Raw genomic sequence first — 71766 nt, 5'->3', positions numbered from 1 at the left:
CTACACCCGCCCCTCACACGCTCTTCACATGTCTTTTAGTCCAATGGTGATTTTGTTCTGGGGTCTTCTAACACCTTATTGAATTCTTTCTTGGTAGGCAGGCCGTTGACTGCTCTTATCTTATCGATTTGCAGTCTCTGATGGCGGTTGGAGCATCTTTATCTTCTAGTTTACGCTTCTTGTGTGCCAGTGATCATTGGCAGAACATAGGAAACTGAAAAGTCCCAAACTTAGGGAAAAACGCTGCCAAAACATCAGTGTGTTACCAATGTTTTTCTCATACTAGAAGACTAAACGCAGCACTGTACCAGCTGCTAGGAAAATTACTAAGAAAATTAACTCTATTGCAGCCTAAAGGCTTCAGCAAATCTAGCTACTAATGCTAAGTAAAGCTAGGCAAACAGCATAAATCACACCATATTACAACCCTAAGTAATTTATTCAAATTATTCAAGTAATTTAATTCAAATTATTCAAATTCACTTATTTAAGCTAAACAACTAATATCTCTAATATCTCTCAACAGTGAGCATGAAAAATATTTTAACTTAGGGGATTCTTTTATGGTTTCTTTTGTGAAATTAAACAATTTCATTTGTATATAATCATAAATAGTTGTAAACACAAGGTTAGTTATTGTAGCAGGAACTTAGGCAGCCTGACTCTCCTGGCCAAATCACTCCCTCAGTTCCTTTTTACCAGGAGAAGCAGCTTTTCAATGAGCACTTACTTCCATCCAGATCATCCTTAACTGGAATCACTGATTTTGTTTGGGTTTACTTGTCAATCAGTTTAAAGTGCCAAGGGGTTTCTAGCTAGACAGTATTTTGGTCAGTTGGCCCACCAGCCTCTTTCACATGTTGTCTGCGTAGCCTGTATTGAGTTTCTCCCTCTTTCTAGACTCCAGACCCTTCCCCATCTTTTCCAAGCACCTGCAATGCTACCTTGCACTTCCCAGGTGGCCTCTCCCTGCCTGTTCCATAGCAGGGACTCACCCCCACCAAGCTCCTGCCCACCGCAGCTCCTTCGGGCGTTTTACAGAGGTCAGGAAGGCTTGACAGCAGGGACGCCCTACAGCCCTCCTGGTTTTACCACTGAAGGGGTGGGATAATCCCGGTGAGAAGGGGATGATCCGCATGCTCCCACCAGGGCCCAGCTTTCCCCAGGAAGTGTTTCTTGCTTAGAGAAAGCAGCTTTCTTGTTGTCTTCGAACTGAAATGTGACTTCACTTGCAATATAACTGAAAACAACTGTTATCCAGCTATGCATAGACAAACAGATGACCGAGTACCTCCTCTGTATGCCTTATTGTTGGGCAAGGAGGAGTGTAGGAGTTTTTAATGAAAGGGTAGGTGTGTGATTAAACTCTAAACAATTAAGAGCATGACGAGAAACAATTACTCCTAAGTATAGTATTACATCTCGCTAATTTTCATTTTATAGCATTGGTAGATGTGTCACATCTGTATGAAGAAAAAAGCCATTGTGCTTTTTGGTATCTCTCAAAATATTTTAAATGAATACACAATAGCCATGATAATTTGAAAAATATTTACAGGAAACTTGTTTTTACTTAGTAAAAAAATGCTATTAGCCATTCTGGCAAAGTCAGTATAGTGTAATAGGATATAATTGTTTTGGAAGGACTGAGAAGGAATGTTTCCTAAACAGGAAACCCTGTACTTGGATTTTGAGGGTGTTTTGCCTGTTTTGTTTGAGCCAATTTATAATAATTAGCAAGTTTACAGAAAGTATCATCATCTTCAAAAAGTTCACAAAAGATACACAAACATTTATATTCTGCAGATGTAAAAACTAAGGCACAGAAAAATTTAAAAAAACTCAGCCAAAGCCTAATGCAGGATCTCTGGCAGAAGTGCAAATCAAAACAAGACAATGCTGATTTGAAGCTGTTGCATCATCTTCATAGATTAAAGTTTGTATTTCCGCAATTTCAAATTTAGAGTTATTTTCCACTTATTTACAAATACCAGGAGTTTCTAATAGCAACACACAAAGATGTCACTATGTAAGAGTGTGAGTATCACTTATGTTGGGTGAGTGTCCATTAGGAAGGAACCATATTTTTAAATGTCCAATTCTGAACAAATAAAAGACAGCCTCTGAAATTTGTTCAGAGGGATATGGAAAACAGCATAACATCCAGGAAGATAAGTCTGAGAAAATATTCCATTTGCTTTTGACCCTATTCACAGTCTTTCATACCATTAATTTCCTTGGGTTGCCTTTTCCTTTTTTTTTTGCAAAGTTTCAGATAACAGGACCACACAACAGATAGTAGAACATCTGCTGCCTGTTTTTGTCCATGAAGGGAAAAATAGAGAGAGAGGATCAACTCAGAAAGCGGTAAATCTCCCTCTTTAAACTTTTGCATTTAACCTTTTTAAAATGCTAAAGCTTTGCTTGGGTGTTTCAGCCTGGCTTAAGGATGGAAGAAACCTTCTGCTACTCAGAAAGCCCATTTTAGTCTTTCTTGAAAATACTTATGAAAAGGGAATCTTATTTTGGTCATATGTGATGTATTATTTTTTGTTTTTCTTTCAAAGGCTGATTGGTAATAAAGGTAAGGAACTGCAGCAGCAGAGCAGACTCTGTCAACCTTGATAGTAGTTCTTTTGGGGGATCTTGCCACAAAACTCAGGAGATCTTTGAACTGTGATTATAACCCCTGGTGTTTAGTATATATGACAAAATCTAGGCTTCCAGCGGTGTTTAGTATACATGACAAAATCTAAGCATCTAGCAAACAGACCTAAAAGTGGTATAAGTTTGTGTCTTTTTTGGGGGAGGCTGGGCTGGGGAAGGGAGAGATTATTCTATTCATTAGATCAGTTAAAATAGCTGGGAGGACACTGACAGACTTTTCTACATGCAGTTCCTTTATCATGTCTGTCTGTGTAGAGAAACAGCACATCTCCTGGTCTGGTTTCCTAAGGTGAACCTCTGTAGTGACTAGGCGTACTTTTCAAAAACACAGCAATATGTACATTGATGGTGGGTAAACCTTGCAGAAAATCCTTACAAAAGTGTTTTCTTCACTTCTTCTAGTCATTAAAAAATGGGGAAAATAAAATATCAAGTTGGTGTCAATACAGATTTTTTTTAAAGAAAAAGGAAGGATAAAGCAAATAGATTTGGCTATGAAGTGCACCTGCATTAAAATGACATCCGCTCATATTTAAGTACATGTGAGATCCTATCATCATGTTGGTCATGTAGTCTCATTATTTCAAAATTAACATGCTCCAAGTTCATCAGTTAGCTAGGATCTTTTTAGGGAAAATATATGGATTTCATTTTTTAGAGAAAAGAGTTGGGTAAAGACAAGGCGTCTTACAAAAAATTAGTCACTTGGTATTGTATGTTTACTTCCTGATTCCTTCAACTTGTTCCTTTTCATTTAAACTGTTTCTTGTGATTAACAGTTATTATGTTGAATGTTTTGTAAAATTTAGAACAGTGAGTATTCATTTGCTGTTATTTCACTTCTGTGGGTGAAACAGGGCAGAAGATGTGAGGGGGGAAGGGAAGGTAACTGGGCCTGTCAGCAGTAAACCCAAGGGAAGCATGCCAGGGCTTGAAGGATGGCGGACTAATGAGGACTCTATCTCTGCCATTTCATTTGAGAGAAGGGATGGATGTTTAGAAATCATGGAAGCACCTGAGAAGGGCCTTGTAGGAAATGGGGTCCACACTCACAAAAAGGTGTTGGAATCATTAGCTCACCTGAAGTGCATCCATACCAATGCACGCAGTATGAACATCAAACAGAGGGAGCTTGAAGCCATGATGCACCAGGAAAACTATGACATAGTGGCTATCACAGAAACATGGTGGGATGCCTCACACGACTGGAGTGCCACAGTCGATGGCTACAAGCTCTTCAGGAGGGACAGACAGGAAAGGCAAGGCGGTGGAGTGGCCCTGTATGTTAGAGAATGCTATGTGAGAGCTCGGAAATCAAGTATAGTGATGATGGGGTTGAGAGCGTTTGGGTTAGGTTGAGGGCCAGTAAAGCTGATATCACTGTGGGAGTCTGCTATAGACCTCCCAACCAAAGCAGTGAGGTGGATGAAGCTTTCTATAAGCAGTCGGGAGAAATCTCGCAGTCGCTTGCTGTTGTTCTTGTTGGGGACTTGAACCTCCCGGGTGTCTGCTGGGAATACAACACAGCAGAGAGGGAACAGTCCAGGAGGTTCCTGGAATGTGTGGAGGATAACTTCTTCACACAGCTGGTAAGGGAGCTGACCAGGGAAGGTGCCCTTCTGGACCTGCTTCTTGTGAACAGGGAAGAACTTGTGGGGGAAGTAAAGGTTGGTGGCTGTCTAGGGCACAGTGATCATGAGATGATTGAGTTTTTGATTCGTGGAGAAACAAGGAGAGGGGTTAGTAAAACTGCCACCTTAGACTTCTGGAGGGCAAACTTTGACCTGTTCAGAAGACTGCTTCACAAAATCCCTTGGGACACTGCCCTGAAGGATATAGGAGCCCAGGAAGGCTGGACCGGATGGGTTACATCCAAGAGTGCTGAAAGAGTTGGCAGACGTGCTCGCCAAGCCACTTTCCACTATTTACCTGAAGTCATGGCTAACTGGGGAGGTCCCAATGGACTGGAGGGTAGCAAATGTAACACCCATCTACAAGAAAGGCAGAAAGGAGGATCCGGGAAAGTATAGGCCTGTCAGTCTGACCGCAGTACCAGGGACGGTCATGGAGCAGATCATCTTGAGTGCCGTTACAAGCCTTATAATGGACAAACAGGGGATCAGGCCTAGTCAGCATGGGTTTATGAAAGGCAGGTCATGCCTGACGAACCTGATCTCCTTCTATGACAAGATGATCTGATTATTGGACGAGGGAAAGGCTGTGGATATTGTCTACTTAGACTTTTGAAAAACATTTGACACTGTCCCCCATAGAATTCTCATGGAAAAACTGTTTGCTCATGGCCTGGATGAGCATACGATCTGCTGGATCAAGCACTGGCTGGATGGACGGTCCCAAAGAGTGGTGGTCAATAGACTTAAATCCAGCTGGTGGCCGGTCACAAGTGGTGTCCCTCAGGGCTCAGTGTTGGGACCATTTCTGTTTAACATCTTTATTGATGATCTTGATAAGGACATAGAGTGTTATCATCAGTAAGTTTGCAGATGACACCAAGTTAAGCGGGAGTGTTGATCTACATGAGGATAGGGAGGCTGTACAGAGAGACTTGGATAGATTGGATCGATGGGCCAATGCTAATGGAATGAGCTTCAACAAGGCCAAGTGCCAGGTCCTGCACTTGGGCCACAACCCCATGCATCGCTACAGGTTTGGGGAAGTGTGGCTGGAGAGCTGCCTGGCAGAAAAGGACCTGGGGGTTCTAATTGACAAGCGGCTGAACATGAGCCAGCAGTGTGCCCAGGTGGCCAAGAGGGTCAATGGCATCCTGGCTTGTATTAGAAATAGTGTGACCAGCAGAAGGAGGGAGGTGATTGTCCCCCTGTACTCAACACTGGTGAGGCCACACCTTGCGTATTGTGTCCAGTTCTGGGCACCTCAATACGAGAGAGATATCGAAGTGCTGGAGCGAGTGCAGAGGAGGGCAACGAAGCTGGTGAAGGGCCTGGAGAATAAATCTTATGAGGAGCGATTGAAGGAGCTGGGACTGTTTAGTTTGAGGAAGAGGAGGCTGAGGGGAGACCTCATCACTCTCTACAACTACTTGAAAGGACAATGTAGAGAGGTTGGTGCTGGTCTGTTCTCACAGGTAATTAGCGATAGAACAAGAGGGAATGGCTTCAAGCTGCAGCAGGGTAGGTTTAGGCTGGACATTAGGAAAAAATTCTTCACAGAAAGAGTGGTTAGGCACTGGAATAAGCTGCCCAGGGAGGTGGTGGAGTCACCATCCCTGAGTGTGTTTGAGAATCATTTAGATGTGGTGTTGGGGGATATGGTGTAGGGGAGAACTTTGTCGCATGGGGTTGATGGTTGGACTCAACGATCCCAAGGGTCTTTTCCAACCTGAATGACTCTATGATTCTATGAAGTTGAGTACATTTAGGATTTGCTTGCTTATTATTTTAGAAAAGGTGTATAGCGTGACTTTATCCTTCAATAGAATAAATATCATGTAGGCAGTATTCACCTGGGACCCATTTGAAGAACAATTGCACCCTTTTAACCTCAGTTCATTAGCTTAGATAACTGACGTGAAAGAATACTACCTAATGTAGATAAACTATTAAAACAGTTTCAAATAACCCTTCGTTTAATACTGCCCAATGTTTTTGAAATGGATGCTTTTGCTCTTAAAGGGGAAAAAACCTACTAGTCAGGATATTTTCAGTTACAATGTAGGTGAAGAATTTGAAATGGAGAAGTTGCTCTTCTTAACTGAGATTGATTCTTAATCTTTTTACCTCCAATTAGTTTAAGCAAAGTAATAGCCTCTGAGTTCTTATCCTGGCTTTTCACTAGTGTCACCAAGAAATAGATTCTTTCACTTAGAAAGAGTCACTATCTTGAGAGAGATAAAACGATCAATTAATTTCAATAATATAGGTCAAATTTATACTTACGTGTCATTCAAAATTAATACCTAGGTATAATTTCAAAATATGATCTGTTACCTACAGCTTTATTGAAGTCTTTGCTCAGAATGCTGCTCCTGGAGATGCTCAGAACTCTTGAAAAATCAGGTAACTAGAGGTTATACATCCTACGATGCAAATCATAACGGTCAATTCTTTAATACAGTCATATCCCATTGTCTTATTTGTGTAAGTAGACCCACTGAAATCCTGAAGCACTTGGAAAAGTCAGCTCACCTTCCTTTCCTGGAAGGGATAATGCAGATAAATAGACAAGCCCAGATACTTTATACTAGTATTTGTCATGTTACTACAAATAATAACGACTAGATGTTGCTAAGCATTTTTGTATAATACTTCCATTCTTCTAATTTTGTTACTTAAAATGTGTCATATTGTGAACGTGCAGCTGAAAGATACTTAAAATTTTCAATAAGGTCTGTTTATTAGAACTCTGTACTGAGGAATTCTTACTGTATTTGGGATCTGATTGTATAAATACTCCTCCATTGAGAAAAACATACATTAGAATTGGGTTTTTTATTATTAATATTAGGTGGACATTTTCTTCCAAGTTTTTAAAGACTGGGCTCACTGCATCAGAAGCTTTCTAGATCATATCTGTATTAATCAGATTTTAAACCTGTTATTTGAAATATTTCATTTTGGCTTTCTGCCTGATTCTTTGATTCAGATTGATTGTATATTGGGCACCCTGAGTTTGTAGTTCAAGGTCAAGTGTTTTGTACATCTCATCTTCATGGAGTGACATAAAAATGTGTAATAGTAAGGAATTAAGTATATTTCCATATTTTTCTTTAGATTCTGCTTAATTAACAATCTGTGTGTGTGATACACTCACATAAGTATCTTGTATTCTACTCCTAAAACAAATGAGAGTCAGCATATTTCAAGTGCCTGCCAAAATACATTTTTAGCTTTTGGTCTCAAACTCCATCCCATCATCCAAGTTTGTGCAGTAAATAATTTAATTTTAAATTCGTTATACATTTTTCATATTAAAATGAGTCCTAAGACTGTGGCAGTGTGCTCTCCCCCTTCCCCCCTCCCTGGCTCCGGCTCAAGCCATAACTGTCAGTGGGGGTTGTGGTGGGCTGCACCTGGACTTTAGGGGATGGATGGCAACATAGACAAACGCTGTCTGGACTGGGGACCTAGATGTCTTGCTGCTATGCAAATATGACAATAGGTCAATCACCTTACTCTACAAATAGTGGACAGCCCAGGGCCTGTTGAGCTCTCCTGCATGGCGGCAGGCTGCATGCCAGGATCTCCCCTTGAGCAGGGCCGCTGACTCAAGGTCACTCCTTGAGGTTAAGAGATTCCTTGCCACGACAGATCCTCGGTAAGTGGCTAATGGCATGCTAAACTTTGAAGTCTTAGCTAAGTGATATAAAGGATTCATTGCGCAGGTATAATCCTTTAGGCATAAACCGTTGACCAAGTCTATGACTAGGATTGGATCCAGCTGCACACAGACTCCTCTCTGAGAAGGAGTTTAGAAAGCAAGGGGGTCCTTTCTGAACCTCATGACTCAACAGGAGAGTGTCCCTGACAGCTCTGTCTGACCCTGTCCTCTGGGCAGTAAATAACCAAGTGTGCCTTGCCATCGAATCTCATAAAACGCTGTCGCATTTACTGTCAAACTTTGTTAAATTGCATTTTTATATCAATAAATATTTCACTGCTTCTCTCTCACGAGTGAAGTTAATCACTGCGTCTGCGACAAAGACTTACATTTAAGTATGGACTGTTTGTGTTTGGTGGGAGCTGAAATGTTTCTGGTTTCATTTCTCACATCTCAGCATTTTCCACACATTTTTGTTTCATTGTATTTATTAATTACTTCCATATACTGATGAAGACAGTCCCTGAATAGGGAATGAGCGCTCTCTCCAGTTACCTCAGCCTGCAGTCTGATCTACACCAAACAGTACCTTAAATTGGATAGAGTATTCTGAATACTAAATCTGTATGAAAGTGCAAAGTGTGTTTTTTTTCTCTATTCATCAGACTACTCTGAGGTACCTAGGTCATGCAAAACCAGTAATTCTTAGCTTGTTACTGAATTTCAACTGTTGTCTAAATTCCACATGAGTTACCCTTTGTGGAATAATTACTAAATTGGCCAAGAATACAAAAATACAGCATTGTTCACACATTAAGGAAAGTCATAAAATCAAGAGGCTTCTGAGGCAGAATACAGCCGCAGCTAGCACACAAAGAATGCAACATCTGTGATTCCCTGTACAAGGTTGTTTGCGAAACTACACAAGGGATGGAACGGAACACGCTTGTTCCGTGGCCTTCCCTTGTGACGAATAGCAGATATGGGGACGAGATGGTACTGCGGAACTGATAAGCGGCCTACACGCTACCCGAGCCAACATTTCATCAAATGTTGATGAAATGCTGTCCTTTGTGCGAACTTTGCTCACCACAATGTACCAAAACACACCTCCATCCCGGAGGCTATCCGCCCCCGAGGTGTGAACACTCCTCCTTGAATACATTAATCATAATAAAAGTACGTATGACTAAAGTCACTCAAACTCCACTTTGAAGATAAAAAAATAATATAAAAATAGCCCAAGAGAGAGGGGATGTCAGGGAAGACACCATCGCGAAGAATTCCACCGCTGATTTCCGGGATCAGTCGACGGGCTGAGCCTTTCTTCCCCCCCATAGGGACGCCTTTGGGTAAGACTTCGATTACACCGAGCGCTTTCTCGGGGACTTAGAAATTTCTCTAGAGAATCTCTACCCTACATTTATAGCCAGGCTGTATCGTTTATAATTTTGTCGCGCGTTTGTATACTTAGCAATATCTTTATTTGCACATGCTTTGCAGACAGTGTATTTATCACCGTCAATCCTAAAGAACCTGTATACCTGTTGTTTAAATAAACTGCACTGTTTAAGTAGCTAGCCGTTTCGCTTTCTCACTGAACGCGACCAAAACTACAGAGAGGCCGTGCTAGTTCAGGAGCACGACTAGACTGAAGGTGCAGTCCACTATTAGTGTATCCAAATCGTAGTAGTTTAATACATATTAAACGCGATTGGACTGATAGTGCTGAATTGGGCATCACTCAGAATTTAAACCTAGCCGCACCTAGCCTCCCGCCTCGGTGAGGAGTGTTAGAACGCAAGGGGGTTTATCTTCTGCCAAAACCACTTGGCCCCGTTTCACGCAACACCCTTTTCTCGTATCATGGTTTGTTGAAAGGACTTTTAAAAACGCATGAGCATCTGTGGCAAAAGTCTTGGCCTACTTTTCCAAGTTTGCTTAACAAGAGAACTGTTCATATGGACGTATCTTCCCCCCATATTAGTTTCCAGCATAAAGATCATAGCCTCCCATAGCAGTTTTCCAAAACAGACGTGTTCTGCTCAGCCTACCTAGTTTCAGAAGCTGTTCCTCTTAAATGTCAACCACTTAAGTGCTCCCACCCTCTTCTGTGCTCTGTATACTTCTGAAGATCCTGATACAGTCTGGGTTCAGAAGATCAAATAACATGCCTTACAGCCAACAAATGCTGTAAATATTGCTTTTGACATTCTTCTGTCTTTCCTCTTGTTCTTCATGACAGACAATGACTGCGTTTATGCTAGGATTTCTTCATCAGTAATGGAATATGTGTGGTTTTATCAGTGTAGCTTAATTATTCCCCACACGAGCAAAACAACCTGTATTAGTAGAAGCATTGTTTTGGTGGTATAAACTCTGTGTGTAGCAGGAGAACCAGCTGGTATAGTTACGCTGTGCGTGGCAGGAGCCTCTTCACAATCCAAATTCACATGCCAGCAGACTTGCAAATTAATTCCTTTAAACTAATCCTTGCATGCCAAGAATGTGCTGTTGACTTTGCTGGAACTGCTTGAATGCTTGTGACGTGTAAATGAAAGCGTGTAAGAAGCGGGGAGCTCTTGCTTTGGGCTCAGTGTGAGGTTTGCCAGTGGTCTTGGTAAGGTAAGGACATCACCTCAGCTGTTTGCTGGGTCAAAGCCTTGCTTTTCGTGAAGTGGCGACCGCATTATCTGTACAATTTTATGAAGCAATTAGAGATATAAATCAAAGCCATTCGCCATTACTACTTTTAAAGTAATTTCCCCAATGACTATAGCAGCCTTTCCTGTGGTTACTAGAACTGATGTGGTTATTGTCACTGGAAGGAAATGGAAGGATCATATACGAAGCAACACGAACAGAAACTTACTAGGAGGATTGATATGGATAAATTTATAATCTCCCGCTACTTAGTGTGTTTCCCTTTTGATACCCATGGTATATAACGTATTGCAAAACCGGAAGATGCTCAGAATAGCTGTAGCTTTAGCTGTAACTCAAATGAATTGAAAGGTCATTTTAGATCATTAATATCGCCGTTAAGTGTACGTTGTTAAGGTGGCCTGGAGATGTGTTATTGACTCTACACACTTTGCTTTCACTTTGCTTTGGGTTCACCTCTTCTCATGGTTTTCCTAGATACTGTTACCCGTCATATTTTAGGATTGTATATGTATCATATTTTAGGATTGTGTATGTGGCTTTGGGACTTCTATGTGATCCCTTTGGTCAGAGGTCTCATGATATTATGTGTGTTTGAATCATGCAGCATAGCGAGTCCTTGAGTCCCGAGATGGTTTTGGTGACTTTTCTGGGTTGAACAAACCCGTTAGCCTCTAGCTACCACTGCAGCATACGTCTGATACAGGCTAAACTGATCAATATGTAGGTTATAAGCTACTATTTTGAAAAAGATTTCAATAGTGAAACTTGAGAGCGTGGGCAGTTTTGGTGCCCTGGGCCTGGTGACCGCAGGTAGACATGTGAGACTTGGGCTGCTGGGCTGGACTGTCCCCTGCTCCTCTTCCTGGCTCCGGGCTTGGTGGTGACAGGGCTGAGAAGACAATGGAGGTGCGCGGGAGGGGGGCCTCGCGTCTGCAGCGTGGGTCAGGGCGAGGAGAAGGACAAACCATTTCAAGGACGAGGCACAGCAAGGAGGTGGCAGCACGGCCACCGGGATTGTGATGGGAACCTGGAAAAACACCTTTGCTGCTCTTCAAAATTGGAACGATGCAGAGCTGGGCTGGAGGTAAACGCGACCACTGCCGTTCCAGAGCTTCTGTCAGGGTTTGTTTTTTTTTTAAAGATGAAACTCATGTATTTTTCTGCTTGCTAATTTTCTCAGTTGTTCGTTTTCAGTAATTTTTCTAGTAATTGTTGCTCTCTAGTAATTTCTAGTAATTTTGTCAGATGATGAAAATGGGCTATTCTGATAGCATATCTATGCCTGCAGAATGCATTAAAAAATCCTCCTGTTTGTCAGGACTTCGAGACATTTTTGTAAAAAATAGGTGCATAATTTCGGTTCCTACAATTAATTTAATTAAGTCTCACAGGGGAACCTGCCGTTGAAAGAAAATCCAAAATCGAACACAAGCTCTAAAAACACTCGCCGGTGCCCTTTCTTAATGACGGGGAAACGTAATTTCGTATATTTAATTTTTCACCTAATTCCTTGCAAAATGATCCCATTTGGGTTGGAAACAAGATTTTGGGCTGGCATGGCGTCAATTCGGACGTCTCCTCCCCAGGCTGCGCAAACCCCCGCCCCGGCCGCGGGAGGGGTGCCGGCCTGCGCCTCAGCCCCGCCTGCGCCCGCCAACGGAAGCGGATCCTGACGATTCGATGAAGACGCGGACTTTTTTTTATTTTTTTTTTGCCGTTTGTTTCGATGGCGGTTATCGGCTCTTTTACCGGCCCCGGGCCCCACCGTGCGGTCGGGACCCCCCCCGCCCCGGGCCGGTTGTACCCACCGGCGGCCCCATCCCTCCCCTTCCCCGCCGTTTTGGGTGGCCGTTTCGGTACGGTGGCCGTTCCGTTCCGGTCGTGGTGGCGCCGCGCGGGCTGCGCCGCTGCACGGTTAATTACGGCGGCGCCGGGGACTCCCGCCGGCGGGGGGAGGGGGGGCGGGGCGCGCGCGCTGGGGATTCCCCCGCCGCCCCGCGGGCGCGGAACGTTCGGGATTGTTCCGTGACGTCACGTCAGGGGGCTCCCCGCCGGCGGGGGGCGGGGCCGGCGGGCGGGAAGCCCCGCCCCCGGGCTCCCGCTCGGGGGCGGCGGGGCGGGCGGGTTGTTGCGCGGCGGCTCTCGCGAGGCTCGTCGCGCGCAGGGCGCACACTGCGGCGGGGAGCGGCGCCATTTTGGGAGCGAGGCGAGCGGGGTGTGTGTGTGTGCGTGTGTGTGTGGGGTGTGTGTGTGCGCGCGCGCGGGGCGGGGGGGGGCGGGTGTGCGCGTGCGGCGCTCTCGCGCCCGCTGCTCCCGCGCCTCACGCGGGCCCGGGGTGGGGTGGCCGCCGCCACCGGGCCCGGGACGCACACACACCCCCCCCGTCCCCGATGCGGTGTGTGGCGGCGGCCGGGGGAGGCGCGGAGAGGCCAGGGCGGGTTCTGCCGTACGGGGCGCCGGGCCGCCCCCTTCCGTCCCTCCCTCCCTCCCGGGCCCGCCCTCAGGGAGGGCAGGGGGAGCCGCCCCCGGGCCCGCGGCGGGGCCCCCGTGCGTGGCAAGCAGGGCGAACGCCCAGCGCCGGCCGGCGGAGACCTGGCCGCTGCCCGCCGCGACCCCGCGACAAAAGGCCGGTGGGGGCTGGGGGTCTGCCCGACCGCTGGGCGGCGGGCGGGAGGCCCCGGGGTGGTCAGGCTTTCCCCGTGCCGGCGGGGCTTCCCCCCGGCGGCTCCCGCCGCTCCTTCGGGCTCCGGCTGTGGTTCCGCGCCCTGGCCCAGGTCAGCGCCTCCCTCCCGGGTGCTGTCTGCGGCGTCTTTCCCAATAAAATAAGAAATGCCCTCTGCTTTCCTTTCTTTTTTCATTTTTTTTTCTCTTTTTGTTTTCTGGGGAATGAGCGGCAGGAGGACGTCTCGCTGGTGGCTGCATTCTCCAGTAGGGCTGCCTGCTGCCCGCCCCGGGGTGTGCTGGGGTCCGGCTGCCTGTGATTGCCTGTGTCGTGTGTTTGCTCCCTCAGGTTCGGGTCTGTGAGTCTGTCTGACGCCCGTCCAGGCTCCAAAAAGGGGAAACCGACTGTTCTGCTGCTTTTTACCGCCGGCGGTTGGGATTACAGAGAGCCCTGGATATTTGCAGCCTTTGGCTTCGGCTGCTAGGGAGGAAAAAACGTGGAAAGCGACCGGTGGCAGCTGCTTCTTGTGAAAGGGGAGAAATACCAGACACTGCTCTGGGATTATCTGGGTGCTTCGTCCTGAAAAGGCTTCTGAAACAGTGGGCATCCGGGAAGCGAGTTGGAAGTTGGCAGTTGTGAGCTTTTTCGTTCTAGCAGTGCCGAGCACCTCACCCTTGGACGTTTTTGTCAGCATGGCATGGATACATGGCTAAATTTATCAAGTTCTGAATACTTCATCTGCAAAAATAAAGTGCTTTCTTCCTTCTAAATACTTTTTTCTTCTAGGCAGCGTTCTGTCTGAGTCATAGGCATAACCAGTTTTGTTAACTGGCTCCAGGTTAAATGCAGCCTGACTCACTGTGTAGACATCGCTGAAAAGTTTCATGGCAGATATTTTTCCCTTTGTCTTATTTTTTAGATTTTCTGACATAACCTTCTGTCACTTTGCAATGAGACCTATTTTGTAAATGAAGAATCTAATAGATGTTTGTTTATCATTTTTTCTTTTATATTTTATTTAATATTTTTGTAGAAAAATGTTGAGGCCAATAAGCAATATGGAGGTATCCAGATAGCTGTTGTTTACAAATGCCTCTGTTACCTGAATCTAGGAAATGTTCCACAGTTCAGATGTGAAATCTGGATTTTCAGCTTCACAGTTGTTGGTGTAAAAAGTGTATTTATTTCACCTGGAGCTGATGTTTCATATAGTGATATGTACATGGAATAGACAAGAGAAGCCATCAGAGAAATAAAGCACTTCTTAAGCCAGAGAGTCGGCAAATTTTTGAGATAGCCCTGTGGAATCTGTAAGCAAGAAAGATGGGTAGCTGATTTTTGTGAGGTCAAATCTATGTCAAACAGCTACGAATGTAGTATCAACAAGAACTCGGGATATTATCTCAAGGAAAACAAACTGGAAAAATATAAATCACGCAGTACTAACACCTTGTGTGGTCCGCTTGGATTTGGTAAGTGTTATAGCGGTCATAAATCAATTTACACTTGCATAAACATTTTATCAGTAGAATGGTTAAACCAGTAACATATACTGCCTAGAGGTTGTTGGGTTTTTTGAGACTGTTGAAATGAGCTTGCAGAATCTAATTTTTCTTTGCTGTTTTTATTAATGGAATAATTCTTTAAGAATTTGAAGAATACATGTACAAGGAGAAACGTGTAGGTAGGAATGTGATTTTTCGAGGAGATAAAACATAGGTACACCTAGACTGAATCTGTAGGTAATTTAGCCTTTATGTTAATATTGTAATTTCAGCAATAAGCTTATTGAACAAGTCGGCTGGATGGCTTGCACATCTCAGTCTTTCCATTTGTATTAGGTGTTTTTGCAACATGAAGGTAGTGATAATTTTTTATTTCCTTCCACTGTTCTTTGTCACTTATAGAAGCCAGATACTTTTTAGCAAAAATCAGTTTGCTGTCTATGCAAACTAGCTTTTTAATGTGTTGATATTTTAAGGTTGGGTTCAGAGTAATTTCCTGTTCTGTGATGGGAATGAATGAATCTGTCTGTTCTGCGAGTACAACATTAAAAAATCCCTCCACCTCTTTGGAAGGATTCAAAACAAACTGTAGTGGTAAACTAACTAGTTTTACATGTTATTTTTATGTGTATTGCTGCTCCCTTCCTCCCACAGTGGTTAAATGTTTCTGAAGATAGATATAGTTTAAATGTTGAAATTAACATGTTTACATTTTTTTTATAGGTTTGCATTCAGCTGAATTGCTACTGCCTCAAAGAAAATTAAGATGGACTGAACAACTTAACTCAAAAGTCAGTGGTAATTTCACTTAAGTTCTCTCCCCCCGACTCCACCTTGATTATTCATAAAGCTTTAAATAATTAAAGCATTATTGGGTAGACTGTAAACTGAGTGTCTGGTAAAGGTGACACATTTGCCTTAACCACCACCTTTTAAAAAAGTTTTCAGAGCTTCTGCAATACTGAAATATTAGTAGCAGTGAGCTAATGAAAAAAAATAATGGTTTTCTCTAAGGGCAACACAAAGATGTTTGGGAACATCGCTTGTGTTAAAAGTCTTGTAGAAAATGTAAAGTTAAGCATGTGAAACTGTATCTAAAGATTACTACAGTGTTTTTTCCTCTCGTAACGTTATTTTTACCATAAATGAAAGACTTGCATCTAAGTAAGTTTTTTAAACTCTCAGGCTCACTGAAGCAGTTCTGTTCTCCATGTTGTCTTGTCAGTACCTAAAAATTGATCTGGCTTCAGTATTTTGCATTCTTTGGATGGCCTTGCTGTTTCGTTATTTTAGCTTAAACTTAATTTCAGTTTTGTTGTTTTGAAAACATGGAAACCGTGGAATGTGAATAGGAGGCTGTTTCTGTGATCTCTTGTGGTTGTGGCTTGTGGCTGTTCTGTGTCCAGTGTCAGTTTGGCTGGGGGTTGACTGAATGAACTGAACCACATGTGAAGGAACCAAACCAACAGAGAATAATGGTGTTCCTTACTCCTTTAGTTGGATTAATCTGTATTTCATTTGAAAGCATTTGGTAAATGGAAAGAGTTCAGGCGTGAGTGGCCATTTCATTTGATTTTCGTCTATTGTATGGTCATAAACAATAGTAATACAAGTACTTGCTTATTAATTTACAGAAAAAGTGATGTCTCTTTGTTTCAACTTTTAGCGCTGTGAGATACTCCTATCTCTTGAGAAGAGACTCTCACTGAAATCAGGGAGCTGCATCCCCCACTTACTATTTTGGGTGATGTCTTTATTTGGACTCTTTCCCTGCTGGGTGTTTTGAAGAATTTGCTTCTTAGCTTCATTCAAATAACTCTGTCTTTACATCTCTCTGTTTGCTTGTAGGATAATTGTTTTTTTCCTCTTCACCGAATTTGCACTTGGCAGGTGCAGTTGTTCTTATTATGTATATGGGTTCAGGCTGTGCCTCTGTACCCTGAGCAAAATTCATACTTGGGTGAGGCCCATTGAGGAGAAAATGCCTAGCATGCTGGTCCATTTTAATTTCGTCTTTAGGTTTTTATTTGTAGGGTGTTGACAGTCTGTTAAGTCGTTTGCAGACAACTACAAAGATAAGATCCTTGCCCCGAAGAGCTTATACTTTAAGCCTTGATGTAAACATAGCTTTTGTACTGGAATAACTGTCAACAGCTTGGCTCTTTTACTGATGCGTTTATTCTGGTAGAATCCTAAAATGGCTACTTCTGTATTGAAAAATTGTTTTGATTGGTGTAGGCTGCTCTGCTGAGTAAAAACACTGTTGGTGGAAGCTTTTAGGAGTAAGTGGAATTTAAACTTGCAGCAAAGCTTAAGTGGAATTACATCTCTAAACTGATATAGGGAAATTGTGTAGATATTTGGCTTTGTTAGGGCTTCACAAGTTAATGTATTTTACGCTTCTTTCTTTACCTCTATTCTAATGAGATTCTTCTGTTTAAAATGTGTGGATAAAACAGTGTGACAATGATAGTTCATCAGTAACTTGTGGGGAAGTTGCTCTTGTTTATTTTTCAGTACTAGGAGTAAGTTCTGTCCTGTGAGGAGAACTATTTGCAGACCTATTGTAAACAAACCTGCATGAGATTTGGCAGGCTTTTTTTTGTTTGTTTTTGTTTTGTTCTCTTTTTTTTTGTTTGTTACAGTGTGTGTTTGAGCAGTAGTATTACACAGTAACTGGTGATAATGCCCTGTGTGGTGCTATCAACTCTTCCACAATCTCTTCCTTTACCCAAAAACACTCATATTTTGGGTAAACATAGTCAGGGAAACGGTTGAAATAACTTACAATTGTTCTGCTTTATATGCTTAGGATATGTCAAAACTGCTGCCTTTTTCAACTGCCTTTTCTTCAGATCCTTATGAAGACTCCAAAATGTAAAAGAATTCCTGGTGATTTTGTAACATAGTGGTGGTGTTAGTGCACTAACACTTCAGGTTTAGGACTTTGAACCTTGCAAAGGGCAAGAGATTAGCATTTATCTAGCTTTCTGCTAAATGGGACTGCGAGTGTGTAGGGTTTCAAGCAGAATGAAGCTGGTTGTAGTTTACCTTCAGATATGAAGTTATGCTGTATTATGAAATAGTTTGCTTTTTTTTTAATTTACATTCTAGTACAGTGCAAGAAGGAAAAACTCTTTGATTACAGTAGTGATTAAGTTATTTGAAGCACTCTCATTAACTTTGGCTGTTTCTAAAACATTTCGTAAAAGATGTTTTGATTGTTGTGATATTAATATTTGATTCACCAAAGTGATGTAAACCCTGTTGCATGTGAACCATATCTATATGTAGAAAGGGGACCATACGATAAAGAACAGTGGTTGGGATTTTTAGAACACCAGTGTCCCCGCGAGTCGGCCAAAATTCTAGATTCTTATGCAGAACAAAGTGCACTTTAGTTGATTATCATAGTTCCTCACATAAGGAATTTGAACCCTAAGTAGAAATTAAGGTGGATTTTCTTTCTTTTTTTTTTTATTTGTTTGTTTTTTGCTAAGTCACTGTAAAACTAGGTATTAGGGCTGTGGCTGTACTAGAGAATGTGTTGGCTTCAAATGGTTAAAAAATTGAGTGTTACAGTTTGACTCAATGCACTTCTCATACCTAAGCATGTCATAAGACTTTTGGAGGTGTACAGATTTGACAGAGGACCTCGCTCCTTCCTCAGTGTTCTGCAGGAAGCCTTAGTTCTCATACTTCTTTTTAAAAGATGAGGCAAGAAGGTAAATTAAAAAAAAAAAAAAGACATTTTCTTTTATTCTTCTTATTGTCCACTGATAGAATACTCATCAGAACAGTTCTGTATTGGATGGTAGGGACAGAGAGACTGAAAACAGAGGTTTTTACTTGCATTGCCAGTAGCACAGTTGAAAAGGAAGAGGCTTCAGCTGAATTGTTCACAACATTTTAATGTCTGTTGAAACAGTGGGAGAAAAGACCTTAAAAGTTCAGCTCCCTTGCCTTTTATGGAGGTGTGAATCTTTGACAATAAATTGTGGAGAACCAAAGAACTTGAGAGAATTACCATAAACAACCTTATTTGTAGATTACATGTCTGTGAACTGTCTTCTATGTTAAAATTTAGGGGGGGGCGAGGGGGGGGCGACATGCACACTTTCCCTTCAGAGTGTTAAGAGGTTGCTTGTAAAGATGTAAGCTTATTCTGTTGTTGTGGCTGTGCATTTACATGGAGAGAAAAGAAAGGAAATAAATAATCTTCAGTTCAGGTAGTTGTCATGCATTTGCAGCAATTTGTGATCAGTAGAAGTGCTTTCATTTTCCCAAACTCTGTAAAGCTTGTGTTAGTCTTGAATATTATTTTCTGTTTTACTAACATGCAAATTTTGTCTAGCAAAATAACTTGAAATTAGCAAAGTAAGATCTCTGATAAGTTGTGTCTTTAAAAAAGGAGTGAAAATTGAGATGTATAGGGTTTAAACAAAAGTATTGTTTAAAGCTTACATTTAACAACTTTCCTTCAAATTGATGTTACTCTTGACTAGAGATAAGAGGGAAGGATCTGTTATCACAAGAAATTTTTTGCTTGAAAGAAAATGTGCTTTGCGGCAGAAGGAAAAATTCTTGATAGAGTGGGTTATTTTAAAAGCCTGCTTAGTTTAAGAAAAATCCAGAACTTTTCTGTTTATGAAGAAGAGAGACAGTGTAGTCTGATGGCATATAGTTTCTTGGCCTAATTCAGAGCAAAACTTTGTAGTTTTTCTATGGCTGATGCTAAATAGGTGAAATAAACATTTGAAGCTGGCCCAAGATGGGGAAACTGAAGGGTCAGTTTATTCCGTAGCTTGGTTATTCCAGAGTTGTTCTGTTTTAGTGTTGCTGCTTCAGGAAAAAAATATAATTAATTAATCTTGGCAAATAGCTTTTCTTTGTGTTGTCATGAAATGCAGTACAGTTGGTGTTTGGCATATCTCTAATGGTAAACATTTAGTTTTAATTCCCTCCTAGAAAATGCTGTGCCTTCTTTCCCTTCTTGTTAGTCACTCTTTTCTAGGATGACATACAGACTTGCTTATTGGACCCCTCTGAAATTCATATATACGCTTCATTTGTCTTCCTGACTTAATAAGAACTTGATATACTTGCTCATTAGCATGGAAGCAAAGCAGCAGGAGTAGCAACAAACTTGAGACACTGAATAACATATTACCTTTTCTTTTTTTCTACTGTCATAACAACACTAGAGCATGTTTTAATTCTGAGGGCTTAGAATCTTCTTTTACCCCATTTATAAATATTACACTAAAAATGATGGTGACAAGGTGGGAGTGGGTTGTCAAACAAGTGTGTAGTTGTGGGGTGGAGTTAAGGTTCCCACCTGTAGCTTGTGGTGTGCTGTACTTACGGTAATAATAATCTGTGAGGCATTAGGTAAAAGATCACAGGTATGAGCCGCTTTAAGTATGCATACATGTTAATTTTAGACTTTCCTAAAAGCTATGAATGTGCGTATAACCATGTGCTTTTAACATTTATACTGTTCATGTGTTTCTTTATGCAAATCAATATACTGAATTTCTAAACTGGTCTTCAGGAGGGACTGTCAGGAAATTTGAATTTGTATCTCCCTTCTAACTTTGGGAATTCATGGCTTGAAGCTTCCTTATTTTTTTTTTCTGTGTTAATATAATTTTGCTACTCCATTTACAAGCTTCAAGTATTCCTAGTTATTGGAGTTTATATTGCCTTTTAATTTAATTGTCTCGTGACAATCTTTGAAGTACCCAGTGTCGCAGAAACTGCTTACTGTTAAATAATATGGCTATCCACAGAGCATGAGAAGTATAGAAGCTGAAAATGCAGAACTGTTTTTCCTTGTCTCTAGACTCTGGTGAGATGGGTTCAACTGTCAATATTTTTTTTCCTAATTTTTAGCATTATTTTAAAATTGTTTTTTGCTCTAAAATTTTAATCATCTACATTTAAATTGCATGTATTTATTAATATGGTAAATCCATAAGATGGCCAAAAGCATACACTTCTAGTAAATTACATTTTTTAGATGGTAGATGTTGTGGCTATTTACTATTATACTGATCAGCCTTTTCCTTACCATAGTGATGTCACCATTTTTATCTGTTTCTTCATGCTAAGACACTATGAAAAAGCAAAGCAGTTTTTATTTATTCTGGTAGTTCTGACAAATAGTGTTACCGAATATATCTTGCCAACAGTAATGAAACCTGTCTTAAATATTTAATATTTCTCTGGGCTAGAGAAATATTTTTATTTTATACACTTGAAGAGACCTCCCTGAAGTCGGATCTTTTCAATACCAGTGAGTCTTTACTCTGCCAGCTAAATACTGGTTAGACAAGTTGAACAACATGCCCTTAAAATTGGGTGCGGACAGTCTTTGGTCTCATGTCGTTGTCATCTGCTGTGCTTTTTTCTCCACCCTCAGTGGGGAAAGCATCAGGTTAGGGAACACTTAAATGAGATATACGTAAATCCATGGGGCTTGACAGGATGCTCCCATGAGTGCAGAGGGAGCCAGATGATGTCATTGCAAGGCCATTCCTAATTATCTTTGAGAGGTCTCATGGTCATTGACAGAGGCTCTTGAGTACCAGAAGAGTGCAAATGTCAATCCTGTCATCAAGAAGGGTAAGAAGGAAGATCCACGAAACTACAGGCCAGTCAGACTCACTTCAGTACCTGGGAAGGTGGTACAGCAACTAATCCTGGAAATCGTTTCCAAACACATGGAGGACAGAAAGGTGAGTGGGAGCAGTCAGAACAGCTTTATGAAGGGGAAGTCATGTTTAGCCAAGCTAATAGCCCCGCAGTAGCTTGGTAGATCAATGGAGAGCAATGGATGGTGTTTATCATGAGTTCAGTAAAGCTTTTGACATTGTCTTCCATGGCATGCTCATAGAGAAGCTGACGAAGTATGAGTAGAGAAGTGAAGGATAAGGTGTATCAAAAACTGGCTGAATGGCCAGGCCCAGCTCGTCAGATCAGTGGCACAAAGGCCATTTGGAGAAAGCTGTTATTATTGTTCCCCAGGGTTCAGTACTGGAGCCTGTACTATTTAACCTCTTCGTCAAAGTCCTAGACAATGGGACAGAGTTTACCCTCAGCAAGTTTGCAGATGATACAAAATGGGGAGGAGTGGCTGATACACTGTGTGTTTGTGCTGCCATTCAGAGGAATCTGGACAGGACAGTGAACTGGACAGAGGATTCTCATGAAGTTCAGCAAAGGGAAAATGCTAAATCCTGCCTCTGGGGAGTAGTAGCTGCATATGCCAGTACGTGCTGGGGGCTGACTATCTGGTAAGCAGCTCTTCAGAGTGGGACCTGGGGGTCCTGTTGGACAACAAGCCAACCATGAGCCAGCAATGCATCTTCAAAACAAATAAGGCCAACATTTCGCTGGGCTACCTTAGGAAGAGCGTTGCCAGCAGTTTGATGGGGAGTTCATCCGTCTCCTCTGCTCAGCCCTGGTGAGGCCACGTGTGGAGTGGTGTGTCCCGTTATAGGCTCCCTGGTACAAGACAGATAGGGAACTAATCTCTTTATCTCTCTCCTTCCTCTCCTGGAGTGAGAGGTGAGGGAGAGCATCTGTCATTGCCCAATCCGGCCCAAACTGTGACACAGACTTCATGGAGTGAGTTCAGCAAAGAACCACAAAGATGACTAAGGGACTGGAGAATCTTTCCTGCCGGGAAAGGCTGATACTCATTTTTTTGTCTTCTGAGGAAGTACAGGTTGGTCCACAGTCTTTCAGAACACTCTCTGGATGTTACAGTTTATTTTTTTGGAAGATACTTTCTAGATTTAAAATTAGTAAGCCATCAAACTAATTTTTCTCATGTAAAATTCAGTGAAGGTGAAAATGATGAGGGAGGCTTTATCTTTATTAATGCTGTTGATGGGCCAACAGGCTGTTGGGAGAAGAGTGGACACTATGCCCTCAGGAGGATGTTACAAGGTAGCAATGCCTCATTACAAAGTGATGCTTAAAGTTCATAACCCTGTCTGTGATAAATTGAAGAGTAGTGCTGAGACATTCCTCCTATCATTTGCAATGGGCGTTAACCTGGGAAAATAAAAGGTAGGATTACATGTTTTTACACTTGATTCCTATGAGTTGCAAAATTGTTATTGTGTTTCTAGTTAAATATATTAAAAATGCCATACTAAATGCATTTCCTCTAGTTAGAGCTACTTAAACCAAATAATGAAAATAGTCTCAAAAAAATCACAGCAGTTAAATGTGAATGCATATTATCTTATACGCCATAGTCCTTTCAGGATTCTGTACTTTAATAGTCAGGCTCATTTTTTCTTATTTGACCTGTTTATAGAAAACAGAACATGGAACTAAAATTCAGAATGCTTTGATTACATCTGCTTGCTCTGCTGTCTGGCCTTGCAATATCCCAGATCATTTCCCGCCCTCCTCCCCCTTCACCTCCGTCTGTGGGCTCTCATGTCCACTTACACAGCCAGTGCAGAGATCCCCTGAGGTGAATTCTCATGGGAGTCACTTTTCGTATTACACACTTACAGAGGTGGTGTATGGCTGTTTTTAGTGTTGTGTGAGTAGACAGAGAGAGAGGGTTTTGAATGCTGGAAAGATTTGGTGAATGGTAGTGAAGCTGGAAGAAATTCTGGATAAAGGATCATCTTTATAAGGTAACAGGAGCGATCACTTAAATTATTTTTTGTGTAAGCAGTTTATTCCAGACCTCAGTAATTTTTGCTTTTTTTGATGGTATGTTTAAGGCCAAGTTGAAGACATTTCTAAAGGAAATTACTGTTGCTCCACTGTGTTAGCAGGAGCAGCATAGGAGACGTTATATGAAGGATGGTAGGTTAGATCATAAATGTTGCAATGTTTGAGCTAGAGACTGTTTTTTTTAGTTGTTACTATTTTAAAGCTTTGTTAGGTCTAATTGTTTCCAACATTTTATAGATGCCTGACATGAAAAAAAAAAAAAGTCTAGGTCTATCGGTCTATCTTCTTCCCTTGCCCTTTTGCTCCATAACTTTTGGCTGCACAGCTGCTTCCTGGTTTAGCACTGCAGCTAAGTGAGTTAATAAATGCACACAAATCTGTCTGTAGTGACTCTGCAGTTCCCCTGTCTGTAATGAGTCTGATATGTGCCTGCACTGTATTCACATTTTTGATGTGCTACGCAGAGGTACAAGATGGACTAACAGACGCTTGCTAGGATTTGGCACTGTGCCTACCCTGTGATGCTCTTGGGCTTCACGAGTGGTTAGAAACTACTGCCACGTGCTGCCAGTCTGGAGAAATCTATTTGGGGAAATCATTCAGGAGTGAGGGAGGGTAAAATCTGTAACTGACATAGTTGTGATGGCAGGAGTCCCTAATTTTGGACAAATAGTATGAGAATGAGCAAGCATCCCTCCTTTTTTTTTTACATTTTTTTTCCTCCTTCTTTCCCCTCTACCTCCTGGTGAACATGGGAGGAGGGAAAAGAAATTTAAAAAAAACCATTTTTACTGCGAGAAATTACATAAATTTCATTAAAATATGAGAAATCATGTTTGCTTAACCAAGGATATATTCCATAACACTGTTTTGGATAGTTTGTTCAACTTGATCTATGTATTTCATGCCCCTGTTTTATGTGCTAACTGCATGGAGGTTTTTAGCTTACAAACAAGCTTTGCAAACAAAACTTAAATGTTAATTATTTCGCCTGTTCCATATTTTGTCCCAATAATAGTGAATTTAAGGTTGCAGATAATGTGAAAATTGTATTATAAGATGAAGCTTGAAGAAACTTTCCTGCGGTAATCTGGAAGTATATTAATCCGAAAGTTCATGAATACAAGGTGTTTTCTGTTTTTGTACTGTATTAAATCCTGTCTGTGTTATCGCAGGAAAAAAAAAATTGATTTATACTTTGGTTGTAGTGGGTGCTCTTCATGCTTAAAAAGCTTTGTTTATTAAACCCTATATTGATTTCAAGTAGCAGGGGAGAGAGGGGAAAAAACTTGTTTAGGATGTGGAAACAGTATTCTCATATGGTTACCACCTAAGATGGGAAAAAGTGGGTTGGTTATTACAGTGTCATCTTTGTGTACATGCATTATGCATGTAACTAATTCTCGCATGAAACTCTCCAGTTACAATTACTAGTTTCTGAGTTAGGAATATAATAGGAATTGACAGCTTCAAATATTTGTCCTAAATTGTAAAGTTGTTTCAGAATCTTGTTCTTCTGATGTTCAGGACTGTGTCCAGCCTAAATCTACTGTGGTTGATATCTTGTGATTCTTAACCATATTTTGGATTAAGATCTTCCACCAAGATTTTTCTTGGTGGAATTTACCCCTTCAGATATTTATAACCACTGCTTAAATACATCTTAGGTCCTCATTTTGTGAGATGAAGCAAGCCAAGTAGTTTTCTTATACTTTTCTTGTCCCTGATCACTGAAATAGTTCGTTATTGCACCAAATAAAATTTTAAATTTTTGTGCTGTTATTCTAAATGTGATTTTACTTGTTTTTTTCTGTGATGATTTAAAAAAGAAAAATGTCGTAGTGCAGGGAAAATTGACTATACTGTTTAATATTTGATTTCTTCATTTAATTTGGTAAGCGTAAGCTAAACTAATGATAGTCTTTTAGTTCTATTTTTTTTGTTGTTTTTTTGCAGAGTTTCTGGAGTTGACTCTAGGTGTTTTTTCTTAGCCTTTTCACATAAGTCTTGACTTCAGTGGCTTTCTGCTTCCCTTTTCTCAGCATATTACTTCTTTTTTCTAAACCAGAGGCAATATATTAGATTTTCCCAAACATTCTTCAAATGGCACAAACAGTTTGTATAAAAAGTAATGTTTCCAGCCACTTTAAAACTGTTCAAAAATAGTTTCTGTCACAAAAGGACCTTACCAACTCAACCATAAAAAAAAACCCCAAACAAAACACTAGCCCAACGGTTTTTGGATGTTGGTTAAGCATACTGGGTTCACTGTCCTTATTTCAGCTGCTAATGTGGCTCAAAGTGGATAACTGAGTTATATTTATGACAAATCTATTTGCTGTACATCATTTGGAACCAGCTGTTCTTTGTTACTTGGCATTCACTGCCTTATTATTGAAGATCATGTTTCACAAAACTATATAATTAAATTTTCATAGAATTGACTATTGGAACAATTTTCACGTGTTACCTGAAACAAAAAACCCCAACTTTACAAACTTCTTTCAGATCCCCCGCAAGAATTGAAATTTAAGAACAGGGTGCTTTTCTTTGGTGTAAACTATTCTACTATCCACAACACAGGAAAATGTAAATTTTATCTAAATTTATGGTCTGTGGAAGGCTTCCTTTTCTAAAGTCACTGTGCAGTACTCGAATCAGACACCAGAGGCTATTGTTGAGAAGAGACTGGATATTTTGACTAGGCTGGTTAAAGAAATTTAAATGCATTTGAGTGTTACTAGTGTGAGGGTAGCAGTATTTCAGAATCTTTTTCTTACCTTTCTAGAATCATGCAGCTCTGCTTCAGTAATAAACAACCTGATCCAAGTTAGCTTTTATGACACTTCAGTTAAAGAATGGGAGATATATTTTGAGTTTGCACTGCTAGGGAATGGTAGCTTAAACATTCAGTGCTAAATTTTGGGCCTACTCTTTTGTTACCAAGAGAGTTTCTGGAAGCAGTAGAATCATGTTCGGATCTGTGGTGTTTACCTCAATAAGCTTATTTCTGATAGCTGTATTAATGCTGGGAGTACAACAGCTGTTTTTTCAGTGTTAATGAACAGCAGTTGATCTGTTGTGTGGTGTGTACATAAGAGAAGGCTTGCTGGCAGACAAATGGGTTCTTCGTGTCTGTCACTAGAATTAAAGCAGTTTATTGTAAATGGTCATATGGGTGCATACTGCTGACTTTCATTTTATTCAAATACTTTACATTTTGGTTTTTTTTATTATGTATGTATGTATTTATTTTAAAAATAGTCCTATGTTTCTCAAAGGCAGAAGTGCTATTCTAAAGTAAACTGCTGATCAGTGTTACCTATTTGCCTCAGTGGCTCCCCAGTCTTTGTAACAGTGGCTCTTGTTTGGTGTCAAGCTGTAAGGATGTATCAAGTAAATTTCTAAAGAAGTCTCCTCAGTATTTTTATTAATAATGTCAATCATGACATTAGAACGTAGGCTTATTAAATTTGTAGATAGTACGAATGTGAATGGAGGTTATAAGTGCTTTGGGGGACACAAAATGCAGAAATGTCTCAGACTGCTGGGGCTAGCTTAGGTAATGGACGTAAATAGCAGGAAAAAAGACTTAGGTCAGAGCTGGTAGAAGGAGCCTTTCTAGTGATGGGACATGTTGCAGAATAATGTGGTAGTCTCAGTTGTTGGTCTAACTCAAGCTGGAAAGGAAGCAAGGAACAAACTGGTATTTGGCAACCAAGCTGATCAAGGATGGTTTAAGTATAGTAAATCCTGCCTGTGGCAGCAGAGTGGTCTTCCTGACATCCTCTTCTCACTTCTTGTGATCTGTTTTCAATTTGCCAAAAATACCTTCCTGAGAATAATGAGTAAGCTAAAGCAGTTGAATATTTGCCAGATCATCAAAACAGAGCTCATGCTTGTAATGAAAATGTTTTTATATTAAAATACATTCTAGGACAAACTTGTTGGCAATATTGGAAAGTTAGTATCTGTAAGAGTATTTATGGAGCCTTGTAAAACATGGCATTGGCAACTTGAAGCTGGGTAGTCTATGTACTCTAAAAGTTTTATAAAAAGGTGTTAATATTTGTCCTTTCCTGATCTGCTGTTTGTTTTAACTATGGCTATGGTGTTTGTGCTATTAGAAGTTACTAAGGTTTAATAATGAAAATACTAGATTTTCCCATGACTAATTGTCAGACCATTAATATGTACAATCAGATAAGGGAAAGTGTTTTCTTGACTTTGATGGTGTGGGGGTTAGTGTCCTCAATAGCTGCTCATCTTGGTAGTCTTTAACTGTAAACGTGTGAAATTGGTCAGGTAGTGTTCTAAAAATACATCTGTGCTTTTGTTACTGCTGTTCTTTTATCAAAACTAGTGGAAGAATTAGGCCTAAAAGAGTTTTTCTTTTATGGACTTACTGAAATTTGCAGATAGTCTCCTGCTGACTTTGCACTGTTAAGTATTGTGTAGTTTTGGCCTAGGCCTCTGTCTTTACCACTTTGACTCATCTGACAGAGCAGCACTATCAAAAACCTTCTTAGAGCTTTTAGTTGAAGAACTGAGAACATAAGGAAGACTTGAATCTGTTTCTAGAATAATTTTTGTGGGAAGAAATACATACCCAGTATCAGTGAGCTGTGGACAAAGCTCTGTTAAAAACACCTTTCCAGTCCTTGGTGCTTTGTGATCACCAAATCTCGCCAGAGCCCTTGATTTATGTGCAAAAGATACATTAGTGAGTTAAAAATAAACTCTTTTCATGGCAGTTGGATAAATAGTAGTATTAGGAAGCTTAACTAGTTTTCTAAAAACAGTAAGTTGAATTTATGAAGAAATCACATTGTTAGTGCCTTTGTTGTCTTGTACCTAATAGGTGATTCACCAATGACTTTGCAATACTTCTTGGATCCTTTGTTATGTTCTTATTTTGTATAAACCTGTCACCCAGTTTTTGAGACTGTAAGTGCCTTGGTCTGAAGACTTTGTTGTTGTGCTGATATTCCAGTGTTGATACCTGTCCTGATCCTTTCTAAAGATTTCATGATTCTCCTGTTGGAGATGAAAACTGTATCTGAAGGAAGGAGAAAAAAGAATTTTCTTGCTGCAGTCTGCTCACATTTAGTTTGCTGTTTCTTAATTTAGCATCTCTTATATTGGTTCATCTGTAAACATATATCCTTTTCTGTTTCTATACCATTGCTGAACGTGATTAATCAGTAAAAGTGAACTTGGTTCCTGTTAGAAAGAGAAGCCATTTTTGTGATGATTCTGTGACTCTAGAACTTCCTTCACTTGTTTTTTACTGGTCTGACACAACTGGATTCATTAGAAAATGTCACTGCAATTTTTGTTGAGATTAATTTAGGAGAGTGTGGATGACTTCAACAGAGTAATTTATAATAAGTTATTTGGGTGAGATGTACCTTTAAACTTATTTCTGTTCAATGATAGTAGATACCTTACAGTTTAACTCTGATTTTGGAGATACCTAAAACCCTAAATATGAGCTCATGACATCAAAAAGAATTTGCAGCTCAACTAAATGCAGTTTCTTACAAATCCTTTTAGAAGCTGGAAAATTCTTGTATGTCACTGTAAATCTGAAATAGCCTGGTTCAGGCCAGAATACAACAATAATTATCAGTTATCAGGTTCAGATTCCACAGCTCTTACTAATACTTACTGACATTACAGCAGTTTTAGATTAAGGTGAACTACGTGTTTGCTCGCTGACTAACAGATCTGCATGCACTCTGTGTGCAGAGGTGTGGAATACATGTTTATTTGGGTCTCCATATGAAATGCATGTGGGTGTTTATTATGTTTTCACTAGCTGAATTTCTAATGGTGCGTATATCATACTTAAAATATTTTTTTAATCATTGACGATGATTATGACAATGTCTAGCTGCACAGCATGATGCAGATACCCTGGTACAGGTAGTGTTTCATGCACTTCTTTCATTTCTGTGCTCTAGTTCAGCTTCAGGTAATACAGTTCACATTATCTTTCATTCTCTTTCTTATTGAGTGATGTTTTTCTACCCCACGCTCTCCCCACAGGTAGAAAAAGTATTCTTGGGTTTTAATCTTAATCTGGATTTTGACACTGTTTCTGGACACGTAGACTCTGTTTCCCTTGAATCTAGAGATAATATGGGGTTTGTGGTGTCCCTGGGCATCTAATTCTTTCATGAGGAACTTTAGTATGGCCTCTGAGACTAACTGTTAGTTGCTAATTAAAAAAGTCAGCTTCTAGGAAGCTAATGAAATAGCTCCCAAACCCCATTCTAAATAGTACCAGAAAGTATCTAAAAAAGCTAATTTTGCAACATCTTTCTGGATTAGACTTTACACAAGATGCTTCATCCCACGTATAAGAGGAAATAAAGGAAGGAATGTTACAGTTGTATTTTCATGATACCTGCAATATCACAAATGTGATGCTATAAATGAGATGAGGGTAGTTAGATTCTAAACCAGATCTGTGTGAGAGAATACTGGAAAACAGAAGGGAAATAATGACCAAAACACCACAAGTATAATCTCTTGTAACATAAGCATCTGAAAAGTACTAATTTCTTGTATTTCCAACTACAGGGACTTGCCATGAGGTGCTGAAGCCTTGTTTCATTGATTCGGAGAGACTGGACCTAAATGGCGCAGCATGACTTTGCTCCAGCCTGGCTTAATTTTCCTACTCCACCATCATCAACAAAGGTATGTTCTTTCTTGTTCTTTTGAACAGGCACTCTCATTATTAGAGAAGTCTAAATATCATAATATCAGTCATAGTAAAAATGCAAATCCATTTATGAATAGGGTGATAAAAGATCATATCTAGCAAGTCTTATTGTCGTGATCTAAGTAGTTGTACTGTGGTTGTCAAACTCATACCTCCAGTAGAGTTTTTTGCTTGAGCAGCTGAGTTCATGGAAGGAAGCATGTGCCTGCCCACATTATCAGGGCTGTTGCTGGGTTCATGAGGAGTTTAAAATGAGTTACTATATTTTGTGCTAGAAGTACCAAGCCAGAGGCATATACTTCATATTCTTGCTTCTGATTTTTGCTCAGTGTCCTATAAATTTTACAGAAGTTTTATTGTTCTCCAAGTGATGTAAAAAAAATGCTTTTGAAATAGACCTTCTGAAATGGCTCTTCAGTTGCTGGTGGGATGCTTGTTGCTGCTGGTGGAGTGTGGTGCTTTCAAATAGCTGTGCATCTTCACCCTGGTTGTTTCATCTAGACTACTGTTGCTTTATGCAATAGGACAGTTAGCTTGGAAACAGGAAATAGCAATCTCTGAATCGTTAAGATTTGTGAATATTCTAGGAAGTCATGTGTGTGTGTATCTCATAAATGTTTCTTTTTTTCTGGCCTGTCCTCCTAGTCTTTTTTAATTTGTGCAAATGCAGAAGCAGAGGCAGCACTGGATATTCAAACTCCTGTCATCTATTTCCCTATTTGTAGACCTGTGTTCTTCATTATAATCTTTTGAATGCAATATCCATATCTGCAGCTATGAGAATGGCATTGCCTTACTTTAATGTATTTATGTAAGTTTCTTGCTGTCTTTCATCTCCATGTTTAGCCTTTATAAACTTAACGGAAATAGGCTTGCGCTATTGTTAAATGCACAGTTAACCATCAGTATTAGTTGTGTTCCCATTGCTTTGTTTGTATATGTCTACACACACATGCATGCATTTTTTAGTCAGGTCGTTAAATGTCCATATTCATATTGCTCTGTTTATTATCTCTCTTCTCCACCAACCTAGCAAGTCTATTAGCAGTTCTCAGTTGCTGTTCTGGGAACATCAGGCCTATCTGTTCCAGGATCGTTCCTGCAATCTATTAGTTTTCATTCTGCCTGATTTCTGATATATTCAACTCTTTTGATCTGCTTTTTCTAATTCAATACATTTTTCAATTGAAAAAGTAATGAGAGCTTAGTTTAGTATGGTGTCACAAATTATAAAACAATCTTCAGCACATATTTCAAGAATCTGCTGGAAGAACTTTACCTGCATGCTCAGAGTGTCAATATAGCAGGATAAAAATAAGTTCCAGAACTACTGTAGTACCACTCAAAGATATCTGAGGTATCGATTGTAGTAGTCACCTCATTCCTGAGTTGTGGGAGACTTCACTGCAAGCATATATTGTGGATCACAGAATCACAGAAGGATAGGGGTTGGAAGGGACTTCTGGAGATCATCTAGTCCAACCCCCCATGGAAGAGGATCCTGTCTTCTTCCATGATTCTTTGTCTTAAGGAGTTTAGATAGACTTTTTTTCATCTCTTCCAAAAACTCAGTAGGTGTATGCTTTCTGCATGATAGCCTTTGTGCTTCATTGTTTGAAATGCAGTTTATTTCTTTGTGTTATCTCCTCCGTTAATGATCAGCATTCTGTGATATACAAGACAGGTCTCAAATATTGTGGCCCCCTCTCCCCTCTATTTCCTAGAACAGATTTTTATTTCTGCTTCCCATATATCAACAAAGCAGCTGAAAAGAAGAGCAGGTAAGAGAGATGGAGATGAAGAGGAAGGTTGGGATGAGGAAGGCAGGGTGTTTCCTGTTTCATGCAGAGTGGAGCTGGGTTGAGGCTATGGTATCAACAGCATTTAGACTTGAAAAGGAGAAACTTAACTCCACCTGGTCAATCTTTATTTCCCTGAAGAGGCACTTTTAGGAATTGCATCTTTAGGAGCTTGGTTTCCTTCCTCAATCGTGGGTAGCTGAGGCTTTCCCTTATGTAGGTAAAGGAGAAAAACCTGATGCCAGGAAGCTGGAATTGTAAACGATCTTTCTTAATGTGACTGATACAGATTACAGCTTGACTGAAATCAGTCAAACCTGTTGCTGATGATTTCCTCTTGAGGATAAGATTTTATATCATCTCCCTATCATTTATATAGCAGAGTTCACTTAAATAGCTGGGTATCCATTTTTTGGTAGCTTTTGTTCAGGTCTGGAATTACTATATTTGCATCACTGCAGTATTGCAGTTGGGCAGATGGAAATGGGCAAGTGTCGTGAATAGTGAAACCATCTTCAGGTATGTGTTGAGAGATATTAGTTGTTTAACTTAAATAAGTAAGTTTTAATTTGAATAAATTGTTTAGGGTTATAATACAGTGTGATTTATGCTGTTTGCGTAGCTTTACTTAGCGTGAATAGCTAGACTTGCTGAAGACTTAGGCTGCAATAGAGTTAATTTTCTTACTAATTTTCCTGTCACCTGATACAGTGCTGTGTTTAGTCTTCTAGTATGACAAAAAAATTGATGACACTTCGATGACTTTGGAGGTTGGACTAGATGATCTCCGAAGGTCCCTTCCAACCCCTACAATTCTGTGATGTTTTGGTAGCATTTTTCCATAAGTTTGGTTTCCTATGTTCTGCCAGCAAGCACTGGTGCACAAGAAGCGTAAACCAGAAGATAAGGATGTTCCAACCATCAGCAGAGACTGCAAATCGACAAGATAACAGCAGTCAACAGCCTTCCTGCCTGGAGACAGAGGAAGAATACAATAAGGTGTTAGAAGACCTCAGTCCAGAAATCACCATTGGACTAAAAGACACATAAACAGCACATGAAGAGACGGTGTTAAGCAATAAGATGTCGTCTTATACTTCAAAAATCTGTGTTACTTTCTTTCTTGGCTTGCTGAACCTAGTCAGATAATTTCTCAACTTCCAGAAATTGCCAATAGATGTCCTGTTGATTGCGAAGTTTACTGTCATCTCTGCCATAAGAGGCTTGATAGGCTGATACCTCCATCATGTGGGTAAAATGCAAACTGCATGATCTTTCCATGCAATTTAGAGACTAGATTCATTTAATCATGTACAACCCAAACACTACATACTGCATACTTTGTGAAAATGTGATTGTTCTTCAGAGTTCATAGAAAATGAAAGTCAAACTGTAAAGGCAATATTGGAAGGTTGTTGCATGTAAAAGGAACACCTGAACCCATCTTCTAAAATTTCATCTATGATCAACATATCTGGAGCTTTCCGAAATTTTTGGCAGCTTATTAAAAATTTGTTTATAAGGATTTATATTTTACTTAAATGTTGAGATTCATTATGATAGTTTTTGAACTACTAGATCTTCTGATGGTTTCTTGTGGGTTTCTCCTTTTTTTTTCCTCTCTCCAAATTTCTCAAGGAAGTAATTCACTTCCTGGGTCTCAATCCCAGAAGGCAGTCACTTTTCATTTGACTTCTGTATGGTTTGGAATCACACGCTTTGTATTTTAAACACATCTGTTGCTTACCTGAGTTTGGATTTTAAGCCGTGAATTTTGAATTTTTGGCAACAACCAAAACAGAGTGCTATCAACATTTTTCTCATACTAAAAGACTAAATGCAGCACTGTACCAGCTATTAGGAAAATTGCTAGGAAAATTACTAAGGAAATTAACTGTATTGCAGCCTAAGGCTTCAGCAAATCTAGCTACTCATGCTAAATAAGTAAAGCTAGGCAAACAGCATAAATCACACCATGTTATAACCCAAAGTAATGTATTCTACTTAAAACTTAACTTATTTAAGCTAAACAATTAATGTCTCTCAACAATGGTGATTTCCTTTTTTTTTTTGTTTTTTTCCTACTTGCTTTGATCAGTAGACTATTTTAAATCATATAGCTTGATTAGACATTAGTGGATAATAACGGTTGAAACAAACTTGGGGCTTTCATTTTCAAACACACACAATTACTGCTCTACTTTTTTTTTTCCTGAATGTTACTGAGTCTGGAGAGGGACTGAGCTTCAGGCAGTGAAGCTGATACTTTGGGTGCAATGAAGTTGGTACTCCCTGCAATCGTTAAGCCTAGTTTGCTGACACAGTACACTTCCATATGGCTATGCATTTATGCATTTGTAGCTCTTAGGGCCCTGGGACGTGTTGGATCTCTTGTACGCGTGCAAAGCAATGGGCATCGATGCGCACAGCGAGTCTGCTGGGAGGGAAGGGGGCACTGCTTCATCATCATCAAAGGCTGGCAGGGAGGTGCTGGGTAACGCAGCCCTCTGTCGTTACTCACTGGGAAATGTGTGCTGTGAATAAGAGTAAGGCTAAGCACTACTTGTGCAGAACGAAAATTTACTCTTGAATTTCTAAGATGTAACAGTGAACAAAATGTTCCAGTGTTAAAATAGTAAAGCCAGATAGAAGTAATAGGGTAGGCAATTGACTGTAAGACACAGTCTTTTTTGGTTTAATCCCTTTAGGTATGAGTTCCACTCAGGATGTATTTTTGAGTGTTCTTCTCAATATAAGGTCTTAGTTTATAAAGTACTTCCTACTGATATATTAAAGATTCCTGTTTTTAAAATTTCTACAATGCTTGCTTATGAGCTGATAGTTTGAAATATACTTTGAATTTGTACACTTTTGACTCTAGGTTTTATTTGTATTTCATAACTGGTTGCATTTGCCTTACTAAGTTATAATGATGAGACTAATAAATAGGGCCTTTTTTGGGTACATCTGCCTCTGGTGGAAGCAACTCCTTGCTTTCTATGGAATGCATGTGTGTAGTCTCTGACCACCTAAATTAAGATCCCAGACTACTACTTTTCTGCTTTCCAAATTGTGTTCTTCTGTCCTTTCTCACCTTTTTTTTTTGTAATTTTTCCTCTGGTGCAACACCTGTCACTTATGCTCTATTCTGCTGCCAAAACAAATTAGACACTTGGGTTTTTTACCTTGTGTCACAAGCACGGTCCTCACTGCTGTTGCACTGTGATGGAGCAGAAGATCCAGATTCCACTTTGCTAGCATGGGAGATGGCGACACAGCTCTGAACGTAGGCATACTTGAGGACTACTGCATTGTCTTTCATTCAAAGTCCATTTAAATATGACTTGTATATACCATGAGTAATGTGCATGTTACAGTTCTGATAATTCAGTTTTGTTGTTAATCAGATATCTGAGGCCTACTGCTGTGCTCCTTTACAGTCATCACTGAATTTTGAGAAACATTCTGAAAATTTTTCGTGGACAGAGAATCGTTATGAATCAAATCGCAGAAGACATAATTCTTCAGATGGGTTTGATCCTAACATTGGACGGCCTAATGGAGGTATAATTTAGCTTTCATGGAACATTCTGAATATGGTTACATCATTGCTTTGTTCACTCTAGCTGGGAAAAAAGTCTGATGATAGTAGGTCTCCTATGCTAAATTCTTATTCTGTAGTAAAATAGACGTAATGGAAAGACTGATCATCTGGAAGAGGATGTGATGGGTTGGTTAAAGTAGTGTTAATTCCAGGTGTATTTCTCTCAAGAAGAATAAGAGTGTCAAGTTAATATTCTAGCCAACAACATATAAATGAGCAGCAAGAAAAGGAGGTTGACCTGTCTTAATGTTGGACTACTGACCTCTTTCCCTGGCACTGTTTTGTAAGATTCTTCCCTGATGCTTATATGAATGAAAACTTAGGTTTACTATGCTACCACATTGCAGAGTGTAGAGCTGCTGACGTAACTTCTCTAACAATTTTGCAAAAGTAGAATATTCTTTTAAATTTGTTTGTAATTACGTGTCTCTAAAATTTAAAAACTGAAGGGCATTTTGGGAGAAAAGAGAAGAATGGTTGGCGTTCACAAGGCAGAAATGGTACAGAAAATATAAACCATCGTGGGGGATACCATGGTGGAGGTTCCCGTGTCCGTACCAGCACTTTCCACAGTGGAAAAGGCCAAGGACTGCATGAAAGCAATGTACCTGATAATGAAGCTGGGAAAAAGGAAGACAAAGAAGTACCCAAACAGTTTGAGGCTGAGGATTTTGTAAGTTAATTGTAATTATAATAAACAAGGTTTCATTGTTTCTGCAAGTGCCATTTTGTCCATTACAAGCTACTTCATGAGATTTCACCAGTTTCAGATCATCATGTGAGGGATCACCCTTACCATAGGTAAGAGGGTGTTAGTCATTTCTCCACTAACTTTTTTCTCCTTTTATATCCGGTTTTTGTCATTATATGTTTATTATTGTCACTTAAGTGTTTAAGTGAAACCACAATTGGGTTCCAGTCTACTATGATATGTGTATGTATTAAATTCTACAAAGTTACCTTACCTGGTAACCTGAAGTACTAACAAAGTGATCTTTCTGCCAGTGGCCCTTTGAGATCCCATGCTTCAAGCTAGAATTGTAGGATGTAAGAGGAAGAGTGAGCTTCCTCTTCGAAGAACCATACATCACTGTTTTTTTGCTTTCTCTGGACAGTTCATGTAATGGTATTGACTGCTGCCTGAGATGTTTTATTGGAGAAGAGAAACAAGTGAGCATTGACCCATTTGGGTCACAGGGGGAAGTGTCTAGTCTGTCTCCATTTAAAAGTCTTTGACAGCAGAGGTCGTACTGCCAATATTATTATGTTTCTTTATTTCATTGATGCCAGAATTCAAGACATATTTTTTTAATAATGATAAAACTTTATTTCAGCCATCTTTGAACCCTGAATATGAGAGGGAAGTAAACCAGAATAAATCTTTAGCTGCAGGTGTGTGGGGTGAGTATTTTTGATGTTTTTAAATGTAAAATGAAGTTGTTTTATTTGAAACATAGGAATCTTTTTTTTAGAATTATAAAGGTATAGATTTAAATTGTAAAGCTATAGATTGAAATTGAGGAAACTTCAATGTTATTACAATATAAGTATCTTCTTGTTAAGGAGGCAACGCTACTATTGGAATATCCATCTGTTGGTCTGTAGATGCAGCCACAACTAGGATTCTTTCCCAGAAAAAGTATAGTCTTTTTTGTAAAGATATCAAGGATCTATCTTCACCTTTATTTTCAAGAGGTAAGGCAATAAATGTGGGTCACCTAAACTAGTGCTGTGATTGCTAGCTGAAGGCTTCGTAAAAGAATGCTCCTGACTGATTAGAGCAGTTGGAAGAGTTTGGAGAGAAATCTAGGAGGGCTGGGAAGAACAGGTTAGCTTGCAGGGGTTTCAGGTTTCTTCCTGGAAGCAAATGTCTTAAGCTGTTGGTTGTGTTTATGAATTAATTGTAACAAATGCAGTCCTGAGGGTGAGCCTTGAACTGGACTTGAATCTGTGAGTCTGGGATTGTTTTCTCATCTCTCCATGATTAAATTTGGCTACCACGTTACAATTCTGTGGGCTTTATGTAGTCAATTGTTCACCCTTAAGAAGGTGGCAGCTTAGACTGCACAAGTGTTAAAGTAATAAACTTAGTCAAAATAAGAACTTTTCCCTTTCTGAAGAAGGAATTTTAATTAAACAGAAAAGCTACTACTTAAACTGTTGCTAATACTGAGATCTGAAGCTTGTTGCTCATTTTAAATGGTACTTTTACTTTGCTGATTTTTCTTCTCATACTTCCCCAGTACGTTTTGCACTCTTATGTAACACTAGGCCAACCCCTGTGGAGTAATTACTAAATTGGCTAAAAATACAAAAGTACAGCATTGTTCACACATTAAGGAAAAGTATAAAGTCAAGAGGCTTCTGAGGTAGAAAACAGCTGCAGCTGGCATGAAGAATACAACATCTGTGGTTCCCTGATAAGGATGCTCGTGAAGCTACATGAGGTGCGGGGCTGGATGCAATTATTCCACGGCTTTACCTCATGATGTATAGCAGATATGGGAATGGGATGATACCATGAAACAGATGAGCTGCCAGTTAGCTGCCTGCTCGGTACTCAGAGCCAACACTTTGTCAAATTTTGATGAAATGCTGTCCTTTGTGTGAACTTTGCTCATTATAATGTCATTATAATACCAAAACACACCTCCATCCTGAAGGCTAGCCGCCTTCAAGGTGCGACCACTCCTTCTTGAGTCTGCGCCATGAATTTCTCATAAACTGTACCTTTAATTGTGAAGTGAGAGAATTTTACACCAATCGTAATAAAAGTATGTATGACTAAAGTCACTCAAACTACACCTTGAAGATAACAAATAGTATAAAAATAGCCCAAGAGAGGGGGGATGCCCAGGGAAGACACCATCTCAAAGAACTACATCACTGACTTCTGGGATCAGTCGACGGGCTGAGCCTTTCTTCCCCCCCATAGGGACGTCTTTGGGTAAGACTTAGATATACTGAGTGCTTTCTTGGGAAATGTAGAAATTTCTTTAGAGAATCTCTTTCCTACATTTATAGCCAGGCTGTATCGTTTATAACTTTGTCGCGCGTTTTGTATATGTAACAATACTTTCACTTGCACGTGCTTTGCAGACAGTGTATTTATCACCGGCAATCCTAAGGACCTGTATACCTGTTGTTTAAATAAACCTCACTGTTTAAGTAGCTAGTTGTTCTGGTTTCTCACTGAACACGACCAAAGACTCGAGAGTGGCCGTGCTGGTTCATGAGCACGACTAGACTGAAGGCGCAGTCCACTATTAGTGTATCCAAATCGTAACAGTTTAATACATATTAAATGTGATTGGACTGATAGTGCTGAATTGGGCATCACTCAGAATTTAAACCTAGCCGCACCTAGCCTCCCACCTCGGTGAGGAGTGTTAGAACGCAAAAGGGTTTGTCTTCTGCCAAAAACGCTTTGCCCCTTTCACGCAACAACCCCTCAGTATAAATATCTAATTACTAAGAACTTTTGCAGGAGCCTAAACAATTGGACTGCCTTCCTGTATTGTGTGTTTAGTAGCTTTCATGTGAAAGTCAAGAAATAAAGTTATCTTTCAATAAAAAAGCAACAATAACTTCTTTATTTCCTAAACAAGTTGGGGAAAAATACATAGCAATTTGAGTATTTTACAACCTTTGCAGTACTCTGGCTGTGGCTGCTGAGTTTGTTCTGAAGGATGGGAAGCTTTTCAGGCTTTTAGGATATCACTTTTCACAGAGGAAGGAACAGTTCTGTTAGCTGCATGAAATCATAGAATGGTTTGGTTTGAAAGGGTCCTTTAAAGATCATCAAGTCCAACCTGTAGGCTACAGTGCAGTGGCTTGTTACAGCTTGGTATCTTACTTTAGTACAGCTCTGCTATTGAAAACCTTGTTTTGTAATTGAAAAACTGAAATTAAGGCTATTACTATTCCCTTTTAAAGTAAACAATATTCAGGACAGGAAGACTGTTACCATCCTCTTCTAATGCCTGTTAAAAATGTATGCTTCTGTTCAGATTCTGTTTTACCTTGTGTATATGTGATGGGAGCATGCAAGTATTATAAAAAGTTTTTTCATAAAGTTTAATGAGAGCTGTTACCATACAGTTACCATGAACGTTTTGTAACATTGTAGCTTTGTAAACAGAGCTAAAGTCACTTATCCTTTTAAGAAAGGGGTGTTTTTAAATATAGGATATGATGACTCTGCCCATGAAGTAGAAATGCTTGCAGGGAGAGGAGATAATCTTGGATTGGAAAAGGCTGTTAATTCAGTATTGGAATGCACGTGCAAAAAAATAATGAAAGTATTTTTTTTACTTTTTGACAATTTTAGAACTGCTTTCAATAGGTGTTCTTTAAAACTGTTCAATGTCATTTACTTAGTATATCAGCTGACTGTATGTCTCTAAATTAGTGCTCTCTTGAACATGGAAATGTTGTAAGCTTCAAATCTGTTACGCCCATCTGAAGCATGGAGATAGTGAAACTGATCATTGCTGCGGTCTACAGTAGTGCACATCTCTTGGCTTATGTTTTTAGAGCCTCAATGTGGAGCGTTTGGCTCTAAACTGAGCTGTTAATAAGTACATAAGTAATTATTCTTTTAGTAACCTTAAAGGGAAATATGAAAACCATAATCTTTTTTGAAGATTAGGTAACTATCAACAACTAATAGTATTTGGATTTTTGATTTGCAAACAAACACTGTGTAGCTAGCTTCTGTAAAATTGCCAAGTGAAATACTTTACAAATGGTGGTTGTAGAAAATGGAACAGAACCTGTGTTTATCCAGGTTTGTACAATGTGTTATTTGTGGAACTTATACTAGACTAAGTTCCTGATTTATGCCAGTTTGCTTTGGACCACGTGGCTGTCCAGTACCTTCTGAGCTGGAAATTTAAGATTGTATGCACATGAGCACATATATATATAAACACTTTTTTTTTTTTCCCCCCCAGAGTACCCTTTGAATCCTAAATCTAGATCTCCGAGGATGTTGGTCATTAAAAAGGGCAGTACAAAAGAACTGCAGATATCTGGATTCCCAGTAGTAGGAAGTCTTCATTCACAGCCAGTAAGGAATGGAACTGGCACAAGCGTTTATAAAGGATTAGTCCCTAAACCTGTCACTCCACCTGCAAAGGTGAGTCTTGGATACCAGCAGTATGAACAACATGCTGAGAAAAATCATGTTTTAATTCTGTATGTGCTTATTTCACCCTTGAGAGTACTGTTGCTAGAGTATTATGCTTTCAGCTCTTTGAGTACAGCATACCCCAAAAGTGAATGGAAACAGCTTTTTCTCATTTTTCTTTTTAAACTATACTGTAATTGGATCTCTCTTTGTTTCTTATTTACCTTTTCTGAGAAGTGCAACAGCTGTTCAAGTAAGGGTGAAAAGAATGTTTTTAACTTACAAAATAGCAATGCCTTTTGTATATATGATTTTAACAGAAAAATATATACTCAGTGGAGAGATACAGTTGGCATAAAAATACCTTCGCATTTTATCTCGGTTATTGATAGAGATGATGTTGCAACCTATTAGTGTCATTCTGGTACCTTTCCAAATGCAATTTTCCATGTTCATGTCTTGATTTTTGTTTCAGGATTTTTTTCTGCGCTCTTGAGAGCATGTGGTGGAGCAATTTGTAACTCTCTAACATTCTACGTTAAAAACAATACTTTCAGCTGTTGAAGACTCATATTTTTATTCTTAATACCACAAACATGAGGTTCTTCATTGCTTTGAAATTTTAATATTTATATAAAAAGTGTAAACTGTATTTGTGAGCAGATGAATTGCTCGTATGCTCATAAACAGTCTCTTTTCCACAAGAAAAGAGGTGTTTCCATTAAATGGTGGTCATAGTTATGATTTGCTTTTGCTTAATCATTTTTCTGAAGACTCCTGAAAATAATGCTATTGTAGTTAATGACTCTTTAAATTTTTGTTAAAATTCCTGTTTAGCCTACACAGTGGAAAAGCCAAGCAAAAGAAAATAAACTTGGGAATCCATTTTCTCATGAATCTGCATATGGTGTTGGCAATTTCAGTCCTTTTAAATCAACTGCCAAGGCGTTTACTGTATCACAAAATTCAGTGAAAGAGGTAAAGCAAAGTCTGTAGTTCTTATCAAATCTATAAAATGTTTAATTTGGTTAGATGATACTTTTATGCAGAATTCTATTACATAAGTTTTTTTGGAAGTCAGTGTGTGAGAAATATGGAGGCACATCACTGGCCTTTAAGTAGTGCACAGTTTGCTTTGTAGGTTTGCTCTGGAGTAAAAATGTTGCATTAGGAAGTAGAGCCTGATAGGTTCAAACTTCAAAACTGCTAATGTTATGGTATACTTCAGAAGGTCCACTGTTCATTAGCAGTGCTCTGTAAACCAGCATCTCTGGGTTTACATGTAAGAACTACATATACTGAAATACAACTGTCTTCCCTCTGCTTTTGACTGTGGATAAATGCGAAACCTGAAACTATGGGTGCCAGGGAGTCCTTTTGTCTTTCATTCAAAGTTTTCTACATGAATAAACTTCTAACATTCTATCTTTTTCTGACTCCCTACATTAGTGTAACAGGTCAAATTCTTCGTCCCCTGTTGACAAAGTTGGTCAGCCTCGTTTAACAAAATTGACAAGAATGCGGACTGATAAGAAGAGTGAATTTTTGAAAGCATTAAAACAAGATAGAGTGGAAGAGGAACATGAAGATAAGAATCATGCTGGGCAAGAGAAGGTAGTTTTGTTCATACCTACTGTGATCCAGCTGTAGTAGTTTTCAGACGCACCATAAACTGCTTCTTATTTTGTTTTAAACAGCTGCTAAGTTATGGTCTTGGATCTCTAAATGAAGGAAAGGAATTACATTTTGATGAATTTAAAAAAGCTGTTCCAAGCACTACTGTTCCTCCAGTGCTTCTTAGCAGTAGTAGTTTCTTTTTTCCTTTCTGCATTATCTGTTCACACATGTTGATAACTGAGGTACATCTGTGTCTTTGGCAACAATAACAAGAATAAATGAAACTTAGTACACTAAACTAATCATAGAATCATAGAATTGCTTAGGTTGGACAAGACCTTTAAGATCATCGAGTCCAACTACTAACCTAACACTGCCCAGTCTATCACTAAACCATGTCCTTAAGTGCCGCATCTATGTGTCCTTTAAATACCTTCAGGGACGGTGACTCAACCACTTCTCTGGGCAGCCTGTTGACAGGCTTGACAACCCTTTCAGTGAAGACATTTTTCCTAATATCTAGTCGAAACCTCCGCTGCCACAACTTGAGGCCATTTCCTCTTGTCCTATTGCCTGTTACCTGGGAGAAAAGATGGATCTCTGTCTCTACAACCTCCTTTCAGGTAGTTGTAGAGAGCGATAGTCTCCTCTCAGCCTCCTTTTCTCCAAACTAAACAACCCCAGTTCCCTCAGCTGCTCCTCATAAGACTTGTGCTCTAGACCCCTCACCAGCTTTGTTGCCCTTCTCTGGACATGCTCCAGCACCTCAGTGTCTGTCTTGTAGTGAGGGGCCCAAAACTGAACACAGTACTTGAGGTGCAGCCTCAGCAGTGCCAAGTAGAGAGGTATCAACCACTTCCCTAGTCCTGCTGGCCACATTATTTCTGATACAAGCCAGGATGCTGTTGGCCTTTTTGGCCACCTGGGCACACTGCTGGCTCATATTCAGCCGGCTATTGACCAACACCCCCACATCCTTTTCCACCGGACAGCTTTCTAGCCATCTTCCCCAGGCCTGTAGCGCTGCATGGGGTTGTTGTGACCCAAGTGCAGGACCCGGCACTTGGCCTTACTGAAGCTCACACCATTGGCCTTGGCCCATTGATCCAACCTGTCCAAATCTGTAGAGTCTTCCTACCCTCAAGCAGATCCTGCCCAAGTTGGTATCATCCGGAAACTTACTGAGGGTGCACTCGATCCCCTTGTCCAGGTCATTGATAAACATATTAAACACAACTGATCCCAGTAGTGAGCCTTGGGGAGCAACAATTTTACCAGCTGCCAACTGGATTTAATTCTGTTCACCACAACTCTTTGTTACCTAGCGAAGAGTACACCTGTCCAAGCCATGAGCAGTCAGTCTCTCCAGGAGAATACTGTGGGAAATGGTGTCAAAGGCTTTACTAAATTCCAGGTAAACAACATGCACAGCTTTTCCCTCATAATTAAGTGGGTCATCATGTCATAAAAGGAGATCAGGTTTGTCAAGTAGGACCTGCCTTTCATAAACCCATGCTGACTGGGCCTGATCATCTGGTTGTCCTGTGTGTGCTGTGTGATGGCACTCATGATGATCTGCTCCATAACCTTCCCTGGCACTGAGGTCATACTGACAGGCCTGTAGTTCCTTGGATCCTCCTTGTGGCCCTTCATGTAGATAAGTATCACATTTGCTAACTTCCAGTCAACTGGTTAGCCAGGACTGCTGATGAGTGATGGAAGGTGGCTTGGTGAGCACTTCCACCAGCTCCCTCAGTACCTTTGGCTGGATCCCATCTGGCCCCATGGACTAGTGTAAGGCTGAGTTTTATACTCTTGCTATTAGTTATCCTGCAAAACAATTAATCGAAAAACTTCATCCTGCTTCTCAAAGCATTTCCTTTCTAATTAGAGTGTTAGATAGCCAGGAGTTCTCTGTTCTTGGTCTAGTCATAGGAGCAATAGTTCAATTTATGCATATATAAAGAACCTGGTTTTACTTTATAATTGAGAACTTGGAGGCCTGTATTGTCTATTTATAATACGTGTCGGGTTTCTTTCAATGTGGATTGGTTTACGCAGTGCTTGGGTGATACCGGATAATATTTGTGTCAGTGCTACCAGCCACCAACAAGCCATAAGCATAGTTATTGTACATAGTTCTCAAATGAAAGTAAGTATAGTATTATTCAGGATGAGGTGATTACAGGCCTATAATCAGCTGTAATCTCTTTAAATGAGTTGTTTAAAGTGTTTTAACAAAACGAAAAAACATCATAAATTACAAATCAGCCAGAAAAATGAGTGGTTTTGAGAAGGTTTACTTGGATTCAGAGAGGTAAAAAAAGAAACAGTGCCGGTGTGCATTGCTCATAAAAGTAAGATTGATTTTTCTGACCCTGTTCTTATTTCAGGCAAAATAAAATTTGCTGTAATGAGACGTAGCTGTATGTGTGAGCTAAGAAAGTTCTGCATCTTTTCATTAGGCATCCTGTGGCTGAGCACCATGAGATGGGTATCGGGGGTGATGTTGTTCATTTGTGTTTAAGAAATACACGAAGATTTTGCTGTAAGATTAGAAAAATATTGTGAAACGCTGTCATGAGCTTCAGAATTCTGAAAATAGTACATGAACTTGGTGGGGGTTTCCATCCTGAAATTGTCTTGAGTTCATAATATCTTTGATACATATGTCAGATACATTTGGTTGTCCCATTGTACACAGCTGATTTTCAGAAGACAAGTGTATTTAAGAAAAATAAAACAAAGGCTTTTTAGTAGTGGATGTTGTAATGTCCTTGGCCAGATGTATGTAACATGTAGCCTGGAGTAGTTGTTGCCCCTTACACTAAGTAAACTTGAGAACTTATGCTTTCAGACTTCTGACATACATGGGCCTGGTATTTAATTAGGGTCATTGTAAGTTCAACAGATAACCTGTTATTTCTGTTAAGTACAAAAGGCAGCTTAAATAAATTTGAATTTTAAGATGTATTTGAAACTTTGTAGAAAAATGTTTGAGGCAGAGCGTGGGAGTTGCTTTCAGCATTACTTGATTAGTGGCATAACTTAAAACTTCTGTAGTATCCAGGTATTGCAATATCTTGAAGTATGAATAGAATTACCCCTAAATTAGTATAGAGGGTCTCCATGTAAACTTTATTTAAATTAAACTGAATCACAGAGTTGCAGTGCTTGCAGACATTTTCTTGTGAATGGAGTTTACTTTTAAACTTTTTGATGTGTGATTATTTTTAACAGGGTAATGAGTCCTTTAGCTTGCATAACAGCAACAGTCCTCATCATGAGAGAGATATAAACCGAAACTTTGAAAACAAAATTCCGCAGGAGAATGGCAATGCTTCAGTTACATCTCAACAGATCATTCGATCTTCAGCTTTCCCTCAGGCAGATGTTCTTTCAAGCTCACTTGAGGCAGAGCATAGGTATGTACTTTATATACTTTATATAATAAAGAGAGTGTTCCTTCCATGGTAAGTGAGCGTGTCACAAATTCTTACTAGTTCAGAAGTCAGAATCTTTAAACTGAGAACACATAAAATGTTTAATGACTACTGTCAAAGTTTAACTTTTAGACATTTACTAATTTAACATGAAACATACTTTGCTTCTACTAGACGTGTACTGACTTAAACTTGCTTTACTAAAGATTTGATGTATTTCCTTATAAAGAAATACAGCAAACTGTCTAGTGACTTCATCCCTCTGATTGATCTGCGTGTCTGGGAGGAAAAATGTGTGTAATTGCTATTTGTATTAATAATACTTTAAATGATGCATCTTATGTAAAACTCCAGTCAGTTTTTCCTCATTGTTAAAGTAATTAATTATTTCTCTAACCAACTAGTTGACACAGTCAGTGATACCATGAGACAATGCACTGGAAAGGGAGACCGTAACTACAAATAAAGGTTGAAACAGTTCTAGTATCTCATAAAAGTAACTGCAGGAGCACCTGGTAGATGAGAATGATGCTGCTGGGAAATCACAACTCGGTCTGGATATGAGCTCTGTCAGATTCTTACTGTTTATGGCAACTACAGAATTACAGTGATAGATTAGATAGATTATTTTTTTTTTTTAAGTGATAGATTGTATGTATACATTGGTCCAGAGAACTTTCCTGTGCAGGTACTACAAAAAGGAAACTTTCATGACCTCTTAACCCTCACGAGTATAAAAAACAAAATGCACCCTGCTGTGTTCCTCTTGTTTCCACCATTAGCTATGGAGACAGAAATCTTTGGCCGCTAGAGGCTGCTGGTGACTGATTTTTTGACTAGAAGATGGGACTCAAATCTAAATTACCGTTTCTCAATTCAAATGATTTTGAATGGCCTTCATAGGGTTTCTGGGCAAGTGTGTGTACTATCCCAGAGAGGCTCTGTCTCCATACTGTCCCAGCCCTTTGTCTATGACCTCTGCATACATGTAGACAGATGTTATGGTAAGTCTTTTTGTGATAAATTGGACTTTGAAGTAACTAGCTTAACTCACAGGATATTTGTGTGTACCTAGTAACAGTATTGGGACATCTTGTACAAAATATATCTTGGGCTTTCCTTCTGCTGGGGAAGTTTCCAACATGCAGCCATCCTGTTGGTGTCATGTTTGCTAATCTGAAGTTTAATTATTTTACATAGTTCACGCTTTTTTAACCATTCAAGAAGTGTAGTGATGCTTTAAAGGGACAGCAGTCCTGCTAACTTTAGACAATGTTGCTTAAAAGTTAATTAGCCATTGCCCTGAATTTTATTTACATTAATAGGAGCTGTGTAACTGCTCACTTCATTGGACATAATACTGTTAACATCTTAGCTTGCTTGCATAAAACTTTCTAACACGAATTATTGTTGCCAAAAATATAACTATCATTGTACTGCATTTGGCATTGCGTGTCTCTTTCTGTATGTCTATACAAATACACCTGTTCTCTTATAAGAGTTTTGGATTGCTTGCACTTTTTTTCTGCTGCTTCCTGAGGATTTAATTGTTCCTGGCTGTCACATTGTCCAATGTGGTCCAAATATGACAGAGGATGTAATTTCCATTTCTGTTATTGTCCTGTTAACATTTTTTTTTAAACAGAGTAGTGTTGTTCTCCCCTTCTATAATTCCAGACTTTTATATGGTTTCAACAACAGTGATCGGTCACCTATAAGTTTGCCCAATGCACATCCATCGTGCACACATATTTACACATATATGTAGGCAGAGCTTGAAACATCTGTGTGTGTGTAGCAAGTTCGTTAATGTTGTCCTTTTTAATTTAAAGGTTGTTAAAGGAGATGGGCTGGCAGGAAGACAGTGAAAATGATGAAACATGCGCTCCACTAACAGAGGATGAGATGAGGGAGTTCCGAGTAATTAGTGAACAGGTAACACAAAGTTAATGTTCCATTATGAACTTGTAGTTGGCTACCCTAAATGGCTGCCTTTGAGGAGGAGCTGCAGTAATTTGGATGGTTAGGGATGTTGCCGTTTCAGTACCATTTCAGTATTGTGCTTTTGGAAGAATAGTTCCTTCAAAAAGACAGGGGATCAGTGCTTATTGTAGGTAAGACCTGTTCTCAAAATATCAAGGGAATGGTAAGGCAGTGCTTCTGAGTAGCTTCAGCATTGCTGATAGTAGAATTGCACAGGCTTTCCAGTTCCAGTTTCCTTTCTCTGTTGGAAATTGAGACATGTAATTCACTAGTAACAAGGTCTGAAAAGGCAATCTAGACTTGATTTTTTTTTTCTTTTTTTTTAATTTGAGTATTGTATATACCCAGTGGGGTTAGTGAGGAGGAGCTGGAATGGAGAATCTTGTGCAATGTTAAGTCTGAAAATTTGATTTTTCCTTAAGTCTAGCCACACACATATTAATTAGAGCATTTGGAATATTAAGCTCTTAAGTGCTTGGCTTATTGACCAGCTTCTGCACTATGTGTGGAAATACAGTAATTCCTTTCTTAATGTAGAATCAGTTGTTTCCTTTCTCTCCGGTGTCTTCAACTTCCCAGTTGCATCAGGTAGGCAGATTGGGATACCCATTCTTCACCACTGCTTCTCCTCTTCTGGGCCACTCCCTTATTGCAGACCCTGTCCTTCTTAGCACAGATGTTTGCAGCACAGTGGAAAAGGGGACTTCATTACAGGAGAGACCATGTGGGAGGAGGGATCACTGGGGCAAGACATCTGAGGAAGTGCGCAAGAAGAGGGTAAGCTCTCATTGACTGCAGGAGCCTGGAAACAGGTGACTGGCCCAGAAGTGAAGGCTCTCAGGGGAGTTTTCCTTTGTGTGTATATATGAAAAGGTAGTTCTGTGGATCTGATACAGCCCAGAGATGAAGATGTAGAGAATGTTGAAATGCAACGGACTGTTATGTTTAGCTTTTTCTTTCTCTAAATAAATTTTTTTTTCTCATTTCAGTTACAAAAAAATGGCCTTCGGAAAAATGGTATTTTGAAAAATGGCCTCATCTGTAATTTTAAATTTAGCCCCTGGAAAAACAGCACTTTTAAGTCTGCTCTGGAGAATGACGATTCTGAGACGAGTAGCAGTGATACATCAGATGATGATGATGTGTGAAGACTTCTGTAACACCTGTAGAAGCTTGTTTTGATCTGATGAAAATTTGAGGATGTGTTGTTCAAAAAAAATTTCTAATTTATGTAGTAACATACCCACTAGAGTAAGAATGATGGGACTTTCCTCTGAAGAAAGCAAGGAATGTTGTGTTGGGTGTGTTGAACATTACTGTAATTTCTTTGTTAACGAATGTTGTAGAATGAGGACTTCTGTTGACCCAGCATTGACTTTCTTCGTCAGTGAAGCATTTCTGACTAGCAATGTGACAATGTAACAAACCAGACTTTCTCATTTAATAATAAAAACAAAGAATTGTGTAATGTGTTGCAAAGCTTCTGTCGTAAAATGTCCCAAGTCTATAAGGAAAAAAAGGGCAGCTTGACACAGTGTTTTGCTTGCCAAGTCATTTCTTTCTTACAATGGAAGTCCTTGAGTCCACTTTGTACGCAAAAAGGGCAACGTAGCATGTTGGCTAAAATGAGCGAAGTGCACTAAAACTCTTTTCCTTAATTGAGCTGTTGTACTGTTCTACTTCTTTCACGTATAACTGCCCTTTAGCCATTTGTAGTGTAGTCGTCATTATTAATGGCAAAGGACCCTGCTATTTCAGTTCCAAACTTCTAGAACTAAACTTTAAATTGAAAGCTTCATGGGGTATTGCAAGAACCCAGTATTCTCACAGTGAACGCATTTCTTGTGGGTAAATAAGCACTTTGATTTTACTATTCACATGCAGAAAAATAATTACTCTGACTGTATTTGTCCACTACATGGAAACTAAACTGATTTACAGAGTATTGTCTCAGTGCATAGCATCAAGGGTATTGTTTTTAAATCTATAAGTTTTGTTTACATTTATATTAAATGTACTCTGGCAGCGGTGACTGTATTTCAGAATGAGGTAAAAATATTTTCATCACCAGATCTTGCTTTTATAGCAGCAGAAGTGTCTGTGCAATAAGCACCTCTTTTGCTTACTTTGTGTCAGACTTATTCTTTATGATCACATATTTAAAAACCAATATTGTATTATTTATAGTTTTATTTGCTTCATTTTAGATCTTTAAATATTTTCCACAGGGTTGCACAAACTGTGTAGCATTAATTCTTAAGCACAACTGCTCTTGGTGATGTCACATATATTTATAACGTAGCTTGTAATAATATATATATACACACACATATACATATTTATACACACATTCCCCTTCAAGATATTTTTGAATGGTACTATTTCTTAGGGTAAGTAAGTAAAAACTCTAAAGCAAAAATATTTATAAAGCTGAGATTTTGTCCACATTTAACTTCTTTAGGAAAATACATTTTTAATAAGATAGCATCTATCAATTTTGGGCCAAAGGTGGTATGTTTGTTTCTTTTTTATTAGTTTAGAGATTTCTGTTCAAGAGGTCATTTTTTGTCATGGAACAGGCATGCAAATGTTGATGTAGTTAATGACACAATGTATTGAAATATGCCATTTTTCTTCTCTAAGAGGATAAAAATGTCTCTCTCTTAAAGAGAAAGCTGTCATATCAGTAATGAAGTCTTTGTTAGATGTATGCCTTACACACCTTTCTCCTTCCCCTCTCCTGCTTTTTTTACTAACTTTTACACCCTGGTGTAGTTTATTCCCTTTTTGGTTTTCACATCGTATCAGAAGGATCTTCTGTCTGTCCTAATTAGTGGTATGTGAATACTCTATTTTTATTACTTAGTGAAAACTTCTTTGCCTTGGTATTTCTCAAAGTGGGATATAAACTTGTTTCCCTCTTTATTCAGTTTAGTAAAAAATGTCGCCCTGTAATTAACCCTTTGGGAAGATACTGTAATTACAGAAGAATTGTATACTAAGGGTATAGACTTGGCAAATTTACAGGTTATAATTCGTAAAATTCACTTTAGAGAAAGTAGAGATAATAGTTATACTTGGTACTTCTGTTTCGCTAGTTTATAACCTGAAACTGATAATGGAAGCACTGGTTATAATGAACTATAAGCAAAGGAGGGATTGAGCAGTTCTCTGCTTTGTAGAGTGAAACACCTTACGGCCGTTGTAACCGCTTTTCTAAGCGTGTGGCTTCTTCTCTTGCATCTGCTGCGTTGTCCATCCTGGCTCTGTACACACGACATAATTACTCTCTACTCCTACTACAATGTGTTTGCGTTTCTGAAGTGTGGCATGTTTGATACTGGGATTTGATGTTAGGCAGATGCATAGCCTTAACCATCTGATCCTTGTGTATTCGGCTCTTGTCCTATACAGCGATCTGTTCTGCTAGTCCAGAGACGTGCCAGAGGCCTGCACAGCCCCTAGCTTAAATCGTTATCTGCCTCCTCTCTTACTTCAGTTTGTCCTTCACTGCAGTAAGGAAGTGGGGAAGCTTTGATGTTCCCACTGAGGAACTGGATTGTTTTATGTTGTAATTACTTATGGCAAAGCTGAGTAGTGTGTTGGTCCTCTTGCCAAATTAAGAAACGCTTTCTTTAGTCTCTCACTAAGGAACTTTGTTTTCAGTTGAGTTTTTGATTGTTATTTTCCTGGGAAATGTCACTTGAAACAAAGTCTGGGTTTTGTATTTTACTTTCGTAAAATGTACAAAAGCATTCTTTTGTGCTGTTCCCCTCCCTTTTGTTCAGTGCTTGAGGATGTAAAGCAGAATGAAATCTGATTCTCGAGTATGTAACGATGCAGCTTTTTCCCTGTTTGCCTTCGTTCCTTTCCCAGGGCAATTTTAGTAGTTCATCAGCCTTTCTCTTCTGTCGTACATAAACCACAGTCCATTCCCAGGATACATCCTCTTTTGTTTTTCTGCTTGAGCAGATTAAACACCAGCAAGGAAGTCTGCCTTAAAGGCTCAAGAAGTTGGTGGACTAAGTTTGCCCGTTCTCTTAGTAGGTTCTAGCAAGCTTTGGATGTTAATGAATGTCTGATGGAGATAGTGTGTCACTGTTGGACTGGAAGAGCTTGACTTCAGTGACAGTAATCGCTGATTGCTGGGTGCAGATGTGGCACTGCTGCGTGATTTGCAGTCACTGCCATTTCTCCTCTTTGTGCTGTCTTTATTGGCAGAGACCTGTGTCTTCCTGGTTTCACTTCCCATCCTTCAAAAGGGAAGGTGAGTGATGAGTCACCCACTGATTTTCCGATCTGTTGGTGATGGGGGATGTGCCCTCTGTGTCTGCTGCTGGTATGGAAGGTACCTGTGTGCGTGGTAAGGAGCTGTGGCTCCTGTACTTCATTCAAGAATGACCAGAGGCCTTCCTCACTGACTTGTACAGGGCATTTTTCTCTCTTAACTGGTAAGAGAAGCTAGTTATCTTCCCTGAAAAGAGTGTTAATTCCAGTAAAGTTGTCCATTGATGCATATTGGAGCCAGTCAAGATTCTGAGGTAGATTTTGCTGCTTGTCATCCCAGACTTTGAGAAATGTTACCAAGTGTGAGGGAAATGGATTTTTGTTCTCCTGTGCAATTGCCTGTAGGGGAAAATAATCTGCTTTATTTATGATGGGGATGTCAACTTTTGTGTTTCTTCTTTAAAGGAATACCTCTTCTTCAGTAAATACATTAAAGCTGCTGGCTGCTAGAAACTGGAAGGAGAGTTTAGTCAAGGATGTCTTTGTTTTTCCCTGTTTTCTGTTTGCTGCTATGCAGTGGCTGAGGCAGTTTACTCAGCTGCAGGGAACTTTTAGTCTGATTAAGGATTATTGCTGTTGTGCACCAAGAATTATTGGGTCATTAGGATGATAAATGCACTGACTAGCTGGTCAGCTTTTCTTGTGCTCTTATTCATAGTCATCAGTGAGCTTTACTGCAAAGTGAATGCGGTTGGTTTCATTCACTGGTTCTCTCTTCAGCCTTTCCTAGAGGTAGCTGGCAATGCATTTGGTAAGCCGGCACTGGCAGCGATTTGCGAGGCAGTCTGGCTCTGCGTGAGGCATCGGTTGTGTAGGGAGAACTTGCTTCTGCTTCTGGGGGTTTGTGCTTCCTCAGAGATTTTTAAGCAGCTTCTGGGGTCTGTCTCTTAGTGTGTTGATATCTAGGAAAGACCTTTAGACAGACTATAGAAAAATACATAGTAGAGTGTACGGCTCTGTTACAGAATTCAGTGCCTACCAAAGCCTACGCCCATTGCATTCTCTTGTGCAGATCTGATCACTTGATGGAGATGAGAGGTCTTTCAGGGTCTATAGTGGCATGCATTTCTTAAATCCCTATAAAGATATCTAAGAGTATGCTTGCTATTTAAGGCTTCGTTCTCTATACATCTTCCTTGGACATCCTCTTAATATGCAGCTGTTTATTCCCCTGGCAATAGCCTGATAGTTACAGAGAAATCATGTTGCATTCTTGCAGGGCAAGGGCTCATTCACTTTCCTCTCCTGTCCAGGTCAAAAATACAGCTTTGAAGTGGAAGGGATTACCTTTGGCAACTGGTATCATTGCTGACTTCAGGGAAGCATCTGCACATCAAGCTGATGGAGCTTGGGTCAATATGGAGCATCTTATCGGAGCTCAAGTGACTGTATCATGGACAGATGAAAAATGATTGAGCTTTGAGTCATCTGGCATACAAGTGCACACACACAATTTGAATGTAATACAAGGGCACACCGCAGAATTGTCAGCAATAACTTATCTTCTCTGATTTCTCTGATTGCCATTTGTACCTGTTGGTGTTACTGGTGGCTCTTGTTAGGAGTATCACGTTTCCTGCCCAGGATATACAGAACTTAAATTGGAGCCAGGCTGAAGGGCCTCGTCATCAGTCACCAAGTTCACTTCCCCCACCCACCCCTGCTCCCCCTAACGTTGCTTTAAGTAACAAGGTATACCATTTGAAAGGACAGTGTTTGAAATGAGCTGGTCAGTAAGGAATTGACATGTACTGTACGCAGCCTACTGAATCAAGCCACTGTTTATGCTATTCATTACCAAAAGCTGAGAAATACTTCTGTCTGCATTGGAAAGCTGTTTCAAAAAGAAGCTCCAGCATGAATATAAAATCCTCCCATGAGCATTTTTCTCTGCTCTGATTTTTATTTTTTTCATTGTCCAACTCCAAAGTGGGCATGCACAAATACTCTTTGTACATAATAAAAACATTTTCTTAGTTGAGGTTAATGAATTAGCTATTCTGAAATTCAATGTGGAAATATCTTAATATTCTAGTTAAATTATAAATTAGCATAATTTAATTTTTACTTTTCTGTTTGATGAAACTACTGAAAAATTAAGACATTGTTGCAGGTGGAACTGGTGATACTGGCTGTGGTTATGGCTACCTTATGCTTCTGCTGCGTCTGTTCTTAGTCACTTAACTGCCAAATACTTAACCTTTGTGGGACCAGTTTTCCCTGGCTGACCAGGTCACTGGGGATGCAGCTGTAGGGTGGCAGTGACCAGCAGGTGGGCTGAAGGCAGCTAAAACTGGGGAAAACTCAATGGCAAAAGAGGGAAAAGAAATTTTAGTGGCAAGAATAAATGGGAGCAAACAGGAGAAGGCACAAGCTCATAATTTTGAAAAGAAAGGTCTGCAATATGTTTCCATCCAGATGATGTAGCTGAAAGTGAGAGTCTTGTCTTCTGATGCTGGTGAAATGTTCCTGTCTCTTAGTGGCTAGTCTTGTGTTAGAAGATAAGATTACAGCCAACATTTGCTGCACATGGTGAAGCACGTGAAATTACGCAGTTACACTGTAAGAAAGTCAAAATCTTAAATGGTTCATGTAGAGGCTTGACATAGTTCTCTTATTTCTTGTGTCTATGTTTTACATTTTTTTGCTTTATGTTGAGAGAACATAAAGCTGGCCAGGACGTGCCAGGTTTAACAATAAGCAAGCCAGATGTTGATTTTTAGTGGATGTTTCTGAAAATTTGTATCTTAATCTTGGCAATTTCTGTACTTGGGGAAAATTGACCATACTCTGGGCTGACCACAAGGATAAAAAGGTAAGTTACTGTTGGTGAAAGACTCGGTACAAGAATACCAGAGGCACACTTGGGAGGAGGGGAGTAGTTCTGTATTTTGTGCACAGTGTGGATGATATGTTAAGTAGGTAAAAACAAAATACTGAGTAAGGCAGGTGTCCTGCCAGGGGAATGGTATGTGCTCATGCAATCAAAAGCTAACAAGTAACGCATGCCTGCAAGGGCTTGAAGGTCGCACAGGCTTGTGCTTAGAATCATAGAACCGTAGGGTTGGAAGGGACCTCTGGAGATCATCTAGTCCAACCCCCCTGCCACATCAGGGTCACCTAGAGCAGGTTGCACAGGAACGCGTCCAGGTGGGTTTTGAATGTCTCCAGAGTTGGAGACTCCACCGCCTCTGTGGGCAGCCTGTTCCAGTGCTCTGCCACCCTCAAAGTAAAGAGGTTCCTCCTCATGTTTAGATGGAACTTCCTATGTTCAAGTTTGTGCCCATTACCCCTTGTCCTGTCCGTGGGCACCACTGAAAGAGCCTGGCCCCATCCTCCGGACACCCACTCTTTAAGTATTTATAAGTGTTGATAAGGTCCCCCCTCAGTTGTCTTTTTTCCAGACTGAAAAAACCCAAATCCCTCAGCCTTTCTTCATAAGAGAGGTGTTCCAGTCCCCTCATCATCTTGGTAGCCCTTTGCCGCACCCTCTCCAGCAGTTCCCTGTCCTGCTTGAACCGGGGAGCCCAGAACTGGACACAGTACTCCAGGTGCGGCCTCACGAGGGCAGAGCAGAGGGGGAGGATGACCTCCCTAGACCTGCTTGGCCACGCTCTTCTTGATGCACCCCAGGATGCCATTGGCCTTCTTGGCCACAAGGGCACATTGCTGGCTCATGGTCATCCTGTTGTCCACCAGGACTCCCAGGTCTCTCCACAGAGCTGCTCTCCAGCAGGTCAGCCCCCAACCTGTACTGGTGCATGGGGTTATTCCTCCATGGGGTTGTTCCTCCCCAGGTGCAGCGCCCTACGCTTGCCCTTGTTGAATTTCATAAGGTTTCTCTCTGCCCAACTCTCCAGCGTGTCCAGGTCTCTCTGTATGGCGGCACAGCCTTCCAGTGTGTCAGCCATCCCCCCAGCTTCCTGGCCTTCAGTCAGGTTCTGGATTTCTCATCTTGCAAGTGCTTGACCTTAATTTTCTTTGAATTAAGAATTTTCTCTCGCTGTTTAACAATTCTGGTGTAAGAATAGTTTCCTGTTGTATGAATGGGAAAATTAAGATTGGAAGAGGGAGCTTTGGTAAAATCCTTATGGAATTTTAGGAGGAGGCACAGTCCTGTGGATAAGGATGAGGGCATCCTCCAAATGACCCGGGGTGTAGAAGTGCCCTTACCTAAAGGGTGCATCACTGCTAGAGTAGAGCAGGAGCAGGGAAACAGGGAAAGGCCAGAGCTCTCCAAGGAGCTGAGGCTGATACGTGACTGAAGTGAAATCAAAATAATTATGTGCAGCCTGGCTTAACTCATGTATTGATCAAAACTGAGCAGCTACAGTGTGTGTTAAATCTGCATTTTTCTTCAGCTTTCAGCTTGTTTGTTTGTTTGTATGTTTGTGGGTTTTTTTTGTTGTTGTCTGGCTGCTATTAAGACTTCTGAAAAGCAGATGGCCTCACATTTGAATTTTTGGCAGATTTTGTGGTGCAGAAACTGCAAGTCAGTAGGAAAAGGGCTGGCCCCGCTTGGGCTGAGGGAGCAGTATGCAGACCAAGACACCTTCACCCGGTAGGACTCACCCACTGGCTGCTTCCCTTAGATGCCCAGTTGGCGCTGCTGAGGGCACTGGCATCCCAGTACCTGGCATCTAGCTGTGTCTTAACTGAGTCTATCAATGTCACTTGAGCAGAAGGGAGGTTTCCAGCTGTAGTGGTGCCTGTAGGCTCCAGGAACCAGAAGAGGGTGCTGGAGATCTTCGGCTGGCTCCAGTCTCTGCTCCTGCTAGCAGGCAGCTAAAAATTACAGCTAGAGCTGGATTCACAGTCCGAGGGTGGAGAGATAAAGCTGGACCAGAAGCTGGTCTAATAAAGAGTGGAAAACAATTTCTAAAGAGATATTTAAGAGCAAAGGGCGAAGAGGACTATACAGAGGCATGGCTTGTTGGGCTTGGTGGTGGAAGAGCTGAGTGTTTATCAGAAACAGCTGAGCAAAATGAAGGATGGGCAGCTTGGCTCTGCTGAACGCAGAGGCTTCAGCAGTGCTGCTGCTGTGGATCGGGAGCTGCTTGTTACCTCCCAGGTGGTCCTGAGCTGCCTAGGGGGACTGGGGGGACAAACCGGCCTCTGGGGGAGAGTCGTGAGGGTGGCCAGCGAGGTCTTGATGCTGCACTGGGTGACCTGTGGGTGGAGGGGCTCAGCATGGTTTGGGGGCTTAGAAACATGCCTGGGGGAGGAGGACTGATGGAAAGTGGTGGCTTATAGCTCCAGGCTGAGCTGGAGGGCTTTGTAGCACGGCCAGTGCCTGGTGCGGGGAGCAGAGACCTGCAAGCTGGTAAGTTGGTGTCTGAGTGCCTTAACGGTGTTTAAGCCCTGTCAAAGCGTAAATGTGGAAGCAAGCGGAGGAAATGTGGGTGAAATAGTTCTGGCTGAGCAGTGAGTTGCTGGGCAGTGTCTGAAGGAGGTGTGTGGATGGGGGATGCATGGGAGCTGTGCAGAGGGCCCAATTCTGCAACTGTTTACTGTTAATTTTAAACTGTTAATTGTTTAAGAAAAAAATATAAACACTCACCTCTGCTATGTGAGGTAACTGTGTTAGGATTTGCCAAATGTCATACACTTGTCACATGTTAATGTATGTGGAGCTAATGGTTATGCCTATAGCTGGTTTTCCTGGTCGTTAATGGTATGGGGAATAGCAGCTTGGCTGGGAGCACAGAGAGGGGTCTCTGGACCTTGCTGCCTGGGCATCCAGCTGTCCTCTCTGCTCTTGAGGAAGTTCTAGTTCCTGGGGAATTCTTCAGCATGAGCCTGCTCCTCCTGCAAAGCTCTTCTGTGACTGGTGCCTGGGTGGTATTATCCCCTGCAGGGACAGACAAGTAATTTTATCTCTGGTTTAGTTTAGTGGGGTCCTAGGGTAATGTCAGTCCTTGCCCAGGCCAGGTGACCTTCCCCTCCAGCTTCTTGGCCAGGGCCTCTTCACGGTTATCCCTCAAGGGTGCTTTCTGTGCCTTAGCTCTGTGCAAAGTGATGAAAATCTGGGTGTTGGGGGAGCTCTAGTGTGGCCAAAGAGAACAGAGGTGAGCTGCTGATGATTGTTTTTGAAGTATTTAATCCCCGAGACGAAGAAGCTGCTCAATGTTTTGTGGCCCAGACCTCAGAGCTATTGACACCAATGACCGAAAGTATCAGAGTGACAGGAAGAAAAATGAATGGCTCCACACAGTGCGGAAGCAGTATTGCTTAGCCAAGACAACAAACATCCCAATCAACGGTCTGGTTTCTATTTTTGTACTTTTAAAAAGTATCTTCTGACCATTTCGCTCTTAACTTCCATTCCTAATTCTTAACTTGCTGTCTTCTGTGTCTCTCCATCTTCCACACTCTGTGGATTCTCATAACCACCTCTAGCTGTTGCAGATCTTCACTGTACAACGTCTCTAAGGTATAACCTATTCTGCTTGTGTATCTCAAGATTCTTCACTGGGGCTCTTCTCATCTGCCCAGCTCTTGAGTCAGCAGTGTCATCTCTGGCCTCAGACTGGTGGCCTCTGCCCCACCAGTCTCAGGGTGATGCTGCACAGGTTCTTCTCCTGTCTTTGATAGTCTCTGGTTCCTTCCATGTATCTCCTGCCCCTGGTTACATTAAACATGCCTTTGGGCCTGCTATGCTGTAGGTACTCCCACTCAATGTGTCACTTTTCTCTTGACTTCAAGAGGATGGCATCTGCCTTTGGCCAGTGGTGCTAGCTTGTGTCATCCATGCGGTCAGGTTTGAAAAGGGCATCCTTACACTTTCTTCCGTGCAGTCTCTGGAGGCCAGTGAAATTTAATTTTTATCTTACTTCCTAGAGATGGTGTCTGACACCCCTTCTCCCCCTCCCCTCAAGCCTTCCAAAGTGAAACGAAGCAAAAATGAAGCAACTCAGGCTAATCTGATCTCAGTCTGGCTCTTGGGCCATATTGCATGTGAGTTATCTCTGCTTTCCCATTGATCTCTTGTAAGCAGTTTTTCCCAGTGTCTGGGCATTGTCCAGTAAGGTTCTGGCCCTGGATCTACAGCTTTTAACAAGTGCAGTAACACAAGTAATAGATGCTGGAACTCACAGGAACAAAATCACAACCGTTGAAATTTCTTCCTGAAATTTTATAGGTTGTCCTATATTGTTCATTCTCATGCTGCTGAGGGCACTGGCACCCCGGTACCTGGCATCTATCTGTGTCTTAACTGGGTCTATCAATGTCACTTGAGCAGAAGGGAGGTTTCCAGCTGTGGTCGTGCCTGTGGGCTCCAGGATCCAGAAGAGGGTGCTGGAGATCTTCGGCTGGCTCTGGTCTCTGCTCCTGCTCTACTCGCAGATCTTGTTATTATTAGTTAATCTGGTTTTGTTTTTCTAAACTAGTGTAAGTAAGTATTCTAGGGTATTTTTTTGCACTTTACTATACCAGCCCCTAAATGAAGACACAATTTTACTGTTCTTAGAACTGCTCTACTTTGGTATAATTTATGACTACACTCATGAAATGACTGAAATAACTGCCTGTTGTAGCCTGGAGTTTGGCTAGAGATGTTCTTAAGCACAACAGCCTGCACGTGTAGGTATATTGTAAATCAAGGAGGGAAAGACAGTTCTGTTACATTTTTAGCTACACAAACTCTGTGTATACACGAACAATTGTTTAAAGAAAAGCTGGGAGCAAAATCAGTTGTGTCCTCTGTTCTGCTGCAGTTCTCCCCTGAAGTAAGTCTGAAGATTGCTGGTTGCGTTCGTGTGCTGCAGTGATGCTGTCTGAAACTTTGCAGTTGGGTTTGGGGAAGGCTGTTGTTTTTCAGCCAAAACTTGTCCTCTTTTCAGAGGTGTCTCTGTCCGGGTTCAGTGCTCACAATAGTATACGTATTTTTTTGCCTAAAAGTAGTTAAAATGGACAACAAAAATTCTGTTCATCACAAAAAGCTGACACTAGAGGACAGAAAAGATATAGCTGAGACATGGTCTCGTTTATGTATTTGCAGCTAGGCTGTTTCTTGTCAGGGTTGGGATGAGATCTCTTTTTACCATCTGCAACTTGCTGCTCACTTGTTGTTTTTTGTTTTTTTCCCCACTGGATTTTATAAGAAGTTTTTATCTCTTTCCTGCACTGCAGTTCTGATGCTGATGCATGCTTGTTGAAAATGAGCTATGAGCACTTATAGCAAGTTTTAGCAGTTTTTGGACAAAATCTTCAAATCCGGCTGGCTAGCACGAAGCACCTTTATTTTGATGTGCAATTGCCTCATTTTTCAAAGACGGAGAGCAACCCCCTCCCTGCTCAGCAGTGGGAGTAACAGATACTCACTGTTGTTGAAAGCAAGACTTCACGATTTTGTTTTAGAATTTTAATTAAAAGCAATTGTGTTTTCACTATCCAGACCTAAGGTAATTAGGGAATAAGAAGTATTACTGTGCCAGCCTGTCTCTGGGATATGAGGTGATACTCCTCTTCTCTTGCTTAGGGAGGAAAACATCACCTCTCACTCGTTTCTTCTGTTGTCACACTAATTGGTTAAGAGATGCTGCAGGTATTTGTGTCCTGGGTTGAATGCCCTCTAGTTCCTCGGTCGCGTACGTTTGCTTTTGTGGGCACATCCTCCTGCTGTAGGGAACAGAGATGTGTGGGGATAGAAAGCTGCTAAGGATTTTTATAAATAAAAATCAAAGGCTACACGTGTAATGGAGGTCAGGCACTTACACAGTACAAAGCTCTTTTATGGTAAGACTTTGGGGATTCATGGAGTCTGCGACTGAAGGAGGAGAGGCTGGCTTTTATCTTGGGATCAGTCCAAGTGAAATAAAGCTGCCTGCTGCTGCCTCCACCTCCTTGGAAAACAGCAGGAGTTGTCCATCAGAGAGGGGAGAAATAAATCCACAGGTGTTGTTCTTTTTACTTCTGTAGTGGAGGAATTATTCCCCCATCTGCCCACACCTCGAGTTAAGGTGATACTCAAGAGTTTTTGCTATAACTTTCATGCAGACCTTCACGTCGTTCACCATTTAAATCAGCGCCTAGATTTTCACTCGTTAAAAAACCGCACAAACCACAGCTGCAAAGAGCCATTTAAAAGAAGCCCTCTGCCCTCACCTTTCACCACCTCTTCCATTGATTTTTTTTTTTTTTTTTTTTTTTCCCTGTGAGAAAAGCTTGGGCATTTCTGTTCTCCCTCCGCTCAGCAGCGATATCACGCGGTGTTTCAAATCTAAGGATTTCTCCTGATCATGCCAGAGGCAGAGAAGATTACGTCCTCCACACACTGATGATTGTGGTGGTGCTGCACAAGCTGGGACATACGTGGTGCACGGCGCTGCCGTAAGCAGGTGGCATCGCTGTGCAGCAGAACGGCACAGTGGAAGGAAGGCTAAGAGCTCCCGTCCCATAAAATTATTTTCATTGCCTGTATGACTGGCCCAGATCATTCCTTTCTCTAGGAAATGAACATTTTTGTAGCCTGCAGGTAAAAGTGGAACACATAAAGCAGACCAAAATGTGGGGGGTCAGGCTGCCAGGGCAGTAGGAGCTTGAGTGAAGGCACTGGGTGTACTCACCACTTGCTTTGCTAGAGGAACCGGACAATAGAGCAAGGTGGATGGAATGTAGGAGAACTGAGCAACCATCTCATAAATGTCACCGTACAATGCAATGTAGGATGCAGTATGTTCCGGAGATAAGAGTTTTAAGTAGGGAATTTACTTTTCTTCTGTTGAAGACTTGAGGTTTTTTCTTGCTAAGCCTTTTGTGACTTTCTGTTGGAGATGGAAATCTGTTAAAAAATCAGAAATACACATTGCGGGTCTGCTCATTTTTAATTCTTACCCCACGGAAAACTCTACAATGCCAATGTGTATGTGTGCCTGTATATGCATTTACATAAATTTTTTTAAAGCTGTACGAGGGCTCCAAGAACAGACCCTGTTTCAGTCCTCTGTTTCTTTTTGAACCGTTTCATTTTCTGTGGGATGTTTCATTGTTCCTGTCTTCCCTGTTGAAGAGCACACCCTCAGGAGTTTAAATCTGTTGTTGTTGGCACTGAGGCCCAGGTATCCAAAGATACGGAGGTCACTGCAGCAGGCAGGGATGCAGCTTTCACTGGAGGCGCGCAGTTTGAAGAGACGTGGGGAGGTTCAGAGGAGCACCTGACTGCAGCATGTGCTGCGTTGTGTAAGCAGAATATGACCTTTTCCTCCCTCCAGGCTGGGTCTATCTCCCACGAGTCATAACAAGTTAGTGTCTACGTTAGTCACGGATTAAAAACCTGCCTTGGTGAAGCAAAATACAAACTCCCTGCTGAGGTTTGGGTGCTCACAGGTTATTTTCAAGTGTGGCAGGTATGGACTGATTAAGTCTGAGTGAGGACCTGCAAGAGCAGATGAGGAGTAATCGTGCCGTCTCCTACCTGCGCGGACTGTTTAATACCCTGCAGGTGGCCCCTGTGCCAGAATAATACCTACAGATCTTCCTTAAAACGTCTCTTCGGTGGGTACTTCTCATGCTGGCCACTATCACTTTTCAGGACATCCTAAACCACATGGTAACTTCTGAAGAGGTCAAGCAGTTCTCTGCAGAGCGAGGAGGCTCTGGTTCTCCTCCCAGGCGTGAAGAGCATTGCAGGGCATGAGGCTGTCGCTGGGAGTGACGTCTGGGTTCACCGCTGCCATGCGCGTCCACCGAGCACGGGACAAGTGGTTCCACATTTCAGGACTTTTCAAGAAAGCCAATTCTTTTCTCCCTGAAGTCTGTGATTTATATTCATGTTTGAGCAGTGAATTGGCTGACTATGCAGGGAGATCAGAGGCAGTCTTTCCAAAGGTGATTTACCATATGTCTAAAAACCACAGTGTGTAATTGAGAAACAGAGAGCTCTTCTCACACAGTGTTTGTACATACAGATTAATATATTCTGGGGTTAAAGCGAACACTTAGTCCAATGAACTCATCATGTTTGTTTGTTGGTTTTATAGACCTTACAATGTGCACGGGTTTACATTTGGGAAACAAAAGCAGCAATCAGCAGCTCTCGGCTTTCGCACATCAGATCTTTCCTAAATGGAATGCAAATACACTTTTTGTAATATTTAGCTCTGTGTTGACGTTATTTATTATATTCTTTCCTAACCACCAGTGCTGGTCACATCAATAAAGGTACGGGCAAAGTCAATTTTTCTTTTTTAACCTGTATTGCTGTAACTCATTACCTGCAGGTGTTAAACCTTCATTTCCTTCCCTGTTTATTGAGCAATGAAAGTAACTCACTTCACGTCTTATTGTTTTTGAGCATTTTTATGTTCATATTGATTTGGGCAATTTTCACTTTTCTTTCTGTATCTCTCTAGTATTCCTGCAGGCAGGTTATATAAACTGCAAAGTTCCCATGCACCAGAATAATATTTGATTTCCAGCCATGCAGAAACAGATTTATTAAACCATTTTTCTTTTCTACTCCTCAAGGAAATATTTCCATTCCTACTGAGGTCTTACTAAAACCATGTTTATACAGAAAGTCAAGATTTTCTTGGACCTAACACCAGCTGGCAGTGTTCATCTAAGTATGCTGATTTGAATTTTACAAGTTTTTAAATCTCTTACTGTATTCTGGTTCTACAATCCTCAACAAAAGCGCTGTGTGGAGTTGGTCACAATATAATTTTATGAATTTTATATATAGCTGTATCGGAGTTACACAACTGTCTGCAGTAGGAACTGACAGGTCTTAAGACTTCACAGAATGGTAGAGGCTGGCAGGGACCTCTGGAGGTCATCTTACCCACCCTCCCTGCTCAAGCAGGGCTGCCTGGAGCTGGTTGCCCAGGACCATGTCCAGAGGGCTTTTGAACACCTCCAAGGATGGGCAGTGGGTTCATATTCATCAACATCACCCTTTCCTGCTGCCATAACATGACCCTGGGCTGCCTACAGCTCCCACTTTCTGCTGGTGGGCCACCTCCAGGGCTGTGCCACCTGGTCTCCTCTCTGTGGTGGTGCCAGCCCCCTGGGGCTGTGTGCCATTGCCATGCGGGTGCAGACAATTTAAGGGTCTGCAACATGGTTGTGCATGGCCCCATGGGCTCTGCAGCACCGTGCCATGCTATTGTAGAGCCAGTGTCACCAGTGCTTCAGGGTGCCGAAACGCCTTGTGCGCTGGCATTGAGCTCTGCTCCACAGAGTGGTGTACCTGCCGAAGGGAGGTGATGTTCAGAGCTGCCAGCCCATCCTGCCACCCGCACATTGTCCCTCTTCTTCCTGCAGTAGTGAAAGTACCTGCATGCTCCAATTATTGTCGTGCGCAGGAGCATGCAAAACCACCCCGGACATCGCGGTGTGTCGGTTCCGGCTGCTGCTCTGGCAGAACCACAGTGGTGCTGGGAAAGGGTTCATCCCTAAAACCAGGGTGTATGAAGATGGCCAAGCCTTGGTGCTTGCTAAAGGTGCTTGGCCACCTGCCAAGCCTTTGGTGCTTGCTAAATAGGTGCTCAATAATCTCTGACAGCAGAGAGCTGCCCATGTTCACTGCTGGGAGCCCTCCGTGTTTATCACCACTGTAAAAGCACACAGAGCAAAGCGAGGGAAACAGACTAGAAGCTAAATGGATAGGAAGGCAGAGGAACAAGCTTTTCTTTGTGTCTGTGCAACGTTTGTAAGAAAGGTTTTAAAAGGCCTGAATACCTGGCATTTGTCCACCTCTGAGGTGGTCTTTTTGCAGATGAAACTGCTCTCCAGGGTCTAGATATTGGGTAGTACTCTGTTGTCAGGAGTGCGAGAATTAATCTTTACGGGAGAGGAGAAGGGGTGAAATGGTCCTTGGAAAGAGCTGCGTAATCCCTGTCCAGAAGAGCGGTATCAGCTGCCGACATGATCACTTTGAGATTATGGAGGAAGGTTTAACTGCGAACACAGGAATGTTTTTGCCAAGACAAACAAGCAAGTGGATATTTAGGAAAGCCAAACAAAACAAAAACCTTCTGGATTTTGGGAAAAAGCTTATGAATGGTTGGAATTGTCAGCAGGTGAAAAGTTTGTGTGTTAGTTGACCTGGTAATGTCAAACACTTTTCAAGAAGGGGAGAGCTATTGCCCCCAAACACCTTGCAACCATTTATTCAGGGCATAACTCCCTGTAATTAAGAACTTGAAGGATTTTGTGTGCAAGATGTGCCACTCGCTTGAAAGCAGCACCAGTGTCTGACCTGAAATATTGAATATCATACAAATGGAAGAAGTGCAAAAGTAACTGGGAGGACAAACACATTAGCTCTGCATTTCTGCTGTGCCAGGGCATGAAGAAAATGAGCCTTCCTGACATCCCTGCACAACAACTTCTCTTTTTTCTTAGAATGCTCCATTAAAACAGAGTCAGTTCTCCGAAGTGAGGTTGTAGGTACTTCCCACCAGCTATACCCAAGCATGGGAAACTGGAGCCGAAGTGCCCACTCACGCGTGTGCTGGAAGTCGGTGGTGGATCAATGGAGATGGAGAATTTTCTGTGGGTACCCAGGCGTCTCTCCAGGCAGGGCTCCATCCTTGCCACGGGTTTGTGGTATACCATTAGCTGATGCTGGGGAACGTTGCCAGGTAAATTGGCCTGTGTACTCCTGTGTATTTATTATTCCCATTGTTCCTGTTCCAATGGCCTTTGTCTTGCTTAAGTAATGCAGTAGTTTTATCTACCTTTCTTTTGCTTTCCAGCGTAACTCTGGCCAACTGTCCTGTGATAAAGCAGTTGCATACCCCTGGCTTATAAAGCTTATAAACCTCCCTTTTCATAGTACATGTAAAATTGTGATTAAATCTTTCTTGCTTATTGAAACGTACTCATAAAGTTGAGCTATTTCACATTTTTCTGAGCAGGCCTTAATATACTGTTAACAGTTGTACAGTGTTACTTTTCATATCGCTATAAGATGGCTCTATTTCATCTCTATTTCATATAGAAGTGGAATGGAGTGGAAAACAGGCAGCAAATTATTTCCCCAGCCATGCTGGCCTCCTCCTCTCCTGTTGTGCGCTCCTGGGAAACAGGTGGGACTTTCCTGAATTGCTTGATTTTTTGTGAATGTCTTTACAATCTGGATAGACTTGCACAGAACAGTTAGCATTAATTAGGCCAGCAAGAAAAAGAGAGACTTGAGTTTTTAGGGGTTAAGGTATAGAAGAGATGCAAAACAAACAGGTGGTAATTCTTCTAATAGACATATATTTGCTGCTCTGAGCACTGTGCAGAGGAACCAGTGCCCTGTGTAACTCTGTACCAGCTCCCTTCCATCACAGTCAATCAGATGTGCATGCAAATTAATGAGCCCTTTTTCATACAAGTCCTTAATCAAGAGCTGGTGCTGTAATAATTATATCCTAGTTCCTCGAGGGCTTGTTGAAGTAGTTACTGATTTAAGGACATCTTTGGCTTGAAAGTGCGTATGTGAGGGAGTATTTGGAAAGCAGTAAGTAGCTTTAACCTTCTCAGGGGCCATGTTTATTTGATTGTAATATAAATCATGCAGCACTGTGAGGTTGGACTCTTCCAACAGCTGGGAAAGGTTGTTCCTCGTGCGTATTTTAGTATAAGCGAGCTAAGTTTAGTGTTTGAAGAGGATACACCTTGGGAGGATTTGCTATATTTAAGAGTTGGTGTCAACTTCTAAATCAATAGCTTATTTGGGAGCTCATGCACAGATTTCATAAAGGGTGTTTCCACAGAGACCGGGGACAAGGACTGCTTGCACGTGTGGTTTTACCCTCACAGTGAATCCACACCACGAGAAGCTTACGTAGTGCATGCTAAAGGTAAAGCTCAGTGACTGGGATGGAAGATGAGATTTCAGGCAAACACTAAGCATGAAGAAATCATAGCTCATGAGAAACTGATTAGCTCCTACTGTGCCGGATGTCGTGTTCAATACCTTAATGCTGAAGTTAAATGGCTGATCCTGCAGGCCATCTGCTGTATATTAGAAGGGCAAGTGCTTTAGATGATTTTCTCAGCTGTAATTATTTCTCCAAACAATGACAGAGGTTCCCCCAGCCTCATTTAACAGAGGCCGTTAGTGCTCAGGGTGATTTCTTCTTCCTTCACCTTGCAAGTCTGGCAAAGCTGGTTTTGGGGATCTGTGAGAGACAGCGTATTGCCGGCGTTCACCAGAAGGTACGGTTTGTAGGAGGATTACATTTGTTGTACTCAAAGACAATGAACTTTCTTTTGAAACATGGGGAGTGTTTTCCATACCTTAAATTAAAGAAGTTCCATCTACGTCAAACTCTTGATTTCCAGGAAAGATGAAGACTGTTCTTCAGGATTATATCAACACTGGATTTTTTTTTAACCTAAGTACTATCAGCCTAGATGCAAAAGTCCTAGCAGAAACTGCTGACCTTTTGCATGATTACAGCCTCTGCCCTGCTGGAGAGCCGTAAATGAATCATCCTGCAGCGAAATGTAAACAGGATGCTGCCCTTACGTTGCTGCTTTGTTTACCAACATGTACTCATTTGAACTGCAATGATATTAAATTAGGTGACAGCAGCAGTTCCTAGCAACGCAGGGATCCAGGCTCAAAGCTATGGGAGTGGGTGTTGCTCCTCTTCTCGACCCTCTTCTTCCAAGCACAGACTGAAGTGAAGGAGTTTTCACCCTCTTCTACTAGGTCTAAATAGTCTTGTTTTGAGACTGGTTAAGATAAAAGTTAGCAGCAATGCCTGAAGTGCATGGAGTGCACGATCTGGGGCTCTATTCCTTTTGTTCAGGTTTCACTTGGAACCACAAAACCCAGCTGAGTCTGACAAGCAAAATGGGAGTTGTTGTCTCTCTCTTCTCCTGCCAGGTTTCTTACCCACATGAAAGTGAAGCAGCAAGATGCCAAAGTAAGTCCCAAAAGTTCAAAGAACATGAATCAGGGTAGCCAATATAGGTATGCTGGTTTGGTTCACATCCATGCAGGTTGGCTGTGTCTCCACTGTGCTTCCCCATACTTCTTTTTTTTTCTGCTTAGAGTGGGTGAAGCCATGGAAATCCAGATTTGCCCTCTGTTTTCTGTAAAAGCAATAGGAAAGCAATCTGATGGTGGATTGAAGCAAAGCAAGTAACAGCTGAGACAATATTGTTCAAGAAGTCCTTGGGCAAATAATGGAAATAGATCAAATACACAAACTCTTATTCAGGAAAGCCTGTAGGCACAAAATTTTGGAAGCTGAGGTGGTGTCCTGAGGAATTATCACTATGGGGCCACTCTTCTTGCACCCATACGTCTGTTCCTGGCTGCTGGGGGAGGCAAAGTACTCAGGTAGACCTAGTCTGAATATGAAAATGTTCTTAAGGGTAAATTTGGTGAGGGCTGGATTCATAACAACTTCTTTTTTCTGTACTGACTTTATGATATTTTTGGACTCTGTCATGCTTGTGATTAGCATTACTGGGCTTTAGAAGGGAGCACTGATTTTTACGCTCTGGTTATCCTGCCACTATTTCAAGGTCTGAGGTTCTTAAAATAGTTTGCTGGGTAACTGGCTGCCTGAAAACCAGCACCAATGCATAGCAAAATTGTGGCATAGTGTGAAGGCAAATAAAGAGGAGAGAGACCAGTGAAATCTATGGATGAAAATTATTTGTGGACGCTTTAGGGAGCAAAGAGTAAAAGGGTGTGAGGATATGTTGGTATTTGTAAAAACAGAATTCTCAAATTTAGCTGCAGTAATTCCTGGGAGTCTCTGTCTTTTGCTCCCACTTTACTCCCTTTTAGAAATTCTTGTGCTATATTGCATGTGTTTTCATAAGGGGAGATGGTTGAAAGGAGAATGAAATCTGTCTGTGAGTCCCAACCCACAGGACAACCAAAGAGTTCAAAGATTATTAACGATCTTCCTGAATCAAAATAGCCCATGTTTGGGTTTGATTTTTTAAAATTTAAATTGGATAATCCTGGAGCTAGTGGTTTAGGATGCTCAAGTTTATTTCTTGCCCTGACGCTTTCCTCCTTGAAACAAATTTGTCTGCAAAGGAAAGTGACCCTACCTTCCAACCCGAGCACAGAATTGAAAGGGATGGCAGGAGCTGGATGCGGGAGTCTGAAATAGGTCTGAAGCACAGCAGTAGGCCAGCTTGTGTGAGCCAGCAACACATGCTGATGGGTCTTCTCTTGTCCTGCCTGGTCGCATGTGTATTTGTTTAGTTGTGGACTTCAGTTTGGTAGTTACAGCAGGCGCACTGAAAGCTACCTGGACTCTCAAGGTATCCCAGAGTGGAAATCCTGGCTGTAGAGTTGTCATTTGCTCAGGAGACAGAAAACGTGGGAGCAGGAGCACAGAAATGGATCTTTTTTCTGCTAGATTTTTATAAATGAGCAAATCTCCACAGGAAACTTCAGGTTATCATTTTTTCCCTGTCATCCTTCTTGGGATGACGGGAAGGGAGGGAGCTCTGTTTATTCTGTTTTTCTTTTTTATGTAGATGGATTCTAGGAACAACATTGGGTTCTTTGTAAAATATGATCTGTGGTGAGCCTTGTTTACTATCTGCAGGGTGATAGGAATGAATCTGAAGAGTTTTACTCAAATTAGGGCTTGTTTCTACATTAGTTTTGAAAGTTTGCATGTTCATGTGAACATGTATGTCTTGTAGACTCCTTCTAGCAAGTGATACGCTTGCCATTCGTGACAAGGAAAATAATGTTCCAAAAAGGCTGTTTATGTGACTACAATGTTCAGTTGCAAAGCACACTTTGACCACGAAGAGCTAAGGTCAAGTATCATATGCCTATTAAAGGATAACTTTCAAGTTTTGTATTTGGAAAGTTTAACGTCTTGTTATGGGATCCTTTTCAAAGACACTTCAGTGAGTCCTAATTTCTGCAACAGTTGAGCCGGGGAAGGAGAGTTCCACCTCATGCAACTACAAAGATACATGCCTTTGCAGTTACAAAGTGGCCTTGTGTCTGTTAATTTGAGAATTCACAGTGTAATTTTTCCCCAGAAAGGTCCTGTTGTGCACATCCGATGCTTGTTTGTGCCACTGTGATTCCTGTTGTTTTCACTCCAGGCCTTTTGTAGCAGAAAACAGGAAAATGGCACTGATCTAAACAGTGTGTTACGAGGGGCCATAAGGATTTGCAATCTGATGCTGATAACCATACACATCACAGACACCTTCAAAAACTTACTGTCCATTTAGCTTTGTTCCTTCATCATTATTTCTCAAAAAAGGTATTTTGCTGAGAGGCAGCAAGCATCTTACTATTGCTGTATGCTTCTAATTTGTGGTAGTGGTTGATGTGAAGTTACCTGCGTTAAATACCACCCAAGAAAATCCTAGCTTTGTGCTGCTGATCCTTCTGCCTGGGAACTTCTGGTGCTGTGTGATTAAGCGTCCTCCTGGATCAGCCAGATGACACCGTTAGGAAGAAAACCTCTTATCTTTCATCCATTTACTGGCCATCTCTATCTCTGCTACCCTGGGGTTAAGATACAAATTGGGGTGAAGGTTCATGGCACTGGCAGAGCCAATCTGTCCGGTCATTGCTATCAGGAAAGGGTTTTACTTCTGGGGCAGTTGCCCATTTCCTATGTGGTCCTTCATGCTTCAGTCCCCCTTGAATTGGCTCAGATGTTCTTAACCCCTGGTGAGCTGGTTCAGCTTGTTAAATTGGTGAAAAAAAACCCCAAATATATTTGATTTTTTTCTGAGGAACGAGTGGAACTGTGTATTCTGGTGACTGCGAGCTGTTTGCTTGGCCCATCTTGTAAAATGTCTCCCTGGCTTTCAGGCAATCTGTTTACATGCAATTCCTGCCACACTCCCCCGCCCCCCCCCCCCCCCCCCCCCGCTTTTTTTTTCCTTAAGAAAAGAGATTGTTGGTGTAGCTCTGCAGCTGAGGGTCTCCCAAGTGCTTTGCTGTTAGCATGACCCATAAGTGTAGCATCTCATTAATCACCAACATGATCTGAAACCGACCGAGACAGAAGGAAGCACACCAAATGCATACAAATAGCGTGTTGTTTGGAAATTGCATGGTTGATGAAAATGAAATGGTTTTTAGTGTACTTCTTATTCGGACAAAGCTCATTGTTTGTTTGTTTTCTGCTGTTTTTGAGCTAATGGGCTTGAACCCAGACTTTCTAATATTATGCAATGAAGTAGTTAAAAAATATTAAACAACGCGAAGACGGTTTAACTATTTTTTTTTTTTTTTTCTCTGCCTTTCCTCTAAATCAGTCAGAGCCACTTGCAGTTTGTGCAAACAGGGTGGTTAGGAAAAGTATCTGGTGGGAAGGCAGAGGACAGGACAGCATAGGGCAATTTTTTAAATGCAACGATTGTGCTTGTGAAGAGGGAGAAAATGCAGGTGAGAACTTGCTGCCAGCCAGGGGAATGGATCATGATTGCTTCTATGTTTGCTAGATTTTGTTCGGCCTTTGATTTTCCATAGCTTCCTCATCGGCTGCCTGGCTCAGCCTGTTGTTGTGGGGTTTGATGCCCTCTGGCACTGCTCAAGCCTCCCGGCACCCATGACTGATCCCAGCTCTGTGCTCAGCAGGACGGGGAGCAGGATGGTGGAGGATGTTCAGGGCTCGGTGACAGGAACAGGCTCTTTTCTGGATGCAGGATCTGAGTCTTGCTGTCCTGGAGACTGGTCCTCTATAAAGGAGAACAGCGACCTGCAA

At 41.0% G+C, this 71766-nt stretch overlaps 1 protein-coding gene across 12 annotated transcripts; it reads left to right on the top strand.

Moving 5' to 3' along the window:
- The first annotated feature begins 12740 nt into the window (after positions 1-12740).
- Positions 12741-49283, top strand: GPBP1 (GC-rich promoter binding protein 1). Of its 12 annotated transcripts, none has more exons than XM_063319863.1 (15): positions 12741-12847; positions 13643-14766; positions 15523-15590; positions 30094-30213; positions 35445-35601; positions 36091-36314; positions 36976-37042; positions 37205-37336; positions 40597-40781; positions 41610-41750; positions 42222-42386; positions 45630-45814; positions 47665-47767; positions 48395-48592; positions 48805-49283. In XM_063319863.1, the coding sequence occupies exons 4-15, from the start codon at positions 30151-30153 to the stop codon at positions 48961-48963; spliced, it is 1779 nt and encodes a 592-aa protein (XP_063175933.1). In that variant the 5' UTR covers positions 12741-12847; positions 13643-14766; positions 15523-15590; positions 30094-30150; the 3' UTR covers positions 48964-49283. The 12 variants fall into 12 exon arrangements, 11 of the variants coding, with proteins under 11 accessions (XP_063175933.1, XP_063175935.1, XP_063175937.1 ...); XM_063319865.1 differs by lacking the exon at positions 12741-12847 and adding an exon at positions 12858-13406; XR_010069043.1 differs by lacking the exons at positions 12741-12847; positions 48395-48592 and adding an exon at positions 46736-46836 and having other exon boundaries at positions 13413-14766; positions 48805-48821.
- Positions 49284-71766: the final 22483 nt, after the last annotated feature.

This window comes from Chroicocephalus ridibundus, chromosome Z, assembly GCF_963924245.1.
Source record: "Chroicocephalus ridibundus chromosome Z, bChrRid1.1, whole genome shotgun sequence".
Classification (NCBI taxonomy): Eukaryota; Metazoa; Chordata; class Aves; order Charadriiformes; family Laridae; genus Chroicocephalus; species Chroicocephalus ridibundus.
The sequence above is the reverse complement of the archived record's forward strand: the minus strand, read 5'-3'. Positions and strand labels throughout refer to the sequence as shown.

Coding starts and splice junctions, on each gene's coding strand:
- GPBP1 (XM_063319863.1), top strand. CDS start 30,151: ATGGCGCAGCATGACTTTGCTCCAGCCTGGCTTAATTTTCCTACTCCA. Junction 35,602..36,090: donor CATTGGACGGCCTAATGGAG/GTATAATTTAGC, acceptor TAAAAACTGAAG/GGCATTTTGGGAGAAAAGAG. Junction 42,387..45,629: donor ATCATGCTGGGCAAGAGAAG/GTAGTTTTGTTC, acceptor TATTTTTAACAG/GGTAATGAGTCCTTTAGCTT.